Source organism: Lissotriton vulgaris, chromosome 8, assembly GCF_964263255.1.
Source record: "Lissotriton vulgaris chromosome 8, aLisVul1.2, whole genome shotgun sequence".
In the NCBI taxonomy this organism is placed as follows: Eukaryota; Metazoa; Chordata; class Amphibia; order Caudata; family Salamandridae; genus Lissotriton; species Lissotriton vulgaris.
The window spans coordinates 228,818,316-228,890,404 of record NC_141696.1 but is presented as its reverse complement, the minus strand read 5'-3'; positions in this window follow the sequence as shown (position 1 = coordinate 228,890,404).

Below are 72,089 nucleotides of genomic sequence, written 5' to 3'. Positions count from 1 at the left end.
AGGCTGGCCCAGATTTGAAATTGAAGAATACAAATGCATTCCCTATTCAAGTCATATCAGTAGTCATAACTTTAGGCCAGATCCTTTTGTGGAACTCTTCGCATCCTAGATTTCCACCTACCATTTTCTTGAATTTATCTAAAATGTATTTTCAGTTTACTGATGTGCTCCTATTCCTCTATGCTTTGTACTGCAGATTGTCATTTCCTAATTTTTCTTGTTTGTCCATTTTGTTTCACATGGAAAAACATGTTTCCATGGTGTGAAAATCCTTTCTCAGGACTCCACTAAAACATGGGGATATCTGTCGTTTGTGTGTACATTTACTCCAGCATGTGTCTGCCACTAAATTTGAAAGCAAAGTTGGCTGACAAAGGCATCTAGGGTAGTTAAGCAGGACATCAAGTACATACACATAGCTGCAAACTGACTTAGAATATTAGAGACCTCACTCTGGAAATCAATATAGAACACTCCTGAGGCAGAAAGCCGGGAGCGAGAATCCTTTGCACGCTGCTTATGTTTTAAAAATTATTTGTTACTGTGTTACGAATTCATAAAGATAAAATTGGAACAACACAAGAACTTGAGGCCCAGTGGATCATCATTGCCAGTTCTCAAGTGGCTGGAAAGGATATGAGCCTGAAGACCAGTCCTGGTTTGTATAGGGATGTTCAGGCACTGAAATTAGTTAATGATTATTACAGCTTTCAGCCAGATGTCCTCATATGCTTTAGGAGACTTGGGAGCATTAGTGGCAGGAAACAAGTATTGGGACAAAGCACCATCAATCTAGTCCTCTCACTATTTTCCACTGCCACTTCACTTCAGCACGTATATGCCCGCCCACACAGCCCGATCATGGGGTAACAAGTCGCACTGGGAGGCTACAGTGGCGGGGAAGAGATGAAGAGACTGTTGTCTTTGTGGAAGGTGGCAGTGCACTGCAAGGGGCTTCCCACATGAATCTGGTAGCTTTTGCCAAGCCAGGTCTGGTTTTTATACAGTAAATTAATAGAGTAGAAGAAGTTAACTTAAATAAATGCCATAATTTACACTACATATTAACATGAAAATGCTTAATAAAATGAAATGTAGGAAAATGTGCCTTTTCTTAAATTGAAAAATTAATGTGTAGCATGATGTTCGCAGTAAGCACTCATTTCTATTGTAATCACACTACTAGGCTAGACTAGGCCTCTTCCATTTTCCTTTCAGTTAATTTTCTTCTTTAATAAATAAATGCTTTTAGGAAATGCTGAACTATGCAATATTATTTGATTAATGATTTACTCTTGAATTCCCTTTTTTGGGCCGCAGCACAAGCCTCAATGCTAAGAGACATGTTTCCGACCATCTCCACGGCGGTCGGATCGTAATTTGCCTGGCGGGACCGCAGACTCCCAGTCGACTGGTTCCGTTCCCGACACATAGGCAGTCGGACGCTCATCCTACCGCCATCATAAACAGCCCCATAGTCTCAAGACACAGAGGCCATCTTGGACATTTGGGTATTACCCCACTTGTGGCCCCCAATGATTGCTAGGCAATCATAATAAAATGTTTCTGCAGCCAGGACCTTAATATCCAGATATATGGCTTCCATTGTTAAAGGTCAGTTTCTTCCTTGTATTGTCTCGATGGCAATTGGAAATACAAAGAAATAGTTCTGGAAGTCGTGCTCCTAATGGACAAGGGGCTTGCAACTATTTGAACATTAATATGGACTCTTATGAGATTTCTGTTTTTGAAAATGTTACTTTAACTTTTTCAGTGATGGAACAAGAAGGACTGTACGCCAGGACTATGTACTCATCTCACATATACGTATCAAAGGATAAGGTCTTCTAGTACGTTTACACAAATTGCTAGAAAAGGAATAGTAGAAATATTTAACATTTGTTAATTACCTACCCTGCAGTGCTACACAAGTCAAATTGAAAGTGTCACTCATCTTCAACAGAGAGTACACATTGTCAGTGCTTGTCGTAGTTAATTATTGTTATGCAACATAGATTTTAGGTAGTCAATATCTGAATGTTTGGTTTCAAGAATTGCTAATTTTACACCAAAGTACAGAAAATTCGTTAAAGGAAGACACTGCTAAGTAATATCCATTTACTCTATGAGTTAAGTGCAGAGCTTTCATTCCAAGTTACCAAATATATAGTCTGCAAACACCAGCAAGGTTGACGATTCAGACGGGTAGAGTCCAGTGTCTCTGTTTTCTCTCTTATCCCTTTCTCCTTTCCCAGTTTTTACAACTGCCCCTCATATTCCTGTGTATGCGGTCATTGGTCGAGGCAGTGAGAGACAGAAGAGGGGATACAGAACATAGAGCACAAGATTATTGTATCCTGACATTGGCTACTTCAGAGTATTTTGGTAGTGACTTTCCTGTGCTTTCACACCAAGACAAGCTACTTGAGAAGGAAAAACAAAAAACTGACTACCAACATAGACATACCCAGCGATGGACTGTGGGGTACTCATCAGAAAAATGGTAAATGCATTCCCTAAACCACTTACATTTGGTTGAGTCACCCCAACCAGTCTCATCATTCCATTCACCCAATTGGGATCTCACTCTATGTCATTGCATTACATATTCAAGCAACACAATCCACCTCCTTTGACATTAAGGGTTTGACCCTAAAATATGTCTCACAGTAGTGAGTCTCAAATGAGGGTGAAATCTTGTGTTTGTGGAGGGTAATCACTCTGAAGTCAATCAAGGTGAATATTAGAATATGCGATGTTACAACGCATGCCTTTACATCTCATGCCGTTGCAACGCCAACCTTTACATAGACTTTCAGTCGGGGAAGCACTGGAAGTTGGAATAGATATATTTTCTATTCCAACTCCAGTGTGTGCAACAGTAGGGAAGGTGTTGGAGTTAAATCCAACACCTTCTACCCACTGCTGCACACCTTGTTTGTTGCAACGCCATGCGATGTAATGGCATGCGTTGTAACGGTTGCTGTTGCTGTTTCCCGAATAATATTTAGATGGGTGAGAATGCTTTACATGCAGGTGATCCAACCAAAGTCCCTTGGAGCCATTTGGCTGGTTGGGGATAGTGATTTAATTCAACTCTGGTTATACACTCTGAATGACTGGCCACAAAACACCTACCTCGGTAGCATAATGCTCTGAGGAGTAAGCCATGCATGATGACATGCGCAGTTACGCAGCTGGCTCGGGTGCGAAACCCCAAGCTGTTATGGTTTGTACTTTCTAGTCCAGAATTTATTAATGGAGAGTTACAGATGCAAGTAGCAGGATGCAATGTATTAAACAGGACTTCATGAGCAACACAGGCCTGACATGGGTCAACGTCAGCACTCAGTCAAACCACATATGTGTCAACAAGAGTAGTTCTGCAATCAGTGTTATTGGTTTCTCTCTGTGAATTGCACAATTAGTTGTGCAGTCAGTGATATGCTGTGATTCATCACAACTTGCTAGAATGTCAACTGTGTGGTTGTATTTGTGTTTCCAAAGTGACAGGACACTTAGTGGCTATCGAAGGTGGGCTAATTCAGGCTCTTTACCTTGTTGTCAATCTTACCTCACACAAAGCCTGCCCCCTTTCCTATCTAGGCCCTGGCAAATGCATGCTACAAATACACTCCGTGTTCCACCCTCAGGTTCCTCCTGGTTCAATCGAAGTGAGTGGTCACCTTCAACGCGCAAATCTATAATTTAAAATAGCTGCCCCGTGACATCCATTGTGACCTCTCAGGGACCTTTTAGGCAAGGGTAATGCCTGTCATTCACATCTATGCCCAGCTTCTAAGCGAGTGCATGTGATCATGTATTGTCAAAGTGTGTTAGATGAGTATAGAAGCACTTTTGTGCAGAGCGGTGTCTCGGAAATGTAGGTCTGGGACCATTTATTCTCAATAATTTAGCACGTGCTCCTTCCTCGCACATCTGTACATTCATTGTGGAACATTTTCCCATGTCAGTGCCAGAGGCCTTGTCTTAGGGATGGCCCTCTTTCCTGCTATTGAAGTTTAGGACTGACAGCATTGAGCATCTTTGCCATGTTCATAGTCAGTCAGAGTATCCCACACCACAGTGCATGTGAGTCTGTAGCCCATGACACTGGGTTTCAGAAAGCAAATGTTCATATGTTCCAGATAGGCCTCATGATGCCAGTACACATGGTTGAAGTGTGTGTGTGTGTGGAGGGTGCGGGGGTGCAGGTAGCATTGAAAACATTGGCTATAAGCTGCATGTGCATGTGTGCATAATTTTTAATGAGATGCTATTTTCCTCTTTCTCCAGCAGGCTCCAATGGGACTCAAGAAGTGCCCCATCAATAACGATTTGGTAGAGACATAGGGGCAAATGCATCAAAGGAAATTGCATTTGCAAATGGTGCGAATCGCAAAATTCGTCCGTTTGCGAATGCAATTCCCATTTTTGGGATACATTAACATTTTTATAATTTTCGCAATTTAAGAAATTGCAACATTGCGATTTCTTAAATTGCGATTGCATTTAAGGAATCTCAAATTTAGATTCCTTAAATGCAATGCATCAAACTCTAAAAATTTGAGAATTCGCCAATAAGAGGAGCAAATTACCAGGAAGTTGACCTTCATGGTAATTTACAAAAACTTTGAAAAATGCACTAAAGTGCATTTTTCAAAGTTCCATTTTACACACACACATGCCCTTGGGGCATGTGAGTGTGCAAAATGTACTTCTAAGCAGATTTCAGGGGTGCAACAGGGTGTCCGTTGGACACCCCTGCACCCTTGAAATTGCATTCTTAATTTGCGAATTTCTAATGGTGAATTGCAAATTAAGAATGTCTTTCCATTCATTCCTATGGGCCTCTAGGCCCAGAGGAATGGATGGGAGGTATTCCTTAATTGCGATTCTCAATTAGAGAATCACAATTAAGGAATTTTAAGAAATTGCTATTTTTATAGCGATTTCTTGATGCATTGCAGTTTGTAATTCCTTAATTGCGATTCCTTTTTTTTCGCAATTAAGGAATCGCAAAATGCAATATTGATGCATGTGCCCCATAGACCTGGAGTCAGACAAAAACACTGGAGAAGAAGAAGGAAGAGGAGGATAGAGAACATCAAGCATGCCAACCAAGACGTCAGTGTGCCTAGTGGTTTCTTTGTGTTCTACCATGGTCTTAGGCACTGAAGAAAATATGTATTGTTTAGTTGATAAAAACATTTATAAAATAATAACACAGCAAAACTTTTTAAACAGCTAACTAAGCCGCCTTAAAACAAACCCATTTTTTCAACTAAGCGAATATCCAAAGGACGCTTTAGACAAAGAATAATTAATTCGATCCAGTTTCGATTGTCCTGTGGCATTTTTATACCCCAATAAACCAGGCCTCTCTCCTGCCAGCTCCAGTTGTGCCTCAACCCTGCCAGCTCCAGCTGTGCCTCATTCCTGTAAGCTCCAGCTGTGCCTCTGTCCTGCCAGCTCCAGCTGTGCCTCTGTCCTGCCAGCTCCCGCTGTGCCTCAATCCTACCAGTTCCAGCTGTGCCTCTGTCCTGCCAGCTCCAGCAGTGCTTCAGTGCTGCCAGCTCCAGCTGTGCCTCAATCCTGCCAGCTCCGGCTGTGCCTCAATCCTGCCAGCTCCGGCTGTGCTTCAGTCCTGTCAGCTCCAGCTGTGCCTCAATTCTGATAGCTCCAGCTGTGCCTCAGTGCTGCCAGCTCCAGCTTTGCCTCTGTCCTGCCAGCTCCAGCTGTGCCTCTGTCCTGCCAGCTCCAGCGGTGCCTCAATCAATCCTGCTAGCTCCAGCTGTGCCTCAGTGCTGCCAGCTCCAGCTGTGCCTCTGTCCTGCCAGCTCCAGCTGTGCCTCTGTCCTGCCAGCTCCAGCTGTGCCTCTGTCCTGCCAGCTCCAGCGGTGCCTCAATCAATCCTGCTAGCTCCAGCTGTGCCTCAGTGCTGCCAGCTCCAGCTGTGCCTCTGTCCTGCCAGCTCCGATGTGCCTCATTCCTGCCAGCTCTATCTGTGACTCAATCCTGCCAGCTCCAGCTGTGCCTCATTCCTGCCAGCTCTATCTGTGCCTCAGTCCTGCCTGCTCCAACTGTGCCTCAGTGCTACCAGCTCCAGCTGTGCCTCATTCCTGCCAGCTCCAGCTGTGCCTCTGTCCTGCCAGATCCAGCTGTGCCTCATTCCTGCCAGCTCTATCTGTGCCTCAATCCTGCCAGCTCCAGCTCTGCCTCATTCCGGCCAGCTCTATCTGTGACACAATCCTGCCAGCTCCGGCTGTGCCTCATTCCTGCCTGCTCCAACTGTGCCTCAGTCCTGCCTGCTCCAACTGTGCCTCAGTGCTACCAGCTCCAGCTGTGCCTCTGTCCTGCCAGCTCCAGCTGTGCCTCTGTCCTGCCAGATTCAGCTGTGCCTCATTCCTACCAGCTCTATCTGTGCCTCAATCCTGCCAGCTCCAGCTCTGCCTCATTCCTACCAGCTCTATCTGTGCCTCAATCCTGCCAGCTCCAGCTCTGCCTCATTCCTGCCAGCTCTATCTGTGCATCCTTCCTGCCAGCTCCGTCTGTGCCTCAGTCCTGCCTGCTCCAACTGTGCCTCAGTGCTACCAGCTCCAGCTGTGCCTCTGTCCTGCCAGCTCCAGCTGTGCCTCTGTCCTGCCAGATCCAGCTGTGCCTCTGTCCTGCCAGCTCCAGCTGTGCCTCATTCCTGCCAGCTCCGTCTGTGCCTCAGTCCTGCCTGCTCCAACTGTGCCTCAGGGCTACCAGCTCCAGCTGTGCCTCTGTCCTGCCAGCTCCGGCTGTGCCTCAATCCTGCCAGCAAAAACAACAAGTGATGGACTGAATGTGGATCAATGTCACACACTCCCCCAGTCAAAAGATCTGGGCCCAAATCCATCGTTTTTTTGCACTCCACACCACCCTGGGTTAGACAATGGCGATATGCAAATCAGCTCTGACCCTGTTGCCTCATGGGAACAGTCCAGTCCGAACTACAAAAGCCATGTCCTTCCCAGAACGGAATCAAGCATCCGAGGACCGGACCTGTTTCGAGGTAACACCTCTCATCAGCCCGGCTAGCTTGACTCCAAGTGGTGTGGAGTGCCTGGGACCCACGTCTGGGCATCCCCAGCGCACTTAGGGCTGATTTGCATATCGCCATTGTCTAACCCGGGGTGGTGTGGAGTGCAAAAAAACGATGGATTTGGGCCCAGATCTTTGGACTGGGTTGAGTGTGTGACATTGATCCACATTCGGTCCATCACCTGTTGTTTTTGCTTATTCCGCCCTAAGTGCGCTGGGGATGCCCAGACGTGGGTCCCAGGCACTCCACACCACTGGGTTGAGTGTGTGACATTGATCCACATTCGGTCCATCACCTGTTGTTTTTGCTCAATCCTGCCAGCGGCAGCTCCAGCTGTGCCTCAATTCTGCTAGCTGCAGCTGTGCCTCTGTCCTGCCAGCTCCAGCTGTGCCTCTGTCCTGCCAGATCCAGCTGTGCCTCAGTTCTGCCAGATCCAGCTGTGCCTCTGTCCTGCCAGCTCTATCTGTGCCTCAATCCTGCCAGCTCCAGCTGTGCCTCTGTCCTGCCAGCTCTATCTGTGCCTCAATCCTGCCAGCTCCAGCTGTGCCTCAGTTCTGTCAGCTCTAGCTGTGCCTCAATCCTGCCAGCTCTAGCTGTGCCTCAGTTCTGTCAGCTCTAGCTGTGCCTCAATCCTGTCAGCTCTAGCTGTGCCTCAGTTCTGTCAGCTCTAGCTGTGCCTCAATCCTGCCAGCTTTACTGCTACTGTTGGAGTTGTAGACAAACTGTTGGTCAGCGCGGTACTCAAACGCTCTAGCAATAAATGTTCACTAAATAAAGCGAACTTACTTTCCAGTGTGAATCTCATCTAATGAAATAACAACTGAAATGGGAATAACCGAGACTGTTTTAGTGGATTGGGGCAACATTTTCTAAGGGCATCTAACCCTGATTTAATTTAAAAAAAGCTTCAAATAGCCCCTAGCCTCTCCTGAGAGCATCCAAGGAAGTGAAGTGGTGAGGATGTGATTGTGAACTTAGTGTCAGAGAACTTCTTCAGTCCTCAGCACTTGAGGGTGGAGTATGTGCAGATGAGGACATAACTGGGTTTTGTATCTGGAACACTCCACCCAGGTATACAGGTTCATTTCACCCAACAACACAGTGTTAATCTAGGAAACCTTGACTAGTGCTGAACAATGAGAGCCGCGTTAGCAGCTGCAGAGCGCCCAGAGGGTGAATGAATGTTCAGACCTGCATGCTACTCACCAGCAAAATGTCATTGCACATCACTGATCTCTTCCCACGCTGACCCAGTTATCTCCTATCTACAAAACACAAACAGGACATTAAAATGATAATGGTTAGACTTACAATTGGACACCGAGAGCTTTCCTCAGTGCTCAAGCAAGGACTGTGGCAGGCTGGTATATTTTACATTTGAGGCAGGGTCTGTTTTTGTCCCAGCTGAATAATGAACTGTGTCTTGAGAAGTAGGTGGGCTGCTCTCAAGCCGGGAGAGGGGCGGTGAGTGAAGGGAGTGATTCACCCACCTGGGAATGGTTGCGTGGGCCGCCTCCCTCTGACTCACCTAGCGACTAGCTTGACATTCAGTGCAGAAGAAAGGTCATAAGCAGGGCAGACTGTGGAAAGAAGACAAAAGAAGAACATAAGATTCAAGTCAAGACTGCTGAGCTTATAGGAGAAACCTTCCAACTTACTTAGACAGGCCGAGCCCAGTATGTGACTTGACGGTGAGAACACAAGCCTGGGGTTGCGAGGCGGTAGATGTGTATTGACAAAGCTGAAGGCTTGATTTACAAATGTAACTTACACTTTTGAGTAATTTACACTTTTGAGTAAGTTTACTATTTTTGCTTAATCACAAAATCTGAATGTAAGTTCACAGGAGCCAATGTGGCCCATATGCTACTGCAGGAGTCCAGCGGGACTAAAAACACCAATTTGAAAAAAAGAAGAATATGGGATGGGGGTCCGTGAGCGTTTGGCCCCTCCTGAATCGAATGGACAGAATATAGACTACAAAAATATCGAATAGAATAGCATTAATATCGAATCCAAAATATAGAGTGGACAAAATATCGAATAGACAGGATATAGACAACAAAAATATAGAATGGACAGAATATAGACAACAAAAATATAGAATGGACAGAATATAGACAACAAAAATATCGAATTTGAGGAAAGTAAGTTAATATCAATGTTTTAAAGTGTTTTTATGTTACTATATGTGTGAAAAGTGTATATTTATTTTATCATTTATTTTAATTAATTAATTTTATGGTATTTATTTTTTGCATAATATAATTCTGTAGCGGATTGTGGGTTTATAGGGGAATAGGGTGGGAAGTAATTTAATTATAATTAATTAAATATGTTAATTTATTTATTGGTATTTATTTTCAAATAATTGTTCATTCATTATTAATTGGTAATTATTTAAAATATAATTGGTAATTAATTTTAATTAATTGAATAATTGTTAATTATATTAATGTATTTTCTGTAGCGGGTTGTGGGTTTATAGGGGAATAGGGTGGGAAGTAATTGAATTATAATGAATTAAATATGTTAATTAATGTATTGGTATTTATTTTGAATTAATTGTTAATTATTATTTGGTAATTATTTAACATATAATTGGTGATTAATTTTAATTAATTGATTAATTGATAAATATGTTAATTATATTCATGTATTTTATGTAGCGGGTTGTGAGTTTATAGGGGAATAGGGTGGGAAGTAATTTAATTATAATTAATTAAATATGTTAATTTATTTATTGGTATTTATTTTGAATTAATTGTTAATTAATTATTAATTGGTGAATAATTAAAATATAATTGGTGATTAATTTTAATTAATTGATTAAGTGATAGTTATGTTAATTTTATTAATTTATTTTCGGTTGTGGGTTTATAGGGGAATAGGCCAGGATGTAATTGAATTTTAAATAATTAAACTTTTAAATTAATTATTGGTTATTTTTGTTGTAATTTTTTATTATTTTTTAAATTGTTAATTAATTTATTGTTAATTAGTAAATAATTTGTATTAGTAGGTACATTTTTATAAAAAATAGTTTCCTTTGTATTTGTAATTGATTATTTGATATATTATATAAAATTGTTAATTATTTTAAATTATTTGTAATTGGTATTAATATTTAATTTATTTGTATTCATATATGAAGTATTTACTTTCCCTACTGTTGCACTCTCTGGAGTGGGAATAGTAATTTTTACCCCTACGCTATCCAATGTTTTCCCTACTGTTGCACTTATTGGAGTGGGAATAGTAATTTTTACCCCTACGCTATCCAGAGCTTTCCCTACTGTTGCACTCTCTGGAGTGGGAATAGTAATTTTAACCCCTACGCTATCCAACCCTTTCCCTACTGTTGTACTCACTGGAGTGGGAATAGTAATTTTTACCCCTACGCTATCCAACGCTTTCCCTACTGTTGCACTTACTGGAGTGGGAATAGTAATTTTTACCCCTACGCTATCCAATGCTTTCCCTACTGTTGCACTCTCTGGTGTGAGAATAGTAATTTTTACCCCTATGCTATCCAACGCTTTCCCTACTGCTGCACTCATTGGAGTGGGAATAGTAATTTTTACCCCTACGCTAGCCAATGCTTTCCCTACTGTTGCACTCTCTGGAGTGGGAATAGTAATTTTTACTCCTACGCTATCCAATGCTTTCCCTACTGTTGCACTCTCTGGAGTGGGAATAGTAATTTTACCTCTACGCTATCCAATGCTTTTCCTACTGTTGCACTCTCTGGAGTGGGAATAGTAATTTTACCTCTACGCTATCCAATGCTTTTCCTACTGTTGCACTCTCTGGAGATAGGGATTCGATATTTTTGTATTCTATATTTTTTACTCGATAGTTTTGTAGTTCTATATTTTTGACATCGATATTATGTCAGTGATCCGTTTGCCACCATAAGGAGTTGAGTATGTTAATACGGTCTTACTTTATATTACAAAAAAATTCAATTCACTGGAAAAAACAATGTTTACAATGATATTATAATTGATCAAACGTTACATTGAAACTTCCACAGAAATTCACTGAAAATAACTAAGTCTAGTGACATTATTGTTAGGTATGCAAATAATATCTAACTTTATGTTAAAAAAACCTAGAAATTCACTAAAGGTTCAAAGGTTAAAGAAACAATATAGTTAGTTGAAAATGTCAGTCAAGATGTCATGTTTGTAATACAAAAAAACACTGATATTCACCAGTTATATTTCACTCAACTAACTATAACTTGTGCATGCAACATGCCCTGCTTATGATCTCATATATCACATTTGCAGCATGTAAAGGCTTTGACAGTAAAAGAGTTTCAGAATTTTAAAGAATCAGACCTCCCTGGACATGCGGTGAGCCACTATCTTTAGTCGAGGCTGACTGATCCACTGCTCAGCCGGCCAAAGCATTGAAATACCCATGTATGGGCAGCAAAGCAGCTGCAACCCCCCCTGCATTGCTAACATCAGCTAAGCAAGAGAGAACAACACCGTTCGAGACTACCTCTCTCAACAGCAATGCCTCCAAAATCACTATGTTGCAGCTATTGCTGGGTTTTCACCCACTTTCTACAATTTTGGAGAAAAGAGCATGGAGTGCGATATCCATAGGGACAAAATCACCAACATGAAATGACCATTAAAGTTTAAGTGAGTGCACCACTTAGAATTGGGCTTCCATCAGAGGCACATACTTTGGAGGTAGAGCTTGGAGCCGACCCCCATGGCTGCTCTCTATTAGAGCTCTGGGTTGGTGACAGCTTGCCCTCTCGCCCCGCCATCTAAAGCACTCGCACCACTGATCAGACTGTGTGCTTAGCCCCTGCTGACACAAGGGACATGGCGATCTGCTTCTAGGGGACTGCACCCTGAAGACCCAAGCCCACGGCCTAAGGCTGGACTCGATGGCAGCTAGACTCCACACTGAAAGATGGCTACAGAGGAGACCTCCCACAGCGGGTCCAGGGCACTCCGACACCCCACGAATGTGCCCCTCCACCCACCAGAGCGAAAAAGCAACAACATTGGGGTTTTGACTCCTCCCTCCCTGGGTAATAAACTAGGCAGACTGGCTGTGATTGGAGTCTCAACAATCGCTCCTTCTCTCACAGCGACCCCCTACAGCAGTGGTAGTAGTGGTATCCCAATCTTCCGCTTTGGGATTACACAATAGGAGATCGGGTAAGCGGCCGTGAGCTGTGCAACAATACTGTGACCTGCCTGGAGATCCGGGTAAGCTGCATCTCTGAGTGGACTTGCCCAGTGCCACAAGTAACATTGCACCAATCCCCCTGCTGGGACACCATACTATGAATCTCCAAAGCCTGTGTCCTGAAGGCACCTCAGCTGGTCTCTCTGAGACATTCACCTGGTGAGTTGGGGGCCAGCCCTGATAGTGTTGCTTACTCTGGCCCTGGGCATATTTTATGCAGGACACAGTTTCCTTGAACTGCTCTATTGGAAATCCTCAGGACTGCCCGCAATGCATTGTTACACCACATGACCCTAGGAAGCCCGGATAGACTTCATGCGACTTCTGACCAACCAAAGCATACATAGAGGGCTGAGAGAGACTGGGGGATAAGCAAGCGCAGTGAAGACCACCTACCACACTCCTCTCTTCCATGTTATTGAAGCACCACCTGACTGTGTCCCCAGTCATTGCGAAAGTGCCTAGTGGACCTAATCCTAACTCCATTAAGACTGCATAGGGTATCAGGACTTCTCGAGTAAATACAGCTTGCTTCAACAGAATGCTACTCCCCTCACATAACCTGGTCCACGGTGCTGGAGATTGGCAAGTTCAAAAGCGCCTTTCTGTACAAATTGTACAGTTGTGGACGATCTTGGTGGCCCAGATCTTTCAACGGCTATTGATTACACCAAATTCGACAATATAGTATGCCTCAGTTCGACTGCACCATATGTCGCAGGGTAAGTCTGTGGGCTGGCAACTGCTGTTTTCCAAGGTGGTCACTCACTCCAATTCAACGGACAGGTTCCAAGAATCTGCCAGATCTTACTACGAAGATGCTTCTCAAGGAACTATCTGCCATCGGAGCCAACCTCACCAAAATGTATGTCAAAATGTTCAATTTCACATGCGAAGTGAAATCGATGTGACAGGAGGGTTCCAAATGTATACTTGCCATGATAAAGTGGACCTACAGACTTGATGCAGTGGAATCCTAAAACGGCCGCATGCCAGACGAGGGGAAAACATTGGGTTCCTTTTGCCATAAGGTCATTGGCTTTAAAGGGCCAACTTCCAAATTTATGCCATACCAGAGTGGGTGGAAAAGAAGGATATGCTCAGTTACCTCTCTGCGATGTTTCCAAAGATTAAAAACTTGCAGCTTCCAGAACCCCTGGAATTCCAGAAAGCCAACCAGGTTTGCTCACACAGAGCAAGCGCTCAACACACCCGACCGATCATCGCATGTTTGTTGTGCCATCAGCAGACATGATCCATACTTCATACAGCAAAATGGGTGGAGGGACCATTACTTATGGAAGATCATCTCATATCCCATTCAGCTGACCATTCTGCAGCGACAACCGTGCCTTTTGCTCTCATTTGAAACGTAGAGACCTCAAGTGTGGCCTTTTGGATCCTACATGCATGCTGGTGCTGGACGACAAGCCGAGCTTGTAAAGAGCAAAGGCCTTCTGGGTTTCTAACTATTATTTAAAATTTATTTTGGAGGTGCTAACAAAAGAAAAGCATGATCAACTCCTCCCGTGAGTAGATGGGGATGGTGGCCATTGAACAAGCTTATGGTTCCGCTAACACCAATCGTCCACAGGATGTTCAGGGAGGTCTACAAGGGCACTGCCAGCTTCTTGGTCTGAGGCTGAGGGGCATCAATATTGGATACCCGTAGAGCGGCCACGTGGCAAAACCCTCAAACATTTATTTCGCATGATCGTTTGGACTTACCTCAATCTTTTCACATTTTGGTTCAGTCGTCGTTGATACAGCAATGAAGTAATCATAGTTGTAAATAAAACCTTATTTTGAGCATCTAACTTGTGGTGTTAGTGCAAAATGTTCAACTTGTGCTGTCTTCAACTTGTTAGGACTGGGACAGGGAGGCCGGATGATGGGTAATGAATCAACTACTTATTGGTAATCCTCATTACCCAGAATCATAGACCTCCCTGTCCTAGTCCACTTTATTCGAGTGTTTTGCACCTCCTAGAGCTACTGGTATGCCTTGCTATATACAGGAGGTGTGAGGGGAAGTGAGTGGGCTCTCAAGGTCTACGTAGACTCAAACAGAGAGCAGACTGCGGTACTTTCTGCTTTCTTGTCTAAAGCTCTGTGTGGGATACAGTTCCTCCTCATCTTGTTAGGACAAGGATGGGGAGGACTATGATTTGGAGTAATGAAGATTACCAGTAAGTAACTGATTTATTCATGTCTGGATGGTTTTTGCGCCACCCCCACCAATGTCCTAGACTCCGCCTAGATGCTAACCTGTGTAATTTAACTCCATAGGGTCAAAATATGAACATCATAATACATTTGGGCTGTTTTATCTTCTACTAACTAAAGGAACAGAGGGGATCAACCACTGTTTCTCGTTTCTAATCAGCTTGTAATAGCCATTGACTATTAAATGTGCCTTGATGCCTTCGGGCTTAGTTGCGCATTATAAGATTACTTTCATTTCATTTCAAATGTGTCGTTTTTATTTATATCCACTAATTTCATGTGTGAGCACTGAGTCATTTCTCTTTGCACTTATGTAGCACTCTTACTGGCTACTAATACATACTTGTTGCAATACAAATATTTTTTTTGCAGTCGCAGATATATTTCGTTCTGTACGTTAAATATGTATTTTGTCGTTTTGTGCACCTGTACAGTTAAAATCAATGTATTTGTTTTGTGAGGTAAAATGTATTTGGCATTTATTTAAACCTTCAAAATGTTATTAATACTCAATTTAATACAAAGGAAGTCGCAATTGTTGGTGCTGGCCAGCGACATCACCTGACTTAAATGCTTTGATTGTATTTTTCATGCTGCTGATGTATATTTTGAGTTGTGTGTGCTTGACTTCGTAAAGCAGCTTTATTTAGGTATGTGTTAGAAAATCTCTGGAATACTGTGCACTACTCCTTTCACATGTACCCCAGCAAAAGTGTCACTAGTTAGCATTACCAAATACCATTACATGCACCAAGAGAAGGGAATAGTAAACACAGATCTTCATTTGAAAAGAATTGGCTCATCGAACGAAGTTGCCCGTTGTGAGTCAGTTTGCACCTTCACACACAGTATATGCTTCTGGTCTAATGTATAAATGCCTATGCTATGGTTTTTCTTCATCTGAACCTCCACCAAGGGTTTTTATGGCTGCCCTCAACCTTACTACCAGCACCAGTGAAAGGGGCCCCCAGAACCCTGAGCTCCCATGCTGTTCCACCTTTTGCGTAACTGATAGCAACCTCCCTGTACTGTTATGCTTAAAGTATATGCAATTGTTTTTTTTTATTACATTTCTTAATCGCAAGGATATTGCTGATAAGTAGATGTGCGGCATGTTTTCTTTTTTGCTTCTCTTTTTGTTTGTTGCATATGTTTGCAATAAGATTTTTTTAAAATAGCATTTGCACCAGCTTGCAAGATGTGTATCTATTGGCTTTGGCAATGTTTGTTTTATTTGATATTGTTGTAGAGCACTTACATTGCCACAAGGCCTTGTCCAGGTGCTTTGAGATAGGTGGTAGTTTTGTATCTAGGGCTACAGAAGAAGTGGGTGGTGTCTCATAATGCAACACTCACCCCCAGTCAACTGATCTAAGTTTAATCCATCATCGCTAACCGCCACCCCTGTTCATACATGGCCATATGCAAATCAGTCTGACCCTGTGCCTCATGGGAACAGTCCAGCCCGAACTGCCAAGCCATGTCTTCCCTGTACCGGAAACAAGCATCCTGGGACCTATTTCTGGCTAACCAGCCGTCATCAGCCAGGCTAGCTTGAATCCAGTGGCAAAGTGAGCAAGGGACCCACGTCTGGGCATACCTTGCCAACTTAGGGCTAACAATGTGAAACCAAAGGGGATGTTGGACGGAGTGTTGAAGATTGCAAACACTCACCCCCAGTCAACTGATTGGGTTTAATCCATCATCATTCTTTAGCTCACTCTGCCACCCCAGTTCAGACATGGCCACATGCAAATCAGTCTGACCCTGTGCCTCATGGGAACAGCCCAGCCCGAACTACTAAGCCATGTCTTCCCTGGACCGGAAACAAGCATCCTGGGACCGGTTCTGGCTAATCAGCCAGGTTAGCTTGATTCCAGTGGCAAAGTAAGCAAGGGACCCACGTATGGGCATACCCTGCCTACTTAGGGCGCACAAAGCAAAACCGAAGGGGATGATGGACCGAGTGTTGAACATTGCAATCACTCACCCCCAGTCATCTGATCTGGATTTAATCCATCGTCATTCTTTAGATCACTCCCCCATCCCAGTTCAGACATGGCCATATGCAAATCAGTCTGACCCTGTGCCTCATGGGAGCAGTCCAGCCCGAACTGCCAAGCTATGTCTTCCCTGGATCGGAAACAAGCATCCTGGGACCGGTTCCTGGCTAATCAGCCACCATCAGCCAGGCTAGATTGAATCCAGTGGCAAAGTGAACAAGGGACCCACATATGGGCATACGCTGCCTACTTAGGGCGAACAAAGCAAAACCAAAGGGGATGATGGACCGAGTGTTGAACATTGCAAGCACTCACCCCAGTCAACTGATCTGGATTTAATCCATCATCATTCTTTAAATCACTCCACCACCCCAGTTCAGACATGGCCATATGCAAATCAGTCTGATCCTGTGCCTCATGGGAGCAGTCCAGCCCGAACTGCCAAGCTATGTCTTCCCTGGATCGTAAACAAGCATCCTGGGACCGGTTTCTGGCTAATCAGCCATCATCAGCCAGGCTAGCTTGAATCCAGTGGCAAAGTGAACAAGGGACCCACATCTGGGCATACCCTGCCAAGGCGGTTCCTTCCCCAAAACGGTATCGGTCAGAGGCAACTCCGACAGACATCATATTTAGGCCCTTATTGTCTTGTCCAATACCTCACAGGACGCCTGAAATGTACGGGCTCCTTCTGTATTGGTTTGTTTTTCACTACGTTTGTAAAATAAATAAAACTATCTGAATAAAAAAATAAAAAATTATGCCCATCGCATGCACCTAACCCCGGCCAGGCTACACCGGGTATTTGTTACCACCCCCACAAATACCCTAGATGCGCCGAAGTCCAAACAGACTTCTTTGGCGTGGTGTGGCAGTGCACGCAGCTCCAGCCCTTCTGGAAATCAGTTTTTGAATTTGTTAGGCAAGTCACAGGCCGGCAATAAATTAACAGACCAGAAACACGCCTTTTTGGACTGATGCCCCGCCCCAACACAGACAAAACATGTAGCAGGTTCACTTGCTAGTCTTTTTTGTGCTTGCGAATGGCGCCATTGCAATGAGTTGGAAGTCTGCTTCTCCTCTGCTTGGGCAAAGTGAGATCCCCACCTCCTGGGGTGGCGTCAGCGGAGGGTGATGTGGTTAGACCAGATACATATGGTACAGAGCTGGGCGTCAACCGCTTTCACAAGCTGGGGTCCTATATTGCTGGTCAGGTCGGATTTATGGCCACCAGAGGTCACCGAATTGAGTTTTAACAGCACTTTGGCTCATTACATGCATCCCCCCGTCCCCTTGTAGTACAGCATGCCAACACCGCCCGGATGCCCTTGCCTTCCCTCCCCACAGATGCAGCAAGCGCATACCAACACATCAGTGAAGGGGGGCCCCTCACTCTTCAAAGCCCATCCCCCAAATTCACAATTTAAAATTCGAAATGTAAAACTCAAAGTTCATAACTCAAGTTTAAAATGTCACTACCAATTGTTGCCTGACTAACTTTAAATTTGTATTGTAAATGTTGTATTGCCACATACATCAGTTTTCGTGCATGAAGCGAAATATGGTATGAGGATACAGTATCCTGACATAAAGATTTATCTAAAATGTCAATATAGAGCTATTGCATAAAATCTACACTTACCTTGACATTTTTGTGACCACTGTTATTTTCATACTATAGCTGCAGGTGCATATTTCACCCATGATATTATGACTAGGGCTCCCAGTTTTCCGTTTTTTCTGATTTTTACAGAATACATTGTCTTTCCTGTCTGTATCTATTTGTAAAGGTGGAAAAATACAGAAAATGTGGCTTCTTTTAAATGACTCACCATACTGAGATTGATGACTTTCATGCTAAGAATGGGCGGAAAATCCGTTACGCTCGCGGATTTTGCGGATTTTCGGGAAATCCGCAATCCGCGAGATTTGCGAATTTCCCGCAAAATCCGCAAATCCGCGAGCAGCGGATTTTGCTCGCGCTGCTCGCACTGTTCGCGTGAGTTCGCGCCCCGCGAATAAGTGCAAAATTGCAGAAATACGATCTTAGCAAAACTGAAAGTAACTACTTACCAGGTTCAAAAGTTCAGGCACATCATTAGTAGCCATTTCCTGTAGTGCTTCCTGAGGGGCCCCTCCAGAGTTCAGTTGCCAGTTGAAACTATTATGTGACCCTGCTCTGAACCTCAGAATAGTTACACATATGCCACAAAGGTCCTGAATTACAGCTAAGGGAGACAAGCAGGAGCCAGGCTGGAAGTTAAAATCCATTAATCAGCCCCTAATTCATTATTGTCAGTTGGGGCAGGGCAGGTGTTGTAACTAATTTTGCAACAATGAAAGCACTTAGCAAGTGCAAAAGATCACTAATCAGGGCGCACTAAGGAAGCAGGTGCCAGCTAAAAAAATATTCTGTGACACATTAATCAGCCCCAAATTAATTCAGGTCACTTGAGGCAGGGAAGGTGTGCTTTGCTTTGCCGAAAATAATGTACACTGGACAACCAGAGGGTGTGGTGATGAAACAGAGGGTGGCATGGGTGGGCCAGAGGGTGGCATGAGTAGTCAGAGAGTGGCAGTGGTGACAGAGAGTGGCAGTGATGAAGAAGAGTGTCCCAAACAGGCTGGACACGTAGAAACAACAAGTTCGCAAAACTTGCGACCCGACAGGTAAGTTCGCAAATTGCGAAATTGTAAAAACCCTCGCGAACTGGCAGAAACACGGGCGAACACAAAAAAAAAAAAATCCGCAAATTCGCGGGAATTCGCGGATTTTGCGGATTGCGAATCCGCAAATCCGCAAAATTCGCGGATTGCCAATCCGCAAAATCCGCTCATGCTTATTTCATGCCAATATCTGTATATGTTGGCAGCATGGGAAGTTACACATGTCAATAAGATGTGCTTAAATCAATACATATCTGACCATGTATGTATGCTATTATACTCGGTTTTTTTTAGCCCAAGACCCGCCTCAGCGGGTCTTGGGCTCAAAAATTCCACGGACCTGATAATTCTCGCCTCGGTGCTTATTCCAATCATGGAGTCCCACTCTGCAACTCTGGGCAATAGCTTGCTTAATCTCCACAACGGCCCTCACAACGCTAAGGATGCCTGGCCTTCACCCTGGGGGTGCCCAGGAGTGGATGCCTCACAGGGAAAGCCAGGACGGGTTCCACAGCGGTATTCGTACAAGCGCCTTGAGACCCTTGCGGGTGAGTAGTGCGCTATACAAGTATCAATTTACATTTACATTTACATTACGTTAAGTAAATGCAGAAGAATACAAGTTACCATCTCATCTGTTCACTATACACAAAATATATAGGGATCAATACCATGGCCCAAAAAAAAAGTGGACGGGGAGCCCTAATTATGACATACCTCTGAATGTGAGAGGCCTCATGTTCACTTAAGGCTTCTGGCGCTGTGCACAAGGCTCTGTTGAGGTAAATTATACCATGAGCCGGGATGGCTTGACAGCAGAGAGCCGAAGCGTGGGCAGCTAATTATGTGGTTTCAAATGACCCTTTAATTAGTATAATAAAGACTCAACCACCTGCTGAAGGAGTATAAACAATGAATGCCGTATCCGTACAGTAAGCCTTAGAAGCAACAATGTACTTCCGGTGTCGAGGGAAAACACGCTGGAGGTTATCTGATACATGTTTTTAAATATCTACCAGTTACGACTGATAGAGCGGGATAGTGCTCTTTTATTTGTAGGGGTGCATCATAATCATGAGTAGTTCGCACCTGCATTTATTCTTTTGTCGTATTAACGTGGGACAGTAGAATGTGTAATATAATAATGTGAAAGGTGGTGTGCTAAGTATACTTTTCATGTAAACGTGAAGAAATTAATGTTGCAACATATATGTATTTAGTAGAAAACATTAACATGCTGAATTCATGTATGAGGCCCACAATTAGTCATGTATTTGATCTGTTCATGTAACGTGTTGATTTAGAAATGCATAGTAAAATGTTTATTTACATGTAGTTTCATAAGGCCTAAGGCCCACATGCATCAAGCATTTTTGGAGTCGCAAACGGTGCGATTCCTTAAAATCGGCCGTTTGCGATTCCAAAAATGCTTTTTGAGATGCATCAAGCAATTTTAGAAATCGCAACATTTTTGCGAGTTCTAAAATTGCGATTGCTTTTAAGAAATCGCAAATATGCGATTTCTTAAAAGCAATGCATGATTACTTTTTAAATTGCGAATTCGCAATTAGAGGGATAAATTTACCGAGTGGTTGAACCACTCGGTAAATTTGCAAAAAGTGTAAAAAACCGCAGAAAATGCATTTTTAAAACATTCATGTTACGGACACACATGTCCTTAGGACATGTGTGTGTGCAACATGATGCGAAAAATACATTTCAGGGGTGCATGGGGGGGTCCTTTGGGTCCTTTGGACCCCCCCTGCACCCATGAAATGCATTAACAAATTGCGATTTTCAAAGTGAAAATCGCAATTTGCTAATGCCTTCCCATTGCTTCCTATGGGCCTTTTGGCCCATAGGAACCAATGGGAATAGCGAATTCGCAAATTGTATTTCGGTAATTTATGCGATTCGGTAAAAATAGCGATTTTTACCGAATTGCATAAAAAATGAAAAAATAATCATGCATAGGCTTTTGCGATTTCTAAATTGCGAATCGCTATTTTTCGCAATTTAGAAATCGCAAAAGCCGATATTGATGCATGTGGGCCTAAGTGCCCTACTCTTATGTTGGCTGCTTTCTGTAGGCCTGAAATGTATTCTCCCAGGAAGCTCTCGTATTAGATTTAAAAGCTGAATTTCATGTGCATGTTGGATTTGTCTTTTCTCACGTTTCTGTTGCTGGTGGAGAAATTCATCTTTGTTAGTAACAATAACGCTTTCGTGTTAGGAGTTGGGCTCGGGAAGGAGCAGATACCTTTGTACAAGGACTGCTGATAATGTGAGACGGTGTTCTTTCTCATTGGAGAAGGCCTGGGAATCAAGGTCATCGAGCCAGGAGCTGAAAGTATCGAAACTAAATGGAAAACCATTTTTTGGAGGAACTGCAGTGTGAGCTTAAATGGTTGCACCAGTATATTAGTTCCTATGAGTGTTTAAATCGTAATGCTCCTCTTTTCGTAACCACACTGCTATAGAAGTCACACTACACAAGAAAAAAAATTCTCTTAGAATGAAGAAATAATGAAAAGGAGCATAGAATCAAATATAGTACCTTTATAGATTATACACAATATCAAATTCATGTGATTTGAAACAAAATTGAAGTGCGGGAGTCTTGAAATTTCACCGTCAGTCGGACAGTACTTTGGGCACGACTTCGTATGATACCGGCATGGATAGAAGGCAATAATCGTTAGAAAATCCAGGAGACATTGGTGCGATTGGAATATCGATGCATATTTATAAAGATCACTAAACTTGTTTGGTGATTTACATGAGCTGTCACCCAACTTGGATATAAATTATTAACAAGACATCACAAGATTCTTGGCTTTCAAGATTTCAAATTCGTAGATTGCTTTGCTGATCTTCGTGATCTGATTCACATCGCTGATGAAGTTCATCTATTGGACGAAACGCATTGGCTGGGCTTTATGCTTCTGATTGGAAATGAAAATAAAGATTATATGAAGAAAAGAAATTTCAAGACTCCCCGCACTTTAATTTTGTTTCAAATCGCATGAATTTGATATTGTTTATAATCTATAAATGTACTACATTTGATTATATGCTCCTTTTCATTATTTCTTTAAATGGAAAACTACCTATGAGGAGGCGCCCAGAAGATTAGGCGATCGGATGATGCCTAATGGGCGTGTTTTATGATTTGGTGTTTTGAATTAGGGACAGTGCCCTGGGGTTGCGTTAGGAGAAGAGAGGAGATCGATGGAGGGAGAAGAAGCATCTTAGAACGAGCTCTGTAGCATTAGGCTACTTGACCCATACAACGTGAGTGCACTTATTAGGAAGTCTTCACGCACTGACACCTTTTCCTAACTTTCCTGGGGAATGCTAAGTAGGAATGTCATGTTAGTAGTAGTGTAGGGACAAACAAATGCTTTACACTTACGAACCTTCAACGAAGTCTGATCTTGAAGTGGGGGCACTTATTGCCTGCGTCCTGGTATTGGAATTTATCATTCTTTTCATGATCCAGCGACTAAACCGTGCACGCAGATTTGGCTTTGTATTAGTTTCAATGTACTTTTACAACCACCTCCTCCTGAGGTGTCTGTATGTCCAATTATTTTTGGCTTTGTAATAAGTCCCCTAACCGAAAACTTAGAGTCTGTGATTCTTCGGAGTCATGAATTATCGGGTAATTGAATTGGTTTTGAAAAGTATTTCTCCCCTCTACACTTTTAAGCAGGCACCAACTGTCCATTGACCGAGGGTTCCAGAGTAAATTGGAAACAGGGAACCCGGCCCCATCACACAAGGTGTGTGTTGACCTTTGAAAGGCGCTGACTAATTTGCTGTGGTTTAGTTGTCATTAAGTTTGATCTATTTGTCTACCTGCTTTTATGCCAAAATCAAAATAAAGGTTTTATGAAAGGTAAAAAGTGTTTACATCTCTGTTACTACATTTATCAATTTATAATATTACTTATATCTGCAAAAAGCACTAAACAGGAATCAAGGCGCCCACTTGGGGACTCCCTTTCAGGTTCACTTAAGGCTTTTCCCTTATGAACTCTTGTCCTGTTTATGTATGTCAACAACCTGTCTTCTTATCAGGGTGTTTCCTAGTAGATCCTTTTCTGGTTTTTGGCACACGAAAAAGTGAGTCAGCAGGCTGCAGGCTTAATTCTACTGTCTAGAAAATATTCAGTTGGTTATGCCCTTTCTTTGAGATGTGTGTTCTCACAGTGGTTTGTATAAAAAGGGTTTTAAGAGCTGTTACCCTAGCTCCAACCCCAGTTCTGGGTGAAACAGCCTGTAGATCATTGGTTTCCAGACTGTTCAGTATCCTGACCCACTTTGTAGAACGATACACTTTCACGACCCACCTACCTTTAATGGACATGAGGAGGGGAATTTTTTAATGTAACTAAAGCATTGTGTGGTAGCCCCTTGTTATTTACAAAAAGCTAATTTTTCATTGAAATTGCCACTGACTTTGCACAGACATACACTTTCACTGATTAAACTATATTGCATAAAGCACTCAAATTATACTGTGTGGAAATGGGGTTTCGGTAAATATTTATAATTTGTGCATAACTAAACAAAGTGACTTTCTTTGTTTTAATCCTGTTAAAATCTGTTTACAGCACACTTCAAAATTAACAAAAAGACATATACTTAATTTTTGCTTTCCTAAATGCTGAATGTATACAGTTCGTGTACTGGTATTTGCAATGTATATGTTGCAATAAACGACATCCTAAGAATGTCACATAATTCACTTGAAAAACGAATTTCCCTTTGTCGTCAGAGAAAGAAAAGCAAACACCAATCAAAGGTTAAAAGAATAAGCCTGACATTTGACAAAAGACATAGCCTGACATTTGACCTCTGCCATTGAAGCACTGCAAATGTGACAAGATAAACACAGAATTTAAAGGCATCTTTATTTATTGCTTGAACTTTCCCGACCCCCAAAAATTCGTCTCACAAGCCACATTTTGAGAAACACTAATGTAATTGTCTTTTGTAAGATAGCCAATGCTCTCTCTTGGTAGAATAGTGGAGGCCATTCTCGAGTAAGCTGATGAGGCCTATAAGCCACCGAGCAAAAAAGACAATTATTGCCTGACCACAAGACCCAAGATGGCCACTGAGAGTTCTCCCACTCGAAGATTGTTAAGACTGCTCCGCCCTTTCAAATTCCACCTGCCATGTAAATGTAAATGTGTAAATGTGTTTCGATTTATATAGCGCACTTTAACCCAGGGGTCCCAAGGCGCTTGCTTAGGGAACCCGTCCTGGTATTCCCCTGTGAGATATCCCGGCCGGGTATCCACAAGGCGAAAGCCAGGCATCCCGCCGCGAGGGGCCGTAGTGGAGATTAAGCAAGCTATTGCCCAGAGTCGCAGAGTGTGACCCCGTGAGTCGAGTAGGCACCGGAGCGAGAATTGTCGACTCCATGGAATTTTTGAGCCCGAGACCTGCCGAGGCGGGGAATCGAACCCTGGTCCACGGCCGATCTCAGCTTCCGGGTCTGCCGCCTCTAACCACTGAGCCACGCTTCACGCCATGGCTCTCTCTCTCACAACAGATAAAAATTCTTGAACAACAGGTCGAATACACATGAGTGCACTGTGCAGTCAACCTAGAAGACGACTTTGTAATGTCTCAGAGCTAAAGTGGCCAAACTATCCAACCTCAATTTAAAGGATACTTTTCACGCACATGCCCCATATAAAAATTCTACTGCCCTCACAGTAAGATCCACTCGGTCACCCCTAAAAGAACCTCTTATAAGGAAGGCAAAATGAAAAAAGACAGCACATGCCCTCTCTGGTTATATATGACTGCTAAAGACATCTCTCTTTGATCAGAGGAGGTTAGCTGAACAGTAGAGTGAGATATAGTTGATTATGTTATCCACAGGATAAAGGCAGAGCCCGGGAAGCAGTGAGTCCCTTTGGCAGCTGGAACAGTGTGAGTGTTCTAAGGAACCCCACACTTGTGAATGGCACTTGAAGGATGATATCCAGAAACACATATGTCTAGAGATTGACGGCACTAACCTGCACCAACTTTGGGTGAATACTTCAGCAAAAACACAAGTAAGCATTTAAAATTAACTGCATTTACCATAATGCTAAGGCGTGAACTGTGCTGGGAGGTGAAGCAGTGTGCTCCCACCCCCTACATATAAAGAGTTTGTACTTTAAATTAGGAGTTCTTAGGAATGATGAAATGAACTAACGTTTGCACACAACCCAAACTGCATGTATAAGGACTAAAAAGATGCCATCCAAATCTACAGAGATATGCAGAAAAACATAACAGATTCCCCTCAACTATTTTGACAACGAAACCACTGGTTTGTATGAGAAAACAGACATGAGTGTCCCCAAAGTACATTGCCAATATGCAGGCGATGAGTTGCTCTACATTAGAGACCCAGTTCTAGCATTTCACATTTTACTGGAAGAGATAGACGATGTTGGCATGATTTCAGAACTTAGAATACATTGGGAGAAATAAGTATGCTATCCTTTGTCAGGCTGCCTAGAGGATCAACTCACCGCACTACCGATAAAAACCACTAATATGCTGTGTAGATACCCTGATTCATGGGTTGGGACGATACCAGCCCTCTGCAATAGAAATGTGGTATAAGCACAGAAACATATAATGAAATGGTTGACATGATGGGGTCGTTTTTGATGCCTCTGAAGGGTATACTGGTTTTGCCAAAAATATCCTACCAGCCCGACTTTTGTATATATTCCAAGTCATGCCTGTATATATCACACAAGGGGTATCTTGGGAAGTCAACAAGCTGATAGTTCCTGTTATAGGAATAATAGACAAGTTGGGATAGCCTTCCAGAAATTATGTCAGCCGCATGTGAAGATTGGGCTTGCGACCGCACATTTAGAGTCCTGTTACAGTGCGGCCAATTTTTAACACATGGCAGATTCAATAGGCGTTTTCTAACTAGATTTCGTGTCTGAGATAATTAAGCAAACTATGAGACAGCTTGAGGGCTCTAGAAACCAGTGCTGACACAAGGGATTATGACTCTATTCCAGATCCAGTCAGTGTATTGCAGAAAATGTGGCTGGATAAGGCTCTGTCCAAGAATGATAAGGTGATGTTCGTGGAAAGGTAATCACAACTTTGCCTTTATCTGAGTGGGCAGGTAGTTGTTCAAAAGATTATGTACTTGTGTTGGTATTGTCACAGTTTGTCAGCTGTACATTGTTGGGAGATTTATAACTTATGTTTCTGGGAACCAATATTGTTCTACCAGACTTGATTTTCTACAATTTCCCAGCTTGGCAGAAAATGACAGAAATAATTAGGCTCTGTTACTTAAAATCCCTGACACACATGCAGCAAATGAAACCCTTAGGGGGATATGTACAAGGAAGTGGCAGAGCGTGTCGTTAGCCTCCTTGGCTTAAGGACACATTTTACCACTTCTGAAATGCAAGGCTGCTCCATATTTTCAAGAATGTGGTGCAGCCTTGCGTTTCCCCCTGCGATGGTGCTAAGTTTTGCAACTTAGCGCCAACACAGGCACTCTTGCACTAGAGTGCAAGGGTGTCTGTGTGCAGGGAAGAATTGCTAATGTGATGACTGTATTCTTTTTTATCCTTATTATTTACTGTATTATTTTTTTACTGTGTAATTCTTAATTGTTCCGTTCCGTTTTTCATCTTTCTCCCCTTTGTGTTATGTGTTCTGTGCCCCGTGCCCTTTTGCTTTCTGTTCCCTCTCGCCACTCCTACTCCCATTTCTCCCCGCCGCAGCGTCCCCTGCGACCCCGCCCCCTGCTTGTATGGCATTTCCTCTGCCGCACTGTTTAATTGTTCGTTTTTATCCTCTTCCCCTCGTATTCTGTGCCCTGTGCCCCTTTTGCCTTCTGTTCCCTTGCCGTTCCTGCCCCCATTCTTCCCGCCACTGCGTCCCCTGCAGCCACGCCCCCACTTGCCCATTCACCAACTCCATCCTCCCAGCTGCTCCTCCCTCCCACCTCCCCTTCTTAAGGCGGCCGCTATGCGGCGCGCCAAAGGCGCACCTAAGGCAAGCCCGTCCGTGCCCTTCTACACCTGCACTATGCCCAGCGGCAGAACCCCTGCCCCCGCGAACCCCACGGCACCCGACACCACTACGATGCAGGCACCCTCCACGCACTCAACACCAGGCGATCAAATACCTGCTTCCTCGCCGCCCAAAGCGCAGCCAAGCACCTTCTCCTGCCGGAACTGCGCAACCACCTCAGATGCATACTCCTGAACACCTGCTCCGCATGCAAACACGCCGTCGAACTCTGTGACCTGCTCAGCACGTCCTCCCCGGACGACACCTTCCTGACAGAGACCTGGATGAATGACTCTTCGGCACCCGACATTGCCATAGCCATCCCTGATGGCTAAAAGATCACCTGCAGAGACCACACCAACGGAGTAGGAGGCGGAATCGCCATCATCCACAAATCCACCATCAAAGTCTCGACCAACTCCGACGACACCCTCAACACTGCCGAACATCCACACTGATCCCAACACCTCCCTCAGAGGAACTCTGATCTACAGACCGCCTGGACCCTGGCCACAGTTAGGTGACTCCATTGCCGGCTCCGTCAGTGAGCACGCCCTCGCCTCCACGGACTATATCCTCCTCGGAGACCTAAACTTCTACCTCGAGAACAACAACAACACCAACTCCCCCATCCTGATTGACAACCTCGCCAACCTAGGACTAAGACAGCTCGGGACAACGCCCACTAACTCCGCCAGCCACACACTTGATCTCATCTTTTCTGCAAGCTCCCACGTCTCCTTCAGCCACACCTCCAAACTCCACTGGACCGACCATCGCTGCATCCACTTTACCTTCCGGAAACCCACCACATACCACCGCACCCAACATATCCCTCGCAACATCTGGAGCAAAATCACGGAAGACCAGCTATAAACACCACCCTCACCCGAAGTCTACCCACAGACCGCACCAACCCCGATGCCGCCACCAGCATCCTCAGAAGCTGGATCGACGACTGCACCAACACCCTCGCCCCAATCAAAAATCCCTCCAACAGATGCACCAACAAGAATGCCAGCTGGTTCACCACGGACCTCCGTACCTCGAGACCTCCAAACAGAACTGCAGAAAACTGGAGAAGAAATGGCACCACGAACAGACACTGGAGAGCAAAACAGCCCACAAAAACGCCATGCGCCAATACCATCACCTCATCAGATCCGCCCAAAAGACCTCCTTCAAGGACTGATAGAGCGCGCAGGTCACCCAGCTAGGAAATTTTTACTAATACTCATCTGGGCCCATTAATTCCATACACCTTAACATCAATTAGGTAACTCACGCTCTACTATCAGCATAACTTGAGATTTCTATACTTCTGATTCCTATGTGTATAACCTAGCAATGTAGATACTAGGAACCTAAACACCTAGGGTCAGGGAGTTGAGTTTTAAATTAGGTACTCAAGCACATTTATAACATTTGTAAAATAACCACAGACTCTGGGTAGGTTCAAAGTTTTATCTAATCATCTTCATCATCATATGTCATGAGCTTCCAGTTGAAGCAAATTAAACCATCTATAATCAAAATCACCAGCAACGTATAACTATGCAAGAGAAAGAGTATGCTAAGCATTTAAGAACTTAAACTGAAATGGAAGGTAAGAGCAAGGAACATGCTATTTTAGATATTCAATTCAGATCAATACTATAGGGTAGGTAGGATTTGGAACATACTATTAAATTCAGCTTATCTCCTAAAGCGAGGGTGAAAAAAGGAACATATACTAAAATAGAAACGATTTAGCATTCACTAAAGGTAGGTTGAAAAAAATGGAACATGCTAAGGTCAGTAATACATGAATATCTCTTTTACAAAGGGACAGGGGAGAAAAGGAACATATGCAACTAAGCTTTGCAATATTCGAGAATTTTGGAATGCAAATATAGGAAAGGAAATCACCCACACAGACTTTATATTTACCTAGGATAGAATGAGGACCAACCCTGGCCACGGGTCCGTTGGATAAGACGGGAAGAAACCCCAAGGACTTAGGTGCCAGTAGGCGAGGAGGTGCAGGTCATGGACAGTCAGGACAGGATAACCCCAAAATTTGGATCAGGACCGGGTTTACCAAAGGGTACAACCAACACCCGCAGCTTCGGTTGCAACGCCTGCACTACTCCCTCTCTGCAAGGAATCTGCTAAAACCCCGATTGGGTTCTCAAACCTCCCAGAAAAGTGCTTCGCAGCACTTTCACTTCTCAAAATCCCGATTGGGTTTTCTCGAACCTCCCAGCAAAGTGCTTTGCAGCTCTCTGCTTTCAGTCACCTATTGAGTGCGTTGGGTCAGTGACAGGTCAGCTATTCGGACAAGTCAGACAATTTCTCTAGCTAAACCTACGCTAGTTATACTGTTTTTCGGGTCAGTGTACCACCCCCCAATGTTGCAAGTGTAAGGATCCCCAATTTTGATTGGACAAAGGAGGAGGTTAGGTCATCACACCACCTAAATTTTAGACTTTCTCAGGCTTAATATTCAATTTCTGTACCCGCCCCTTAAATTCCAGGTTCTCATGACATATGCTTTTCAGTTAACATTGGTGAATACAATATTCGTATACATTTGTTACAACTGTAGTACAGTTCAGCTTCTTCTAGCTGGGTTGAAGTTCAGGTTCCCAGGAGCATCTTCTCAGTCAATCAGCTCCTTGGCGGTGATTTAAAGGTCATCTGCTCTGGAGACTCGCAGATCTCACCCAGACGCAGTTTCATTCAAATGGAGCACAGCGTTACAAAAATGGCCAAGTTTTCGAAGTGTACATAAAATGGAAAAGAAACAGTTTTAAAACATAGAAAAAATTATTTCACTGTATACCATGAATTTCTATACTACTCCCATTACTTTATAATAAACTATAGCATTAGGATTATGCAGAACGGACAGCTTAGCGAAAGCAGCAATGCAAGCTTTAAGCATGTGAGAAAATAGAGCAGCCATCTTAGCTTCATTGCGCATGTTCAATTAATTTCCCACAAAGACATTGAATACGTCACGTCACATGGGTATGACCGACGCATGCGCAGTCTAAATTCCCGCGTAGCAGCGGCCATTTTAGGTTGCAAGCATATTAAGGTTAATAAACACATAAGCAAGCTTCACTCGGTCGCCCGTATAATGGAAAATGTGCAAAATTAGTAAAACGAACATGTTGGTTATTTTATTAACATTATTTGAGGTTCATGAGTTCAAACAAGGCGCTTTACGTGCGAATCCTTGCTCCATCAATCCCCTCTTTGATTATATTTACTATCATCACTATTAATGAAACCAGATGCCAACTTTTCACATTTCACCCATTTCAATCTCTTTAAACTTTCTATTTAGCTTTCTTTCTTTTAGGATGAGAATTTTTCACTCTTTTATAAATTTGATTATTCATTTCTTCTAGTTTGAGTTCTTCAACATTTCTTTTTATTCCTCTCCTATTGATAGTATATTTCTTTTTGTGCTTTCGACATTTCCAGCAAATTATTATAATGAACACTAATAAACCTATTCCCGCTATTGGCATCAGTATTTTACTCACAAGACTTTTACCTAGATTAGAAAACCAACTACCTACAGAGGAGAAACCATCAGTTAGTCTTTTCCAGGCACTATCAACCTCCAGTGGTTTGAGCTCTCTTTCCAAATTAGTTACGTTTTTCACGTACTTCTTGATTCCAACACTTTTGTCTGGAATATATACATGCAACAATGTTGCGCTTTCAACATTCTACAGACAACGCCCTCTTTCGCCAATAGGGTGTCAAGAGCAAATCGATTTTATAAAACCATAGATCTGACCACAACCAATTCAGTATTGACCACCAGGAAACCTCCAGCAGTGTCAATTGATAACCGATCTACTACTGTTGACAATTTGCAGATTCTGTGTGTATTCAGAGCCACTCCCACTGTAGGTATCAATGCACTAAATATATCACCTATTATTTCTCCAACACTTTCTCTTTTACTATGTATTAATCCATGAGTGTTTTCATTGCTTCCAGTGACTTCATTTACATGGTATATTTTTGGAAAGACAATACGAAAATAACAGCTTCCATACCAATGATCTGGCAATTTGAAATAAGCCTTGTTCCCACATATATAATAGATTCCAGGAAACACAGGTTCTGACCCATTTTTTTAACCCCAACCTCCAATTACCTTGTAATTGTGTTCGCATTCACTGGAACCAATGAATATGTTATTATAGTAACTAGTCTTTTCTCTGTGAAGACAAAGTTTCCCCTTCTTTTCGAAATCCAGCAACATATATGCACTTAGACCCAAAAACCTTGAGGAAGCACCGGGGTTTATTTATTAATTTACAATCACTGAAACGAAAGGAAACTACGAAGCGGCGCGCCTGACCCTAAGATGGCGGCCGCAGCAGACATTTAACATAAGTGCATAACGATAGTGCTGATCGAATAAGAGTAAAATTAACCCAAAATGGCGGAATTAACCCCAGAGATAGCGAAAGCGGATTTACACATAGAGAAAGCCAGTCCATGACAGAAGTGAGAAAAAGAGGTCTTCCAAACAGCTGACAAGGAGAGAGGAGCTATCCCATGGACCTAATCTGGGAAAGTGAAAAAGGACAAAAAAGCTAGAAAGTCAGCTACAACAGGTGAAAGAAAAAAAGGACTTCTAACATTGACAAGGAGAAAGAAGCTATTTTGGGTTGAATTCATGGAAAGTAAAAGAAGACTAAAACATCAGAAATAGAAAAAGGCATCAGTACAGAAGCTATAACAATCACGTCGGACATCTTGAAAAGCCCTCTAAATTAATTATAAAACGCAATATATAGAAATCACGTCGGTCCTTTGAAAAGTCAGCAATTAAACTAAATTATATATGAAGATGTATATCCCTGGAAAAGATAGTAATATAGATCTATATATATATAGATAATATAGATCACAGGCGAGAGAGATCTTCATTCACCCAGGTATTTCTATAATTATAATCTTGCTTTAATCTATGAGAAAACTCTTACCTACTAGATAAGGGAAACGTATTTTAGAACTCACTACATATCACAGAAATGGAGGAAAACTACCTGGAACAGACAAGTGGAAACACCTACATCATAAAATACCCAACCCATCTTTCCCAAAATGCAGCCAAAAAATGTAAGCATAACATTATGAGAAAAAACCCTGACACACTGATCTCTGACATTTCCGTGTGTATGGCTAAAGGAGTCATCACGAAAGATAGGATATTCTTCACCAGAAGAAAGGCGAAATGGCGCAATGCCCTTACAACGTTACTCCATATAAAATCTACTACTAACATCTCTCATGGTGCAAAATATATGACCAGAGCATCACCCAACCTGAGAGCCGACCTCTGCATTACTATCCTCAAGAATGGGATAGTGTTGATCCAAGCCTCTAACAACAACTTGGAAGAGTTTGACAACTCTTTCTCATCACTAAAAAGAAACGTAGAGTCCACGAAGCCACTAATACACATGAGAAACATAGAAGACAACCCGGACACTCCCAACAACACCAGTAGAGTAGACACTACAACATATGTACGCCAGAAACCAGATCAATCACTGCAATTAAGAGTCACCAGACCATTACACTCTCAGAACCTGTCAGAAGATAATTTAATCTCATCCGACAATATCTCCACAATTCAAAACTCCACCAGTAATCAACGGAGAATGGAACAAGTTAGCACCCCACCCAGAACCCTCCAGGAACAGGCTTCTCAAACAGGAGTCTCATGCGGAACAGTAAGTACGTTGGCAAGGAATGAAGCTGAGAAAACACGGAACACATATAACATCAACAACAACACAGGATCACCAAGCCTAGACAGAACTTCCATCCCAGCAATCTCTTCCGACGATAGCTCCACTATTAGAAATTCCACCAGTAACCGACGGAAATCTGATCTAATTAGTACTACTTCCAGAGACCTCCAGGAACAGGTTACTCAAACAGGAACATCTTGCGGAACGGAAAGTAAGCTGACAAGGAATGAAATCGAGAGAACACGAAACACATATAACATCAACAACAACGCTGGATCACCAAGCTTAGACCAATCGCCCATCCCAGCAAAAATAGCCCGAGGAGAAAACCAACCTAAGGAAAGAATTAAGAAAATAACAAGACTTGGACCAGTACGGAAATTCAGGGACGGTAAACGTGAAGAGCGAAACTTACGGACTAAGAATCACATCAGGTCACCTAAGATCATGAGAAAAATTCACGAGATCCAAACACAAATCAGTATCTCTTCACTGGATCTATTAAACGCCTTGAAAGGGATAGAAAAACTACGTGATATCACAGAAAACACTCACACGGAAATAGAACACATCAAACAGCTATTAAACACATCCGAAATCAAAAGCATGAAGAGAGCGATGCCACTGTCAACCAGACAAAACAGACCAGAAAGGAATCAAAACTCTCTATCGGAAACAGAAATACATGCACTACTCAGGGAGTATGAACAGACGGACCCCACTAGGGGGCAGGCAATTAAAAGAGTACCGATTGACGCAAATAGAACATCCACGAGATATGGAAGGAAACCCAATCTCAACAACCTACAACAAATCCAACTAACCACCGATACGTCTAATAGGATCACAGATGATACAGAAAAATCTTTAAAATGCCTATTGCTCAACTGCCGATCGGCAATAAAACATGCGTCTGACATTGCTGATATCATTATCAACCAGGGAATAGACGTTACTATCCTTACCGAAACTTGGCTGTCTGAATGCTTGCCCCCAGTCTTAGACCTGCTGGTGCCCCCGCACTATAACATATTGAGACTTGACAGACAAAAAAAGTCAGGAGGTGGTATTGGCTGTATCTACAGATCAAATTTAGAAATTGGCCAATTTCAATCAGACCCGCTCGAATCATGTGAATACCTTGGGCTCCATTTAAGAGCGGCTAACAAACAGATCTGCAACCTACATGCAATATATCACCCACCGGGAAACAATATGAACTTCATAGACCAACTAATGGAGATCATCACTACCAACTCTAGCAAAGACATCAATAACATAATTCTAGGTGATTTCAATCTACACTGGAACGACAACAACGACAAACAGCTCAACGCCTTTAGAGATTTTCTAACAGAGCTAAAATTATCACAAGCCTGTCTGGAACCTACACACGAAAAAGGAACAACACTAGACTGGATTATTTCAAAGAATAATGACATATCTATCCTCTCAATAGTTCCATGCGACTGGTCAGATCACCACGCCATAACATTCTTAATTCCATCAAGGGAGAAGATAAAAGCCACTCATCCTAGCAAAATTAAAAGATGGATACGTGAAACCAGAGATTCAAACATGGATATGCTAAGGGAAAGTTGCAAAAAAGACCTCACCCTTCCTGACAACATACAGAATCTAACGAACCACTACACGACCACAATATCGCAAATAGTCAACTCCACCTTACCACTCAAATTGAAAAGAGTCTCGGAGAAGACTAAAAACCCTTGGTTCGACGGAATACTGAACGAAGGTAGGCGAAAACTGAGACGTGCAGAAAGAAAATGGAGACAATATCCGTCCTCCCCGGAGCTGAAATCCCTCAGAAAGATCTGAAAGGAATACAATAAAAAGATCATCAATTCAAAAAAGGAATTTATCTGATCGGAACTGGATAACGCCAAAAACAGACCACGGAAACTGTTTGAGATTATAAAGCTACAATCTAATAAACTGGAAAAATCTGCCCAAGAAATCACTAAAACAAAACTAAGCTGCAAGGAATTCTCAACCTTTTTCAACAACAAAGCCAATGAACTGGAAAAAGAACTCAGGATCGCCGCAGATAACCCCAACCACAATACAACATCATCACAACCTGCACAGCACGCTGCGAACAATGAGACAAAAAACAAGGCATACTTGGACATGTTCACATTACTAGACCAGAATGAGGTTACCAAAACGCTCGCTGCCACAAAACGAAACAATCACTTCAACGACCCGCTACCATCAAAATGCTTGAAAGAAATCAGCCATATAATGATTCCTATCTGGACTGAAATTATTAACGCCTCACTTTCCCAAGGGGTCCTCCCAGATTGTCTCAAAACAGGACAAGTAGTCCCGATCATCAAAAAACCCACAGCAGACCCGGCTGATCCAAATAACTATCGCCCAGTGACCAACATCCCTCTTCTTGCCAAATTAATAGAGAGATGTGTACAAAATCAGTTAAGCAGACATATAGACAACTTCTCTCTATTGGATGACTGCCAATCGGGATTCAGAACTGGCCACAGCACGGAAACAGCAATCCTTCACATAATCGATGATGCACTTCAAGCACTAGATCGCAACCAATCTTGTCTACTCATCCTCCTGGACTTGTCATCGGCGTTTGACACAGCTAACCACGAAAAACTTCTAATCAGACTTCACAACAGGATGGGAATTTCAGGCACTGTATTGGAATGGTACAAATCCTTCTTACAGAAGAGATCTCAGAGATTCCTAGTAAACAAATCTCTTTCCCCTTCTTGCCCAAATACAATTGGAGTACCCCAAGGATCAACTCTATCTCCTTCACTGTTTAACTTATACATTGAACCACTTACAGAAATCCTACGAAATTCTAATATATCTTACCATATGTACGTGGACGACACGCAACTTTACATCAAGATCGCGTCGCTGGAAGACACTACCATCATGAATGAGGCACTCAAAATGTCGCTAAATTGGCAAGCCTGCAATCACCTCAAGCTAAACGCTAATAAAAATGAATTCTTACTCATCGCACCTCAAAAGAATCAAGCAGAAGTGAAAGGATGGTCCAAAATGATCACAGCGTTGAACTGCACCTCAACGCTAGTTGAATCAGCCAAGTCTCTCGGAATCACTCTGGATGAACACCTTCATATGAAAACCCACATCAAAGGAATGGCAAAAAACGCATGCTTTCATCTGAACTATTTAAGAAAAATGAAGCCATTTCTATCAGAGAACGACCTAAAACTAGCAGTGCAATCTCTGGTGATCTCAAGAATTGAATATGGATGCACAACACTTGCAGGCCTTCCAAAAATCTCCACAGCTCTTTTAAAAGCATGCCTCAATGCTGCGGCTAGACTTATCACAGGATCGAGAAAATTTGACCACATCTCCTCTCACCTGAAAGCCCTAAACTGGCTACCATACGAAGCCAGAATACAACTAAAAATGGCATGTATCGCCCATAAAGCAATTCAGCACAACACACCCAGATATCTTGCCCAGAAAATAAAAATTGCAGGAGGAAACAGACCTGTCCGGAGTGCCAATATGCTGATGCTGAGACCACCTATCTTCAGGAAGAAAAAAACTTATGAGAGATTATTCTCTGGTGCAACCCCGAGAATATGGAACTCCTTTCCTGCGATCATCAGAAAGATCTCGAACGCTGCAACATTCAAGAAGGAAGCTAGGACGTTTCTCATGAACAAATTCCTCCAGTATGTAGGCATTTTGCCATCGGCGACTCAACAGTGAGGGTCATTGGGATAACATTCTGGGAATCATATAGATAATGACCCATAGCAAGAAGACACTGACGGCAGTCTTACATCTGCCCTTTATATGTTTGTTCCGATATATACTATATTGTTACCGGTTACCTTTATGTGTGTTATTCACAATGCTGTTATTATATAGACCATGTGATGGTAAGCGCTCTGATACCCAAGGGTCTAGTTCGCGCTATAGAAAACTGTTATAAATAAATAAATAAATAAATAAATAAATAAATAAATAAAATAGCGGCATTAGCTCCACCATTTGAGGTGCTCCCTATATTTTCAGCTCATTTAGGAGTTTTCTGCCTTTTGTCATTTGCTTTTCTTTGGAAACTTTCTCTTCTTTTCTCTGCCATATTTAGAAACATTTGCTCTTGTTCGTGTAATGAACATGTTAAGTTATCTCCATGTGCTTCACCTAAATCTATTGTACCTTTAGTTAGAAAGTATTTACCCATATAACGTGTTACATCACTCTTAGTATGTACAGGATTTAGATTTCCACGCATAGGAAGTTCAGAAAATATCACATCTGAATTAGAGTAATAATACTGTAAAGGTCCTCTCTTATAGAATAAACTAGCTAGAATACTACAGGAAATTCCAAATGTTAGTGGCAAGTGATGGTATGTCACACCCTCAGCTACTGAAGTAGGTAGCTTCATACAGACGTTCTATCTCCATTGCTTCTAGGTAATGTACTAAAAGGTTTGCAAATACTTTTAAATGAGTTCTATTCTTGATTCTACTATAAAGCAGTCCTTCCTCATCTGGTGCATCTAAGTCCATTTTAGTTTGTCTAAGGCTAAGTGCTTTTTCCTGTGTATCTACTCTTTGTGGTGTATTTTTAGTTTGCAGCTCTTCTGTGTCCTTTGTCACTGATTTAGTAGGGTACAAATTAGTATCTCTGCTCATCATGTAAGGAATAGTTATTGTTAGTCCTATCCATAGTATAAGTACTAATGCTACACTACATAAACATACTTTGCAGCATGTTTTACAACAATTTCGTCTCGGTCTTCCATTCACAGAGGAATCAGACATTTTGACTCAAAAGAAGCTTCAACACCTCTTTGTAACTTTGCATAGGTTACTTACTCAGGGCAACATTCAGGTTGGTTTCACTTCTTTGTCAGTCTGGTCAGTAATCAATTCCTTATCACTTTCGTCACTTATTTCAAGATTTTCGAAGTCTTCCAACACCAGATAAGTCCATTCAGGACTCTGATACTAGTTATTCAGTCTCTTTATTCAGGCACTTCTTCTCGTAGGTTTTATCACAGATGGTTCAGTTTTACTGGGGTCTTGATTTTCTTGCTCAAGTTCTTCGTCAATAGTCTTTAGTCTTAGTCTCAGTCTTTTGACAAATCTAGGTACTTTATCTCCTTTTCTGAATCTTTTAACTGGCACTGTGCTTTGGCCTTCTTCAAGTATTCTTGTATTCTCGTTCAGTTGTGGCACATCTATTTCATTGTCTTCTTTTTCCCTTCCTGTCTGACTAGTTCCAGGTCTTATTTCAGCTTCTTCTGCCTGGTTGCTAAACTGGCCTTGTTCAGGTGTATGCTGGATTTGGCTTTGTTTTGTTTCAATTTATTCTCCCTGAACACATTTGTCTAGTTCTATCTGATCCTTTTCAAGCACTTCGAACTTTTGATTTTCTTCCGCTTGAACTTCTGCTCTGATTTCTATCTGTCCCTTTTCAGGCACTGGAGTTCCTGGAGGAGTTTCAATAATCTGTTCTTTCCCTATCTGGTCTTCCTCATCATCAGATTTGATTTGGATTTCGATGATCTGATTTTCTCCTTCTATTCCTGTCTCGTCCTCTCTATCCCACTCTCTATCTAAGTAGGTTTGGCTTCTTGTTCTTATTGGATCTAGAGTCAGGTCGATTATTGGGACCCATTCATCTTGACTGGAGCTCGGTTGTTCTTCTTCAGCTACTTCAGGACCAATTTCTTGAGACCCCTCAGCTGCACAACCTTCAGCCTCAGTTTCTTCAGGTTCTGTCACTTTCTTCGTATGGCTGGCATGGATCCACCGTGGCACACCTGCACATTTCACAGCTGTTGTGGTAACCAGGATTACTTGTCTTGGTTTTCCCCACTTCGGTGCAAGGCAACTCTTCCGAGTATTTTTCTTTATTACGACCCAATCACCTGGGTTCAAGTCATGTGCTGGAGTTGTTGATCTGGCGACGGCGTCTTCCCCAATCTGGTGAGAGACAGAAAGCACTTGGTCACCCAGTTACTTGCAGTATTCTAGTACCAAATCATCAGATATGCATATCAGTTTGTATCCTGGCACCCATGCTTGCAGCATTGCTCTTCCCATCAGTATCTCATGGGGACTCAAGCCTGTGTTCCTGTCCGGAATACTTCTGGGTCCCATCAAAACAAATGGCAAAGCATCTGGCCATTCCATTTGAGTAGATTCACACATTTTTCCCAATCTTGATTTGATAGTGCCATTCAGTTGTTCTACCACTCCAGAAGCCACTAAAAGGCAGTGCTTAATTTGTAAAATATTAGGTGCAGGTGCTAAACATTTTGTAGAAGGCCACACCCACCTCCCCAACTCCACCCACTTCTTACACTGGCTCCACCCACTTAATATATTGGCTCCACCTCCATCCTCAACTGGCACTCCTGAAGACTTGTGAGCCAGACAGGCATGCATCCGAACAGGAGGCGGTGGAAGGGACAGGTAGGTATATTTCTTGGCCATTCACAAGGGATATAAATTCAATAGCCCTGGCCCTGTCAGGTAAGTGCCAATGCTTAGTACTGGAAACCACCTGCATAAATTAAGCACTGTTCAAAAATTCTGAAAGGACTGAAGTCTTTCTTTTTGTTCTCTAAGTATACAGCTTGCACTCTCCATAAAGCACTGACCTGTGATCTCTTAATTCATAATGCAGTGATGTTATTCACACCCTCCCCTTTCCCTGCTAGGAACTCTGGAGCAGGTGCAAGTCAGTGCAAGCGCTATATAAAAATACCCAAAGGCAATTAAATTAATAATATTTTCCGCTAGCAGGTCCTGCAACCTCCTTTACCCAGTAAAGCAATGGCTGCCTGGTGTTTATCGTCGTTGGTGTTGCTCTGTCATTGTTATCGTGATTATTTGGGACCGTTGAGCAACGAGAGAAAGCATTTTTCTTTCACGTCTGGTTGACTTGATGCTTATAGTAGACATTTGTAACATAAAAAACTGTCCTGTGTCCTTGCACGGGTCCTGCAAGGCAGGCACTGTTGAAACCAGTGGTCTGGCGTTCTCCTGAACCATGTTCACGATTTTCTTGAAAAGGGTTTCACTATGTACTTGGACTTGGAATTGTAAACACACATGTTTAAACTCCAGCTAAAAACTGCATGGAAAAATTAGTGTTAAAACACCTAAGAACCATTCATTCACATTTTCCCCTCAACTCTCTGTCCACAACTCTTTTCTGAACTCTCTCATCCCTCCACCGGTCCTCACCATTTCCATACCCCTCCTCGCTGCCAGCCCTCATCTCCTTCCTCTATGAGCCTCCTTTCCCTCCGTTGCTCCCCTTTCCCTCCAGTGACAACTCCCGGTTCTGTACCTGATGCCCCATGTGCCCTAAAGGGACCCGGAGCCCTGTTTGCTCAGACTTGCTCAGCAGCACGCGCACACATCGCACCCTGGCCCTTGTGCCCAGCCTTGCCTCGATGCCGCGAGCCGAGGCCAGCGGAGAGCACTGTGCACCGACCCCCACGTCTGGCCGCCCTTGATTACCTGTTGAGATGGCCCCTTTATTAGGTTTCGCTGGGGGGCGGAGCCGTCAGGCTCCTCCTCCAGCGAAATCTGTAGTTTCTAGTATGGGTGACTTTACCCCGCCTCTCTGCTTCATTGGCTAGCTCCATAAATGGAGGCTAGCCATTGGAACAGAGAGGCGTCCCTCAATGCTGGACCAGACACGGGGGCGTTCCCGAGATTCTTTGGCTTTTGCCGACGTCACGCGACGCCGGGAACGCCCCCGTGTCTGGTCCGGCCGGGCCGTGTTTGCTGCTGTCCTGCCTTGTGTCCCTCCTCCCGCCGTCCCCACGTTTCCCTCCTCCCTCCCGACGTCCGTGTCCTTTCCCGCCCCCCTCGTCCTCTCCCGCCCCCTCGCCCTCTCCCGCCCGCCCCCCTCGTCCTCTCCCGCCCCCCCCTGTCCTCACAAACAAATATTGGTATCCCGTCCCGCCCGGGGGTTTCTTCAGCCGGCCGGCCAATCCCAGCGCGGCCGGCCGGAAGTGCCCGCCCCCCCCCCCCCCGCCGCCCAGCGCGAGAAGAGGAGCCACGGCGAGCGCTGGAAGTCTGCGCTGCGCATGGAAAACAAGCTTCCCCACTCGGGTAACTGCTGGAAGTGAAGGTAGGCACATCGGGCATGAGTGTGTGTGGGGCTTCAGAATTGGCACTTTCCCCTGTATGACGAGCACTGCTAAAAACACCAGCATACGGACCTGGAACCCTTGGAAAGCTGCAGTTTCTAATAGAAAGCACAAGCCCGAGTCTAGGAACTCCCGCCCGCCCCCCTCGTCCTCTCCCGCCCCCCCCTGTCCTCACAAACATATATTGGTATCCCGTCCCGCCCGGGGGTTTCTTCAGCCGGCCGGCCAATCCCAGCGCGGCCGGCCGGAAGTGCCCGCCCCCCCCCCGCCGCCCAGCGCGAGAAGAGGAGCCACGGCGAGCGCTGGAAGTCTGCGCTGCGCATGGAAAACAAGCTTCCCCACTCGGGTAACTGCTGGAAGTGAAGGTAGGCACATCGGGCATGAGTGTGTGTGGGGCTTCAGAATTGGCACTTTCCCCTGTATGACGAGCACTGCTAAAAACACCAGCATACGGACCTGGAACCCTTGGAAAGCTGCAGTTTCTAATAGAAAGCACAAGCCCGAGTCTAGGAACTCGGCAGCACCCTCCCCCGAACCACAATCTGCCCCCCTCCACAACTATGTAACACCCGAGATGTCACAACACAGCTCAATAAATCCCACTGCACGTATATTCCGTGGCCGCGTGGACAATGCCACCTTTTCATACCCACATCTGCACATATCCCATTCCCCCAGCAGAGCCAGCGAGGGAACCAAGCCACCTGGGGCTGCGTCCGTGCACTCCCTGCTCCTCCCAGAGCACCTTTCCCTCTAGAACTATGAAACATCAGAAAGGGTTTCTGGCCACCCCAGGCCTGGCGTGTCTTACCCTTTCTGCCGAAAGCAAAAATCTCTACGGTGAACCCCGATTTTCTGGAACCATATACCACGGCCTCAAGTGACAAGCTCTGCCATGCGCCCTTTCCTCTACCCTCCCAACTCTTACAGTTTTTCTCCTCCACAGGCTGAGATTTCTTTTAAGTATTATTCCCCTCACCCATGGCCCAGGTCTTACCCCCCAGTCATGTCGCATCTCGATTCGAGGCTCTATCTCACGCCCCTTCCCGGTGCTAGAAACCCTTCTAAAGGATGCCCCCATCCGAAGCTCTATTTATCCACTGCCCCCAGAGAGATCCCAACTTTGTAACATAGCGCTTTGTTTCTTATTTGGCTAGACTGTGTAACATAGCGCTTTGTTTTCTATTTAATTAGATTGTGTAACATAGCGCTTACTTTTGTATTTAGTTAGACCATGTAACATAGCGCTTTGTTTTGTATTTAGTTGGACTTTGTAACATAGCGCTTTGTTTTGTAGTTAGTTAGACTGTGTAACATAGCGCTTGCAAGGCTGTGCCTCTCACGCTGACCCGTGTGAGTACCTACCGACCCAGGGGGGAGCGTCAGCTCTGCTGTTGGTGACGTCTACTTGCCCCTCTCTCTCACAAGGTACACAGTCTACTCCCCTCTCTCTGCGTCTCTTCTCTCCCTCTCTAGCTCTTCATCTCTCTTATTCTGCCTGTTTCCTGCTCGCTCGCTCTCGTGCTCCCTCTCTTTCGGTCTCTCTTTCACATTGTATCGCTCCTGCTCTAGATGTGTGTCTCTCTCTTACTCTCACCCCTTTCCATTCTGCTTTTTCTCCTTTCTCTTTAGCTCTTCTTTTTTTCGTTCTCACTTTATCTCCCCTCTCACTTCATTGCTATTTCTCCTTCTTTCTTTTTCTTACTCTCTCTCCATCCCTTCCTCTCCCTCCCTAACTCTTTTCTTCCCTCCCTTCGTCTCCCCCTCTCTCTCCCTCCCTCCTTCCTCTCTCCCTCCCAGCCTCCCTCCCTGCCTCTCTTTGTCCCTCCTACTCATCATCCCTCCCTCCTTTCCTCTCTCGCTCCCTTTCTTACAGTCAGTGCTATTGTGAAATGTCAGTGCTTCGTGGGGGGTCTAGCTTAAACTACATTTCTGGTCGGACCCTTTCTTAGCATTCCTTTCTCTTTTTCACGGGTGATTTTAATGTCAGATTCGTTTTCCTTAAACAATTTGTTTTGACTTTGGCTAGAGTGTGTAACATAGCGCTTTGTTGTGTATGTAGTTGAACTTTGTAACATAGCGCTTTGTTTCTTATTTGGCTAGACTGTGTAACATAACGCTTTGTTTTCTATTTAATTAGATTGTGTAACATAGCGCTTACTTTTGTATTTAGTTAGACCATGTAACATAGCGCTTTGTTTTGTATTTAGTTGGACTTTGTAACATAGCGCTTTGTTTTGTAGTTAGTTAGACTGTAACATAGCGCTTGCAAGGCTGTGCCTCTCACGCTGACCCGTGTGAGTACCTACCGACCCAGGGGGGAGCGTCAGCTCTGCTGTTGGTGACGTCTACTTGCCCCTCTCTCTCACAAGGTACACAGAGTCTACTCCCCTCTCTCTGCGTCTCTTCTCTCCCTCTCTAGCTCTTCATCTCTCTTATTTTGCCTGTTTCCTGCTCGCTCGCTCTCGTGCTCCCTCTCTTTCGGTCTCTCACATTGTCTCGCTCCTGCTCTACATGTGTGTCTCTCTCTCTCTTACTCTCACCCCTTTCCATTCTGCTTTTTCTCCTTTCTCTTTAGCTCTTGTTCTTTTTTTCGTTCTCACTTTATCTCCCCTCTCACTTCATTGCTATTTCTCCTTCTTTCTTTTTCTTACTCTCTCTCCATCCCTTCCTCTCCCTCCCTAACTCTTTTCTTCCCTCCCTTCGTCTCCCCCTCTCTCCCTCCCTCCTTCCTCTCTCCCTCCCTGCCTCTCTTTGTCCCTCCTACTCATCATCCCTCCCTCCTTTCCTCTCTCGCTCCCTTTCTTCCTCCCTCCCTCTCCCTCCCCTCCCTCCCTCCTTTCCTCCCTCCGTCCCTCTTTTCTTCCATTCCTCTCTCCAGTCCCCCTCTCTCAACACCTCCCTCCCTCTCCACCTCCCACCCCACCTCACTCCCTCACTACCTCTCTCCATCCCTCCCTCTCTCCGTCCGTCCCTCTCTCTACCACCCTTCGTCTCTCTACCTTCCTCCGTCCATCCCTCTCTCCCTCCCTGCCTTCCTCTCTCCCTCCCTCTCTGTCCCGCCCCCTCCCTCTCTGTCCCTCCCTCTCTCTCCCTCGCTGCCTCCCTCTCTCCCCCTCGCTGCCTTCCTCTCTCCCCCGTCCCTCTCTCTCTCCCTCCCTCGTCTCTCTCTCCCTCCCTCCCTCTCTCCATCTCTCCCTCTACCTCCCCCCTTCCCTCTCTCCCTGCCTCTCTCCCTGCCTCTCTCCCCCCTGCCTCTCTCCCTGCCTCTCTCCCCCCTGCCTCCCTTCCTCTCTTCCTCCCTCACACTCTCCGCACCCCCCTCTCTGTACCCCCTCTCTCCCTCTCGCTCTCCCTCTCTCCCTCCCTCTCTCCCTCCCTCTCTCTCCCCCTCTCTCCATCTCTCCCTCTCTCCCTCCGCCCCTCCCTCTCTCCCCTGCCCCCCTCCCTTCCTCTCTTCTTCCCTCACACTCTCCGTACCCCCTCTCTCCCTACCTCTCTTCCTCACTCTTTTGCTCTCATTCGCTTTCACCCTCTGTGTCTCGGAGACTCCCTCATGCTATCGGTCCATAAGCCTGAAGACTACTTAAGGAAGCCTGGGACCCACAATTCCCTGGAGCTCGAGGGGGATCAGTACCACTGAACCCCCTGAGATGTGAAACCGAACCCACTGCACCCTCTTATGTGTGAGCTGCTGCTATGTTACGATATTCTAAATACACCTCACTGTCTCCGAATATTACATATAAACACACATTTTGAATTTGGACGAGTGCCCCTGTGCACTGTCAGTGATCTGGCCAAAGAGGGCACGAACTACCTGAAACTGGATCATAAATCCAAGATGTTCCAAACAGGGTCCCCAAAAATACGTTTGGCCCAGAGCCCCCAAAATCCTTAAAATGTCCCTGATGACAGCGCTGTAGTGATGGACTTCCATTCCTGGAACGTGCCAAACCTGGACCATAGGGCATCCCGACTGACCATACATCCTCCTCCCGGTGACGGGATCAAGTTCCTTCATAGCTCATCCTGCAAAGTGGTTCACTTCAAGGCGTTCAGGTGCGTTCATTGTGTCTGGTGGTTTTGAAAAGCGCCAGATTAGGAATATTGGGGTTTTAAGCGTTGTACAATACAGCGCCCCTACATTCAAATCACACAAGGTCAGGTAGGTGAAAGGAGAGATGAGACTTCATGCCCATTCAATCCACAGGGTTTATTCTAATACTGGCAGCGGGAGGAGCTTGTGTACCAATTACATAGATGCCGCCAAAAGGGAACAAGCATTTACAATGCAATGGTCTCGGCATTCTTAAAGTTAGAGCTATTGGCATTGCTCATGACATTATTTTTATTTATGCTTTTGTTTTTAAAACATAAATAAATGGCATTGTCATTTACAATGCCTATAGCAGGTCATAAGCCTCCTTTTGTTGGAGTCTCCTGGCTGTCAGCAGTCAGGAGCCTCACACCTGATGCAAATGGAGCGGAGGGCTCTGTGCGTGTGTTTGGGGAGCTCTTTGCGTGTGTGTGGGGGGCTCTTGTGTGTGGGGGGCTCTTGTGTGTGTGGGGGGCTCTTGTGTGTGTGGGGGGCTCTTGTGTGTGTGGGGGGCTCTTGTGTGTGTGGGGGGCTCTTGTGTGTGTGGGGGGCTCTTGTGTGTGTGGGGGGCTCTTGTGTGTGTGGGGGGCTCTTGCGTGTGTGTGGGGGGCTCTTGCGTGTGTGTGGGGGGCTCTTGCGTGTGGGGGAATCTTGCGTGTGCGTGGGGGGCTCTTGTGTCTGTGGGGGGCTCTTGCGTGTGTGGGGGCTTTTGCGTGTGTGGGGGTCTATTGCATGTGTGGGGGGCTCTTGCGTGTGTGTGGGGGGCTCTTGCGTGTGTGTGTGTGTGGGGGGGGCTCTTGCGTGTGTGTGGGGGGGGCTCTTGCGTGGTGTGTGGGGGGGCTCTTGTGTGGTGTGTGTGTGGGCCTCGTGTGTGTGTGGGGGGCTCTTGTGTGTGTGTGGGGCTCTTGTGTGGGTGTGTGTGTGTGCAAATGCAATACGTCTCGCATTTGCGACAGAGTAAGCTATTGGCATTGTAAATGACAATGCCATATATTTATCTGTTTTCAAAACCAACACATAAATAAAAAGTTTGTCATTTACAATGCCAATAGCTCTAACTTTTCCGAAGGCGAAACCGTTGCATTGTAAATGCTTGTTACCTTTACCAGCAGTATTTATGAATCCATGAGACGCATGGGGGGTGGAGGCGCTAACCTGGAACCCATCACAATCCCCTGCCTTCTGTAAATACCGAATCCACCAACTGAACTGACCCTGATGGACTCTTGGAACTTGAAGGAAGAGAGACCAGAGCCAGTAGGGAATGTTTAGGCAAGGCAGCCAAGGTTATTACGTGGCATCAGAGCATGCCAGGCGCCGGCCCGGTACCCAGCCATTTGTTGAGTGACTGAGACCAGACCACCACGCAGAAACGAAACCAAAAGCAACCCACACTAGCAGCACTCTCCACACAGCACAGTGCAGCCCAGTTCCCACACTTTGCTGCAAAACCTGTCATGCATCACCGGCTAGAACACCCTCCACAAACCAGGCTGCAGCACCCACCACAGACCAGGCTGCAGCACCCTCCACACACCAGTCTACAACAAAAAACACACACCGGGCTGCACTGCAGCTCCCTGTCCTCCACACACCATGATGAAGCAAAATCCACACAAATGGGGCTGCCTGTAGTCCAAACTGCGTTTCCTCGTGGGTAACGGCCCGAGAAGTGAAGAGTCAAGTCAAGTGAAGTAATTTGTGTGCAGCCGCACGCCATTTTGGACAACAAGTACAACACTGGCTGCTCTGCGGACACGCCGGGCAGGGCCCGCCCCGCCCATGGCTTTACACTACTCCGGCAGGCCCTATCGAAAAATCACTTTGGTTAGGACTAGGGGGACGGTTAAACAAAAGTGTGTGTATAACTGTAGTAATAATCATATCCAGTTAATCAATCTTATGTGAGGCCAACGGACGGAGGCTAGCTGCCCCGCCGGGCCTCCAGTACCTGCCTCAACACCCCTACCACCACGGTAATCAGGTGAGCCGAGTCGGCTCGGGGTGTCACGGCAGTCACGTCACCACCACACACTCCAAAATTAAAACGTGCATATATACATTAATCTGACTCATAAGGAAAGGCGCAGCCATGACACGGTCCTAGAGACAGGCTAGCCTTTTCTAACTGTTTCTCGGTGTTCATTGGATCTCTGTCCCACAGTAAGCAGCACTGTCTTAACCTAACTCAGTGGGTGTAGTGGACTTAACTTCTGCCGAGGGTCACACCTAGAGCTGCGCACACTCTGCAGGATGCACATCGAATGATGCATACATTGGGTCTTGTGGCTTAGTGGACTTATGCGCCCATTGTACAGGGCCCGTGTTCGACCTCGTGGTCACACATTCAAATCCTGGCGGATCCACTCAGCCTTTCATCCTTCTTATGTCGATAAAATGAGACCATTGATTTGAGTAACAATAAACATCTGTTATTCTGCGCTATACACGTTATGTCATACTTCAGGGACCTGGCTGTGCAAAACTTTCACGTGGCGGGGATCTCCAGATCAGGGATAAATGTATTTATATCCAGACTTTGTGTTGGTCGGACTTTACATAAAAAACACAACCATCTTCCAAATGTGTGTCCCTGAATTATCATAGAAACTGCAAATAGATAGGCAGCAAGGGAAATGCCTGAGCCAACATTTGTAACCTGTAGGAGCGTCTCTGCTCAGCATTCAATTCCATTATTTTAGCTCTTCTGTCCCATTACTGAAAGCAGATGACCCGATGCTAGGCAGCCTCGGCCCTGCCTCCAAGAAGCAGTTCATCTTGACTTGTTGGCACATTAACTTGGCATAGAAAGGCAAGTGACCCCAGATGTCATGCCTTGTGCCCCTAGATACAGTGAGCTCGGGCACCTTTCACCGAGGGAGACCCCGAGACATCTAATGAGTGACTAACTGAACTGCTGCAGCCGGCGCTTCCAAGCACTCGGGGCAGATTTACAAGTCCATTGACGCCACTTTTGTGTCACTTTTCCTCATGTAAAAAGTGACACAAAAGTGGTGCAAGGGGCTTGTAAATCTGCCTCTCGAACTCTCCATTAGTGTCATTCCATGCCGTTGTTTTTGAGCTCGGTTGTGCTGCTGCACACCAGTCTTGACCCAACCCCTAAACATCATTCACCCTAACCTTCAGGGGCAGAGGATATCTACATTAAAATGTACATTTTCATAAACGGCAGTCGGGCCGCAGTAGTCATAGTAGGACGTGGGGAAGGAAAGCCGGATCTTCTGTCCTTGAAGGCCCGAGCACCTCTGAATTTCCAAGAGCCGTGACCACTAGGACATGACAAAGTTACGAAAATGGACTTAACTAATAAAGGGAGTAACTTTCAAACTCCACCTTGCTTGTCAATGTCACACATTTGGGAAAGTTTGATTTCAAAATCACTGCGCAGACAAGTATTACACAAAGCTGTTGTTGCTGGACATATTTCCCATAAAAATTGATTAGTAGGAAAACTCACCCACAACAAAGTAACAATGTATAGTTTGTTCCCCTCACGCCAGTACAGTCACCACTACACACCACTACACCCTTCTAGGCACAGGCACTTAAAAGCAGCGCTGGTTTTTATGGCAACTAGGCAATGATGGTATATTGGCATCGCTAGTAGCAGCTACTAGTACAGTAAAGTACCACTACTAAAGTAAGTTAGTACGTTACCTGTGGTGGGCGGGCCGGTCGGCCGGCCATCAGGGACTCACTCGGGACAGCGGGAGGCGAGGGGCACACTCACACTGGCTGCACGTACACACACAGCCTTTTCTTTTCAACTGAAATGGGCACCCCCCCTACCCCGGTTACTCATGCTCGCAACCTGGGCGTCATTATTGACGACTCACTCAGTTTACATCAGCAAGCGGTAAAGACTTCAGCCACCTGCTTTGCCATATTAAAATGGCTAAAAAAGATCTGTTGGATGCTGCCTGAAAACACCAAGAAAACAGTTGTCAATGCCCTAATAACATCTAGGCTAGATTATGGCAACGTTTTGTACCTGGGGGCGAACAAAGCCACTGTCCGCAGGTTGCAATCAGTGCAAAATGCAGCAGCCAGACTACTCTGTAAAATTCCCATCTCTACTCCAACCACTAAATACATCAGGAAGTTACACTGGCTAAAAATTGAAAACCGAGTTAAATTCAAATCTCTATGTTTTATGCACAGGATTTCCACCAACACCGCTCCTAAATATCTGCAAAACCTGGTGCGCCCCTACCGTCCTTCCAGATCTCTTCGGTCTTCCACTGCAAATAATTTTGAAATTCCAAGGACCAGGCTGTCACGCATGGGTGGCAAGTCCTTCTCATTTCTAGGACCTTCTCTCTGGAATTCAATGCCACATACATTGCGGTCTGAGTCGAATTACATCAAATTCAGAAAAGCCTTAAAAACATGGCTCTTTAACATCTAGTTTTCTGTAACCGCATTGCTATTGGGATCTACCGCGCCGGGAAACCCTTTGTTGGGTAGCTGTGCGCATTACAAATGTAAACAAATAATAAATAAAATTTCTTTACTGATTTTAGGCCTGCCTGGTGCTTAATATGAATTACTACCAGTCAGACACTGGTCCTGCACAGAACTCTAGTCTAGTAGACCGATGTTGCTGATCGATGTCCGCCTCAACACCACACTGGGTCGTAGTCAGGTCGGGTAGGCATGCCGACTTGAGGCGATGTTACTCTCGTGGTGTGCTGACTGCTGCGCGCTGCGGCGGTTATGCTGGGGCGTGGCAGCAGTGAGAGAAAAAATCTGCGCAGGTCGTTGAACAGCCCACCACTAACTACCAAAATCGAGACCAAACCAGTGTCCTCCGGCCTGGGCCCTCCAGCCACAGGCAAGTGGCTAAGGCTGCCGTGAGCGCAGTGCGGTGCCGCCATCAACAGTTCCATGATTAATGATGATCATGTGACTCTTCTCCTCAATCTGGGGGCGGGGCTCAGGGCAGGTTTAGTGTCCGACACAGCAGCACTGTTAACCGCCGGCGCCAGCTGACTCACTCTGGACTAGAGATGTAATGTGAAACACACGATGCGGCTGCACGATCCTCGAGGAGTTAAATAGTAGTGGAGCTAGTAAGTGTACAGTACATTAAATTGAAAAATGTGACATGCACAGTGTGCCTCAAGTCAGACTGTAGACCTGGCCCTGTCAAGTAAGTGCCGGTGCTAAGCACCGGAAAGCACCGGCACAAATTAAGCCCTGCTAAAAGGTCGTCTATATATTGCACCAGGACTGATTCTCCAGGCAATACTAAGGATTCAAGGCATTTTTTCAAAATCTGATTTAAAATTGAAGGACTCTCTGTGTACCCCTGAGGAACACAATTTCAGACGTAAACATGACTGTCGAATTCAAATGAGAAAAGAAATTTGCTGTCTGGATGCAATGGAATTGAAAAGAATGCATGGCATAAATCAATGACAGTAAACCATCCAGCATTCCATGGTATTTGGTACAAGATCACTGCAGGGTTTGGCACAATAGGACAGCAAAAAACAACAATTTTATTAACCTTGCGCAGGTCCTGTACTACCCTGTACTTACCACTTGGTTTCTTTATTCCGATTATGGGCGAATTACAAGGACTGCTCAACACCTCTTGTATGATATCAACTTCCAATAACCTTTGTACTTCAATCACTACCCCTGCTTTTACATCTGCACTCATTTTATACTGTCGAGTATTCGGGTAAACTGCATCTTCTTTTATGGTTATTTTAATTGGGTCAACATTTGCCATTAATCCTACATCTTTTCCAGGGTGTACAGACAAAATATCGACTCCAAAATATCGACTGGACATAATATCGAGTTTTAAATATAGACTGGACAAAATATCGACTGGACATAATATCGACTACAAAAATATCGTTTTTCAGGTAAGTGAAGTAATATCGACTGTATAAAATATAGATAGCAAAAATATCGAATTTTTTAATAATATATAATATTTTATAGTGTATTTTTATGTAATAATATGTGTGAATAGTGTGTATTAATGTTATAAAATATTTTATTACATTAATTTTGTTTTTATAATAATTGCGTAATGTAATTCTGTAGCGGGTTGTGGGTTTATAGGGGAATAGGGTGGGAAGTAATTTAATAATAATTAAATAATTAATATATGTTTGTTAATATTTTTAATTAATAATTAATTGATAATTAATTAATATTAATTAGTTAATTAATTAATATAATTTTGAACATATTTTGTATTAGTAATTAATTGTTAATTAATTATTTGCAATTAGTTAATTACATTAATTAGAGTAAATTTTTAATATATTTAATTTTGTGTTATTTTTAAGTAATTAATTTGGAAAAAATAATATTAATTATTAAAATAATTACAGCTAATGTTCTAATATATTTACTTTATTGTTATTGTTAATTAATAATTAATTGGTAATTAAATAATATTGATACATTTTGGGTAAAGGAGCATTTTTAGGGTTCAGGGTCAGTTTTCAGTTTTAGGGTAAAGGGGTATTTTTGGGGTTCAGGGTCAGTTTTCAGTTTTAGGGTAAAGGGGTATTTTTGGGGTTCAGGGTCAGTTTTCAGTTTTTGGGTAAAGGGGCATTTTTAGGGTTCAGGGTCAGTTTTCAGTTCATGGGTAAAGGGGTATTTTTAGGGTTCAGGGTCAGTTTTCAGTTCATGGGTAAAGGGGTATTTTTAGGGTTCAGGGTCAGTTTTCAATTCATGGGTAAAGGGGTATTTTTAGGGTTCAGGGTCAGTTTTCAGTTCATGGGTAAAGGGGTATTTTTAGGGTTCAGGGTCAGTTTTCAGTTCTTGGGTAAAGGGGTATTTTTAGGGTTCAGGGTCAGTTTTCAGTTTTTGGGTAAAGGGGCATTTTTAGGGTTCAGGGTCAGTTTTGGGTTTTTGGGTAAAGGGGTATTTTTAGGGTTCAGGGTCAGTTTGGGGTTTTTGGGTAAAGGGGTATTTTTAGGGTTCAGGGTCAACTAATAAGATTGTAAAAAATTATTTTTATTATTTTAATTTATTATTTAATTATTATAATTAAATTTAAGTAGTTTTAAGTATATTTTAGTAATTTAAATTTAATATTAATTTAATTTAACACTGTTTTTAATAAAGTCGATATTTTTTACATCTATATTATTGTTAACGATATTTTGTACTCGATATTTTTATACTTACCTGTTTGTAGATACAAACTCGATATTTTGACTGTCGATATTTTGTCCACGATATTCTGGCAAGTCGATATTGTGTCCGTCGATATTATTTCAGTGATCCCTTTTCCAGTAAAATCCCATACCTCTGGTTTCACTGTCTGTTGGAGCTCTTCTGGAAAGTCTTGTATTGTCAATCTTTTAATTTCTGAGTCGGGTCTTATCAGAATTCATTTATATATTCCATCTTCATCTGGGGTCTGAATTTTGACACCATTTGGAGTGCTAAAGATGGTACAGTTCATTTTGCACAGCAAATCTCGTCCTAGTAAGTTCACGGGACTTGAATCAAAGACAACGAATCTATGCATCTCTTTTAAATTCCCTATTGTAATTTCCATAGGTTCTGTAACTGGGGTACTAATTAATTTATAAGAAAAACCCACTACTTGGATCGCTTCTCCCGAGAGGGGTAGGTTTGGAACGTCTGCTGTTCTCACAGTAGAACGGGTAGCACCAGTGTTCAACAGAAAGGTGACGTCATTTCCTTCAACCTTTCCTTCAATGTATGGCCCTGACTGGTCCACCGGCAAGGAGGCGCCAAGCACGCACTCCTTGTCCTCCCCCCTCAGGCACCGTCAGTATGGTTCATCACAGAGGAATGTATCATTTAACAGAAATTGCGAAGTTGCTGCATTTCTATCCTCCCTTCCTTCCCAAACTTCAGTGTCTTCACCCTGTTGTGCTTTGCTCCTATAATTTGGCCTAGGTGCACGAGGCAACTGATTCTGTTTTACCTGTTGCTGTGTCTTCCGTGGCACCTTATTCTGTGCCTGTGGATTTAAATCAATAATTTGTACATTATCATTCTCCACAGCCTTACACTCGTCCCTCCAGTGCCCCATCTTTCTGCACCCATGGCAGGGGAATTTCTTTTTGGCCTCTTCTCTGCTCATTTTTATCCTCTGTTTTACCCCACTCCCAGAGCTCTGATTCTGAGTATTTGTCATTTTGCTTAACTGCTGTTCTTGGTGCTCTGCTAATTTTACTTGTGCCCACACGACTCTTTCTTTTAATTCCTTTTTAGGTTTCGCCTGGCGTCCACTGCGCAGCAGTGTTCACGTAGGCGAAATATTGTGTCAGACAGTACGGGGCTTTGTCCCGCCTCTCTCTTCCATTGGCTAGCTCCATAAATGGAGGCTAGCCATTGGAAGAGATGGTTGTCAATCACTCTTTCCCCCGTCACGACGCGATTTGTGGGTGTTTCTGGGTCTCTTTTAAAAATCCCACCCCTTTTCTCATCATGGCATTCTGTGGGCAGGGCAGGCCCTGCACGGCCAACCCCCACTCGCCTCCCGATTGGTTTCGTAATGGCATTCTACAGATGCACTGTGCCCCTTGGTTCAGCCCCCACTCCCCAGGGGGAGGGGGACAGTGGCTGGGCCGGGGGTCTCAGTGGTGCAATGCAAGTAAATGTTAAGAGCGGGCGGGGGGGCAGGCCTGGACTATTCTGGGGGTTGGTTTCTGGGTGGGCAAATGCAAGGCTCTTTGCGGCTGGAATGGGGTGCTGTCCGAGGGGCTCGTGCCACGCGCAGGCAAGGACATCGCAGAGTTTCCAAGTAATGGTGACAAAGGCATCACCCACAGAGATGGTCGAATCGGCGTCTTGTGGGACAGTAGCGTGCGTCGGAATGGGGCAGGGTTGCCATGGTGCTCAGGCAACAATAATAACAGCAGAGGGGGTGAGGCCGAGCGCAGTAGAGTAGGTGTGAAGTCTGGGAGAGGCGGGCCTCGGGACTTGTGCGCAGGGAGTGGCACTCGGGAAAGGGTGACTGCTTGTAAAGTGTTGGGGGCGCAGGGGAGGTTCGTGGATGGGTGGTTGGGGTCGGGAGCACAAGGGTGGCTTGGCAGGACAGTGGGGAGGGGTGTTCAGTGGAGGGGCGGGTGAGGGCTTGTGGGCAGAACTGCCGACACGGGGTGATGGCGCAGGGTGCCGCGCAGACAGTGGCCCTCAACAATAAGGGGAAGAAAATAAATGACGGCACGGAGGGCTCGATGTCAGGGGGACCAAGAGTAAAGGTGTGCTCTGCCACAGGGCGGGTGGATACGGTTGGGTTGCGCCCGGGGCGGAGACTCAAGGACAAGAAGGGGGTAGATGGGGATGCAGGCCAGGTGGGGGAAAGGTAAATGCCGGTTGGGCATGCGAATCACAGAGGGTGTCAGGTTTGCTGGAGGTGAGTTGGGAAGTACTCATTCGTAGGCGGGGGGCAGCTTCGAATCAGTGGGGGCTCTGTTTTGGAAGGGAGGGCTCGGGAGGTGACAAGAGGTAAATGGGTGCAGGGCGGGCGGCGGTCGGGTCCCGGACTGCGGCGGTCAAGGGAAGGAATGCTGGGGAGCGGGTTGGAAAGACGGATCGGTGGACGAAAGTCGGGGGGAGGGTCTACGTCTAGACGTTAAGTGCAGTTTCAAGGGATCGGGATGGGTATGCAAGAGCTGCCGGCAGAGGTCTTGGTTGCGGTTACACGGAGAGGTAACGTCATTCGAGTAAGAGGGCGATGTCAACTCTTAAATATAATAACCGTAAGGTAGATAAGGAAGGTGCGGAGTGACTATGGGATGCGCAAGAACGTACATGCAAGGATAGCGAAAAAGGGCGCCAAGCAGGTAGCAATGGAGGAGGCATAATGGGCGTCGGATTGCAGGGTAAAGGAGGGATGAATCGGGTTGGGGGGAGGGGGCCGTCCAGGAGAAAGAATGTAGGGAGATAGGGTTATGGGCGCAGGCGAGAGACGTACAATTAGGTGCCATTCGGAGAATAGGCCTCCGATGCAAAGGGAGCATAAGTAAGAAGAGCTATACATGTGTAGCATCAGCATATCGTTTGATTGGCACTCGTGGCGAATAGGCACTAAAGGTATACTGCAGGAATTAGGCATAGATTGTGTAACAAGGAACTTGGTGGCCTTTGGGGGGTCCTAGCAGAGTGAACGAGAAAAAGTTTAACTTTGCCATGAAGGGATAACAATAAGTTGAACTATGGATGCTTAGAATGTCAGGCGCGGTCCCGGTGAAATTCGTGTGGGTTTGGGCTGGGAGGGTTGGGGGAGGAGGGGCAGGGTGCAAAAGGAACAGGGTGCCACAAGGTAGGGGGCGGGATGGGGCACCAACACAGGCAGCCAGGGAAGACACAGCGTAGGAGGTTATTGACAGGAGGGAGGGAATCAGCAAAGGAAAGGAATTTGTAAGATGAGGAGAGCAGGGAGGGCCGCCGATGGTAAGGGCTGGCGAATTGGTGGGGGGGGCGGAGCCTGCTCCACCAGGCGCGGCAGATATGGGGCGTGGGGGAGGAGAGGGGTTAATGGTGCAGGGAGCTTGGAGAATTGCCGGCAAGGAGTTGGGGACCCTCCTCCCCCGTGGTAGTCAAATAAGGAGGCAAGGGTCAGCACAACAGGGATACGTATGGCTACAGAACAAGTCGAGAGAGTGAAGGTCCCAGTCCTGGCATCGGCGGGGAAGAGCGTGATAAGCGAAAGTTAAACTCCGAAGCATTGTTTCCAGTAAGCGTGTGTGGGGGCATTTAGGACAATGGCATGAGCAATGTGCCCGCGGGGGGGGGACACAGATCGGCAGTTAAAGTGAGCACAATAGTGGATAGAGAGGGGAGGGAAGCATGGCACACCCCTGGCGGCCTCAACGCTTCATTGCTCTACTAGGGTCTCGTTCCGCACACAAGCGAGGACTGGGGCCCAGACTGTGTAATGTCAAAAGGATCACTTCAAAGTTAGCAGTATAGGAAAGGTAGGTACGGAGGGCGTGTGCACCCTATGTGTAACGTGGATGTGCTGGTGAAATACAACGCGACTTGGTGCAAATTGAACGAAACTTATTCCGAATTAATAAACTACCCAAAACCGTTCACTCTATACCCTTCACATGTCGGATGGTGTTCAACGCGTGCTGCTGGACACACCTGATACGCTGGCTGTCGTTAGTAACTGACTTTATTTACTACGTGATTGCAAGAGGAAAGTCGGCGCTTTACGAAACTGAGGGCATTTCTTCCTTAGTTCCTTTAGATTTCAAGGAAAGCGTACCTTGAGTTGGCTACTCGCTACACTTGTTTTTTGACGAAACTACAGAATAGTGCATTTCGGTTAGCACGCCTTGTTATGTTTTCTTTATTATTTGATTTTCACTAGCATGCCACACATTCTCAGTTCGGCCAGTTTGTAGCATCCACTTCTAATTTAGACTGCAGTGCAATTTACAGGTTTTCTATTGCCCGATGCAGTGAATGCGTTGGGGGAGGGGCAGGACAACAGGAAGAGGGTGCGGCTGGGACGAGAGCATGGTGGGTCGCCACCAGGGAGCTGCCCCCCCCCCCTCCTGTGCTTGCGAAGGTTAATGAACGAGACAACAGACAGAACTGCCTGGCCATAATTTACTTATTTGATGCGATTTTCTATAGCGCGAACTTTACCAGGTCAACAATTGGAGCTGGGATGGGGGTTGGAAATTTGGGTCGGGCCAGTACTGTTTAGCGGCCGGGGCAGACGTCAAGGGGAGATGCGGGGGTGGTGGGGGGAGGGGCGGCGCCGTGGAGTGCCCACTCGGTTTTTGTGTGCCTTTACGGTGGTCTGCTCAGTTCCGGCAGTACTTGCGCCCTGTTAGTACTAGCTGCAAGATTATCTAGTGGTCCCTCCCTAGCAGCATTAGATAGCCCAGACTTTACCCGAAGGTGCCAGGGCGCGGTACAATGGGAACAGGAGGATACAGGGGAGAAAATTACAAGTGAATGAATTACAAAAGAAATGTTAGGTTACAGGAGGCCATTGTTTAGTTAAAATAAAAGAAGGTTTTCATAGGAACAGGATGGTTTGGTTTTACAGAGGAGGGCGAATTGGTGAACTCAGAGAACTCGGGCCTCTTAGACGGGGGGGGGGACAACAAAGTCTCATTAACTCGCAGATGGTCTTTAAGGACCTGTGAAGTACTTGGGGGCAAAAAAAAAAACAGGGGGCGGGGATCAGGCTGAGCAGAGCCCAACACAATCTAAGGACTATAGGCATGAAGGGGAGGGGGTGCAGGTTGCCCCCCCCTTCTGGCCTTGGTGGCAGCTACAAGACTACAGGAGCACAGCGTTCAAAGAAGGGGAGGGGGGTCCAGTCTGTTCCCCCCCTCCTCTGGCCTTGGGGGGAGTGTGCAAGGCCTAGGCCAGGGGTTTGGGGTGGGGGGGTTGGGGCCACTACTCTCTACTACACACTCTACTACTCACTTACTACTCTCTACTCACTCTCTACTACTCACTCTCTACTACTCACTCTCTACTCACTCACTACTACTCACTCTACTGCCCTCTCTACTACTCTCTCTACTACTCTCTCTACTACTCACTCTCTACTACTCACTCTCTACTACTCATGACAATGCCATTTATTTATCTGTTTTCAAAACCAACACATAAATAAAACATCTGTCATTTACAATGCCAAAAGCACTAACTTTTGCGAAGGCGAGACCGTTGCATTGTAAATGCTTGTTCTTATTTTCTAGCTCATCTTCACAGTATTTAGCATATTTAAGGACTTCATCAATTGGTTTAGCATGCCAACAGATTTTATTATCTTTGATCCACTGAGAGATTTCTGGCCTTAACCCTAACACAAATCGATAAATAAAGTGGGTCATGTCTTTCATTTCAATATTATCCAGGCCACTATACGTTTTGAACACTTTTAACAGACGCTCATAATATGAATGTACAGTTTCATCTCGATTCTGAGTAGTTCTATCTATTTGGGTCCAATCTGTTTCCTTTGCAGGCACCTTTCCTTTTAGGTACAACATCAACTGATTGTACTTTCTCATGACATCTTCGGAAGGAGCCCCTGTCTTTGGGTCTCCAGGTTATTCCTCATTTGGCCAATCAACAGCAATTTTACATTCTGTCCACAGATCAACAGGAACTACAATGTCAAAGAAACCATCTAGATCTTTCAGGAGGCATTTTGAAACTTTCACAAATCTCTCGACCTGTCTGTACCACTCTACAGGTTTTTCTCGCAATTTTGGGAAGTCATTTGTAAATGATACAATATCTTGTCTGGACCATGGCACATGTACATATCCTCCACCAGGTACTTCTCGCATAGGACATAATTTTTCTACCTTGTCTGTCTCTTTTAAAACATATTCTGAAGCCAATTGTCTTGAACGCACTTCCTCCTTTTTCTTTGCCCATCTTGCTTTCCATTTCTCTAGTTCACCCCATTTCTGCATTACATTCATCAGTTCTCTGATCTGGACCTTTTTTCCTGACACATTCATGTTTTCTAAATCTTTGTCAGAAAATTCTACTCGTTAAGGTTTCTGCAACACTTTAGATTTGCCAATGTCAATACCCATGCTAGCTGCCATATCCATTAATTTTTCGTGAAACACTTTTGTATTTCTAGTGATGCTTTTGCAGACGAACATCAATTTGTCTTCACTAAAGGTATTTAATCTTTCCAGTCCCACATTTCCTGACATTAATTCTTCTATTTCAATTCCTAATTTATATATGTCTAAAGGCTTGGGCTGCATTTTTGGTCTCTCTATTTCTCGGGTCCATCTTTCTATTTCTTCATGAGTCACTACAGTGGCACTTCTCGTTCCTGATGAAGTCTCTATCTGTACATCCCTTGCGGGTGCAGGTGTGGTTTTTCTCATGGAACCACTTTCAGGCTCTCGTATTGGTAAATCCATTAAGGAAGTTACTGATTCACATTTACTTGCCTGATCATCTACTATCAGTTTATTTTCTTGACTGTACTGCTGATGTCGTTATAACTGGAGCCTTTGGACTAGCTTGTTTATCTCCGTACAATGGAACAACTGGGCCAATGGTTACTGGAATTTTCAAAGCCTCAGGACTTGTATTTAACTGGGATATCTTTTGAATTCATTCACTTCTCTGTTTATTTAAAGCTTCCTTCTCTCTTTCTTGTAGTACCCTCTCGATGGAGGTCTCATGAATCACTTGCAGAATTAAAGGTGGCTTAAAAAACGGAGCAGTCGGATTTGATGTGCTTGACCCCTCATTATAGGGAGGCCTAAAGAATGGGTTATTTGGGTTTACTATTCTCGTTTCTTCACTATACGGTGGTGGATTTTTCATTAATAAATCCTCCAGGTAATCATCATCGGAATCATCATTAGTCATTAAATGTCTAGTTTCCTCAGTTGTTTTACCTCCCAAAGGCTCCCCTACCGTTAGTTCTGGGTAAAGTCCTTCCACTAGCATATTCTGTCTCCATTCTTTCATTCTTTTTTCTTTGGTATCTCTTTTAACCTTCGGGTAAAACTTACTTAACCCTTTGTCAATTCTTGGTCTGTCCTGCTCAAAAGCTTCTATTTCCCTTTCCTCTAAGGCCTCATATTGTGTCAATCTAGGTCTGGGATGTAAATCATTCATTCGGGTTCTCAAGTTGAACAACATTCTTTCATTAAATGTACCTTCTAAAGGGAATGCTAAAATTCCATAATCTTTGGTATATTCCACCCAATTCTCTAACCATACACAAGAATGGTAACCTCTGTCAAACATCATGAAAGATGCTGGAGTGTTTGGTGGTGGAATAATAACTCCTTCTCTAGTTTTAATCGGCTTGTCTTCCTTGAAATAATTTTTAACTTTGTCTAAGAAAGTCATTTTTCTCTTGCTTCCGTACATTTTGCGAGGTCTACCTCATATCGCCTGTTCTCTTGCAAACCCCTGGTATGTGGGATCAGGTCTAATCTCTGGGAAAGTTGGATACCACATATACTTTCTACAAGTTTTCTTTGTTTACAAAATCACTTCCAATTCTAGCGCGTCTTATTTTTCTCGACAACTAATCAACACTGTGGTTGCAAGTAATTTCCAACCAATAGATTCACGGCTTTTCCGCGTGAGTCACGTTTCTCACGCTCCTGCGCTCACCCCTCCTTTACAATACTATCTCAGCTACACGCCCGCTGTTTCGACCAATACCAGCGCTGCACAGAGTGACGTCAGCGCAGCTCCGCAACTGATTCCCTCCTTCACAAGGTAACTGAAATTCAATTTCTTTCTTTAAAGTGCAAGTGCTTTATTTAATTTAAGACGTAAAACATTTGCCACTGTACTCGAGTGTCTAGAAAGGAAAGATTTATTTCACTGCAAGTAAACCTCTTCTGCCTACTTTTCATATACTGCGGATAGATCCCTTGTGCCTATCCTTCACACAAGCATTAGAGAACCTGCTACTCCCTCGACTCATCCACTCAGAGATATATACTAAGTCGAAAGTTTCACCAGCGAACCCTTTTGCTATCAATCAAGCTCCGACGAACCTGCTACTCCTTCCGTGTGACCCTTACTAGGTTATATCACAATAGAAGTTTTGCTAGCGAACTCATTGTTATCACTTATTCAATTATTCATGCAGAAAACCCTAATTAGTGCTTCCAGTTCTGCCTAACCATGCACTAATTTTCCTCGAGCCACTGACCTCACTGCGATGTGGCTTCTATTTATCACCCGCTATTCTGCCCCCCGGGATTCCAGACAAAACATATAACAGGTACGCACAATTTTAGTTAGTACATAAACTTCAATATAGCAGCATCAAATAAACATTTCAATAATAGCACATTTGATCGATCAATAAAATATGAATTTTAACCTACTAACTAACTAACTAACTTTAACTAATCCCTAATCATCCTCTGCTACCAGAAAGGTATACTGATAGAGGGCACATGACACCCAGCCAGGAAATTTTGACTAATACTCACCTGGGCCCATAATTTTCATACACCTTAACAGCAATTAGGTAACTCATGCTCTACTATCAGTATAACTTGAGATTTCTATACTTCTGATTCCTATATCTATAACCTAGCAATGTAGATACTAGGAACCTAAACACCTAGGATCAGGGAGTTGAGTTATAAATTAGGTACTCAAGCACATTTATAACATTTGTAAAATAACCACAGACTCTGGGTAGATTCAAAGTTTTATCTAATCATCTTCATCATCATATGTAATGAGCATCCAGTTGAAGCAAATTAAACTATCTATAATCAAAATCATAAGCAACGTATAACTTTGCAAGAGATAGAGTATGCTAAGCATTTAAGAACTTAAACTGAAAAAGAAGGTAAGAACAAGGAACATGCTATTTTAGATATTCAATTTAGATCACTACTATAGGGTAGGTAAGATTTGGAACATACTATTAAATTCAGCTTATCTCCTAAAGGGAGGGTGAAAAAAAGAACATATACTAAAATAGAAACAATTAAGCATTTACTAAAGGTAGGTTGAAAAAAATGGAACATGCTAAGGTCAGTAATACATGAATATCTCTTTTACAAAGGGACAGGGGAGAAAAGGAGCATATGCAACTAAGCTTTGCAATATTCGCGAATTTTGGAATGCAAATATAGGAAAGCAAATCACCCACACAGACTTTATATTTACCTAGGATAGAATAAAGACCAACTCTGCCCACGGGTCAGTTGGATAAGACGGGAAGAAACCCCAAGGACTTAGGTGCCAGTAGGCGAGCAGGTACAGCTCATGGACAGTCAGGACAGGATAACCCCAGAATTTTGGATCAGGACCGCGTTCACCAAAGGGTACGACCAACACCCGCAGCTTCGGTTGCAACGCTCGAACCTCCCAGCAAAGTGCTTCGCAGCACTATCACTTCCCAAAACCCCGATTGGGTTTTCTCGAACCTCCCATCAAAGTGCTTTGCAGCTTTCAGTCACCTATAAAGTGCGTTGGGTCAGTGACAGGTCAGCTATTCGGACAAGTCGGACAATTTCTCTAGCTAAACCTATGCTAGTTATACTGTTTTTTGGGTCAGTGTACAACCCCCCAATGTTGCAAGTGTAAGGATCCCCAATTTTGATTGGACAAAGAGGTTAGGTCATCACACCACCTAAATTTTAGACTTTCTCAGGCTTAATATTCAATTTCTGTACCCGCCCCTTAAATTCCAGGTTCTCATGACATATGCTTTTCAGTTAACAATGGTGAACACAATATTCGTATACATTTGTTACAGCTGAAATATGGGTTGAAGTTCAGGTTCCCAGGAGCATCTTCTCAGTCAATCAGCTCCTTGGCGATGATTCAAAGATCATCTGCTCTGGAGACTCGCAGATCACGCGCAGACGCAGTTTAATTCAAAATGGAGCACAGCGTTACAAAAAAGGCCAAGTTTTCAAAGTGTACATGAAATGAAAAAAACATTTTTAAAACATAGAAAAAATGAATACACTGTATACCATGAATTTCTATACTACTCCCATTACTTTATAATAAACTATAGCATTAGGATTATGCAGAACGGACAGCTTAGCGAAAGCAGCAATGCAAGCTTTAAGCATGTGAGAACACAGAGCAGCCATCTTAGCTTCATTGCGCATGTGCAATTAATTTCCCACCAAGACATTGAATACGTCATGTCACATGGGTATGAACGACGCATGCGCAGTCTAAATTCCCGCATAGCAGCGGCCATTTTAGTTGGCAAGCGTATTAAGGTTAATAAACACATAAGCAAGCTTCACTCGGTCGCCCCGTATAATGAAAAATGTGCAAAATTAGTAAAACAAACATGTTGGTTATTTTATTAACATTATTTGAGGTTCATGAGTTCAAGCAAGGCACTTTATGTGCGAATCCTTGCTCCATCAGGACCACCGTGACAACAATGCACACAACAGCAAAGAGCTCTTCAACATTGTGAAGGAACTCTCCAACCCCAGCGCCAATACCAACGACATCCCACCATTGCAAGACCTGTACAACTCTCTTGCCTCCTTCTTCCACCGCAAGATCGCAGTCATCCATGACAGCTTCGACAACCAGACCATCACGGCAGCCAACAACACCTCAGACCCTACGGCCACCACCCACAGTGACCCCTGCTCACCTGGACTAACCTCAACGACGACAATACCATCAAAATCATGAGTACCATCCACTCCGGCTCCCCGTCAGACCCGTGCCCTCACCACATCTTCAACAAAGCCAGCGCCACCATCGCACCCCACCTCCGCTAGGCCATCAACATCTCCCTCGAGACCACGACCTTCCCGGAGAGCTGAAAGCATGCCGAGATCAACGCCTTGCTCAAGAAACCCAAGGCAGGCCAGAGGGACCTCATGAACTTCCAGCCCATCTCCCTGCTCCTGTTCCGGCAAAGGTCATCGAGAAAACCGCCAACAAACAGCTGACCTGCTACCTCTAGGAGAAAAACATCCTGGACCTGTCCCAGTCCGGGTTCCACAGCAACTACAGCACCGAAACGGCCCTCATCGCCGCCATCGTTGACATCAGGGCCCTGCTGGACAACGGCGAGACCGCGGCCCTCATCCTCCTGGACCTCTCAGACGCTTTTGACATGGTCTACCACCGCACCCTACGCACTTGCCTCCACAACACAGGAGTCCGAGGCAAAACACTGGACTGGACCACCTCCTTCCTCTCCGACAGAACACAGAGCGTCCTCCTCCCCCCTTCCGATCCGAAGCCTCCAAGATCATCTGCGGAGTTCCCCAAAGATCATCCCTCAGCCCGATATTGTTCAACATCTACATGCCCCCGCTCGCCCACGTCTCCAGACTACACAACCTCAACATCATCTCCTACACCGATGACACACAGCTGATCCTCTACCTCACCAAAGACCCTTGCACCACCAAAAACAAACTCCACGAAGGAATGAAAGCCATCGCCAAAGCTAAACTCAAACAACACGTGGGTCCTCATTCTCGGCCTACCCCCTCAGCCTGGGACGACTCCTGGTGCCCGACTGCCCTGGGAGCAGCACTGACACCCACCGACCACGCAGGCAACCTGGGATTCATCCTCGACTCAACACTCTCCATGACCAAGCGAGTCAACGCCATCACATCCTCCTTTTTCCACACCCTCCGCATGCTCAGAAAGATCTACAGGTGGATACCCACCGACACAAGAAGAACAGTCACCCAGGCCCTCGCCAGCAGCAGGCTGGACTACGGAAATGCCCTCTACGCGGGAGCCCCGACCAAACTGCTGAAACGACTGCAACGCATACAGAACGCCTCCGCACGCCTTATCATCGACATCCCTCGCCACAGCCACATCACACCCCACCTGAGAGACCTGCACTGGCTTCCCGTCAACAAGAGGGTCACCTTCAAGCTCCTCACCCACGCACACAAAGCACTCCACAACATCGGACCAACATACCTCAACAGACGACTCACCTTCTACACCCTGAACCGCCAGCTCCGCTCCGCGACCTCGCTCTCGCCACCGTCCCCCGCTTCCAAAGAGCGACCGCCGGTGGCAGTTCCTTCTCCTACCTTGCCGCCAAGTCCTGGAACACCCTCCCCACCCTCCTACGGCAGACCGAAAATGTACTAACCTTCAGGAGGCTATTTAAGACCTGGCTATTCGAGCAGTAGCAGCTCCGTCCCCCCCCCAGCTCCTTGAAACCCTCACGGGGATGGCTTGATTGATTGATTGACATGAAAGTGACAAAATGGCACTTTTCAGAAAGGTTTGTTTATGTACAGGAACGGACTCCTTCCTGTGCATAAACAAATCACAGCATTTTGCTTTTTTCATGTGTGCTGCACAGGAAAGCACACGTGGAAAAAGCAAAAACGAGGAGGAATAATGCATTTCTCCTCATTTCACCAACTTAAGAACAGGGTTTTCCTGGTCTTAATTTTAGCGCTGCCTCATGTACGCCACCCTTGTACATAGAGGGCAGTGACAAATAAAATGGGTGTTGCGGTGGAACGCCCACCACAACACCCACTGCACTCCCCTTTCACGCTAGCCACTGCATTTAAGGGGGCCTTATGTACAAGGCAGTGTTAAGCCATGTTAAGTGATTTAACGCTGCCTTGTACATAAGGCGCAGCACCTATCGCCACCACAACATCACTATAGGAGATGTGGTGGTGATAGGGGCTTGTACATATGCCCCTTAATTCATTGATTTTACTGTTAGGAAACTTTCTACCCTCCATATCTTGATATGACACACTTCAAACAGGTCCATAAATAAGGTGCAGCAGAAATGGGAAAATTACTTAGGTGTATAATTATTGGACGCAGAATGATGGAGCAATTTTCACCACACACACACTACTATTGACTCCTGGGAACCTACAAAGCTGCTGTCAGGAATATAGCTGTTTACATCACATGCATTTAAAGCGCATGAGATTACAATGCGGTTGTTACAACGACCGCGTTGTTACAACGCAGTACCATTACAACAGAAGTCGTTACAACAACTTGCTCTAGGGCGCGAGCTGGACTTATTCCAACTCCAGTCTGTGCAACAGTAGCGAAGATTTTGGAATAGTAAATTATACTATTCCTTAGTTTAGAGTACACCCTAGAGCAAGTTGTTGGAACGGCTTGCATTGTAATCGTACTGCAATGTAACAACGCAGTGATGTGATGGCTGTTTCCTACTGTAAGTCCTTTGACATGCTACTTGCATCAATAGTTCCTCACCAAAGTGCTTTTGCATTTAATTGTCTCACACGTGGTAGACTTTCCATGCCTCTTTTGGTACATGTTGTTCTTGTAGCCCCTTTGGCAAACTAGACTACATCCTCTTTACAAGGTACCTGAAGCCTGGTCATCCGGACGCCTACACTATGGAGGTGAGTTGAGGCGACTCAAAGCTCTTCTGCAGCCCTGGTGAGTTGTTCGCATTCTCGGTTCCTATTTACTATTGGTTTGTGCCCACTTGAAGCAGATACACGACTCATTTTATAATTATATGATAATTTCTGTCCATTTATTATTTCATTTACTGAGCAACAAAATGAAATATAATTAATTTTCCTCCCCTTTTCCCAGCAGGGGTAGGCTGATTGAATTCAATGTTGTTGCTGAAAGTCCTATAACTTTGAGTTTGTCCAGTTGTGTGACGTGTGTGTGTCTATTTGAAGGGAAGAAACATGTTAGTCACTTATACTCTAGATGCTCCCAGAAAATTGAAATTGATCAGTTCCTGAAATATTGTTGATAAACATGTAATAGTCATAAGCTTTGATGTTTATTAACAATAGCATGATGTATGGTTCTATTCATTCCCATCATAATGCAATTCTAACATAAAGTCCATTATTTTGTTTACTTTTGCATGTGTTCTTTGCTCTTTTGACTAGGCATTTGCGAAGGATAATTGTGTATTACATCTTTCCTATTACAGGAATTTACCCTTCCAGTATGTTTCCTCAATGTATTCCTGTAACCTGATTCAGAGCAAAATAACAATGTTAGTTGATTTTTTAGGTTGAGCATTCAAGACCTCTTGTGAATGTGAATGTACTTTGTGGGCTCTGGAGAACAGCCCTAGGACTCACGGGGAAACAAAAATTCACATTGGAAAAACACAGCTTTGATTTCTTTGAAGATGTCGACTTAAGTGCTTCTTGTTTATGCTTGTGCTTGCTTTTAACAATCAATACTGATTCCTTGTGTGCTGTTTCTGCTTCCATGTCAGCAGCTTGTCGATCTGCTCATTCTTCTGCTCTTGCAGCCATCAGCATTTTCTCTAGATTGTATGTTTACCTCAATGTGTGCCTTTTAAAAGCATCTGAAAGTCAGCCACAGATGACTCTGAAGCACATGGCTTCTTTGTCTGTGTAGTCACAGAACTTGCAATGATTAATGAGTGCATCAAATCTTTCAACAAACTCATCTATTGTTTCACCAACCTGTTGTCATGCTTGGTTGAAGAGTTATCCTTTATAATCAACAAGTGGCTCTATATATACTGGACCAAAATAAGGTACAGTGTGTATAGAGTCCACCAACCCCAGAGGTATAACAGAGGTTAAAGCCAGGTGTGACTTTACTCTCTAAAGTGGTACCTTGGTCGAGCAGTAAGGCAGTACCAAAGGACAGAGTAAAGCATTTGTTGTACACACTCAGTCAGCAAAGGGGTTCACACACTCAAAGACTGTACTCCAGGCCAATTATTTTTATATGAAAGATATAGTTATTTTATTTCTAGAACCAACAGGCATCAAGTTATACTGTTCTAAATATGAGAGGTCTCAGTACTTTGCAGAAAGGCAATAAACTTGGTAAACACAATAGGTACAAGGGTTGCAGTAAGCAACACAATTCTACACACAATTTAGCATTGAGCACAATGGATTTTCTTGAATAAACACAGTTGATTACATTGTGGATTACTTTGGTAACTCCAGGACTGGCTGCTAGATTCAGTCCTGGGGTGTAAGCTGGAAACAGTTTAGCAAAAACGTTTTAGGTATTGCAGTGACTTTTCAGGAATAAAAAGCTACTTTAAAAGTTCACACTTAAAAACTTTTCAACAGAAATCTGGCAAGGTTATCCAATGGGAGAAAATTCAGTTTGCAGGTAAAGTACGATCTTGTCACTTTAATAATCCAGTACTGGGCTCCTGGGGCCAGCACTGGGGTCTCAGCTCAAAACAGGTAAGTAATTACATTTCAGTATTTCGTATGATTTTTAAAGAATATATCTAGTTTTCAAAAGTAGACAGAAGAAATTTCATAGAAAAGCAGACAATGGATTCCTATGGAGAAAATACAAGTTACTAGTAAACCCGCTAGGGATTACTTTTGTGGTTCAGTTCTGGGCTATAAGGTACAGGACTGGCTCCTCTCCTGATCAGAAAATTGGTGTGGGAGCATACTGCTTCACCTCCCAGCAGGGTCGCCCCTAAGCATCATGGTAGATGCAGTCCGACAAGCGAGTGCACTTGCAAAGTCTTCAGAGTGTTTCACCAGGTGGGTGCAGATTAGTGCTGGCCATCTCTGGATGCGTGTTTCTAGATTATTATCGGTCATCAGCAGAGATTAGGCATTATTTGGGGTTACTGAGCATGCTGCCGTATCCTTGGAACGTAGTATCACTCCAGGCGCGCAGGTGCCTCTCCACGACCTCGTCAGCCCACAGCGGCTCGAGGGAGCCTTCAAGTAGAAAATTGGTGTGGGAGCACACTGCTTTACCTCCCAGCAGGGTCGCCTCTAAGCATCATGGTAGATGCAGTCCGACAAGCGAGTGCACTTGCAAAGTCTTCAGAGTGTTTCACCAGGTGGGTGCAGATTAGTGCTGGCCATCTCTGGATGCGTGTTTCTAGATTATTATCGGTCATCAGCAGAGATTAGGCATTATTTGGGGTTACTGAGCATGCTGCTGTATCCTTGGACCGTAGTATCTCTCCAGGCGCGCAGGTGCCTCTCCACGAGCTCGTCAGCCCACAGCAGCTCGAGGGAGCCTTCAAGTAGAAAATTGGTGTGGGAGAACACTGCTTCACCTCCCAGCAGGGTCGCCTCTAAGCATCATGGTAGATGCAGTCCGACAAGCGAGTGCACTTGCAAAGTCTTCAGAGTGTTTCACCAAGTGGGTGCAGATTGGTGCTGGCCATCTCTGGTCACGTGTTTCTAGATTATTATCTGTCATCAGCAGAGATTAGGCATTATTTGGGGTTGCTGAGCAGGCTGCCGTATCCTTGGAACGTAGTATCTCTTCAGGCACGCAGGTGCCTCTCCACGAGCTCGTCAGCCCACAGCGGCTCGAGGGAGCCTTCAAGTAGAAAATTGGTGGGAGGTGAAGCAGTGTGCTCCCACATCAGTTTTTTTTTCTCTCCTGATCACATGTGCGTATTTCAGAATTCGGAATTCGGATGATTTTATATGAATATTTTAAGTTTTCAAAAGTAGACACAGAAGATTTTCTGAGTCAAAACCAGTCAATGTTATTCAATGGCAGGTAAGTGAGTTAACGGTTTCCTGGTGAGTACTCGACTGGTGAAGTTGTGGTTCTGGACATAGACTCAGGGGTCCCCCAGGGTCAGGTAAGTACAGTTGGTCCACCCTCAGCGGCGCAGGGGCGGCCGGGTGCAAAGGTAGTTAGGCCCAATGTTATCCGTTGGGGGTCAGGGGGCCTCGGTTGGTGGCTGCTGGTTAGCAGGCCACAAGACTTTGGGAGGTGAGCTCCTAGTCACTTGCTCAGGGCAAAGTGGAAACAGGATAGGACAAAGGTGGCACAGCCAGCGGTACTCGGGCGGCTGGGTGCAGGGTGCTTTTGAGCCGTCGGGCACTCAATGTTATCCAATGGAAAAGGTCGAAAGGGAGCAAAGGCTGCAGGCCCAGGGGCGGAGATTCTCCAGGGGTGACCAGCACGTCGAGAGGTAAGTTGGGATCTTGGAGCACCAAAGGGATGCACAGGGGGCTGTAGGGCACCGGGTGCAGGGTTGTCTTTGGCTGTCAGAAAAGGGTACGCTCAGCTGGTCGCGGTTGGGAGGGCCCCTGGTTCTGAGTCTGCAGGCATCGTCTGGTTCAACGAGGAGGGTCTTTGGGCACTGGACTTCAGGTCCAAGTCACCGGGGGGACGTCCTCGTGTCTTGGATCACTTGGGCATGGGCCGGGCTTGGAGGGTGCAGAGTGGGCTGGTCCGGAGCTTTCTGGCTGGCACCTATGGGGGTTGTTGTAGCAGAGCCTCTACTGATGGGAGTCCCAGTTTTTAAGAAGGTCAAGGCAGGCAGGTCCTCTGTGTGTCCCAAGGTTGCTGTCCGCAGGAGTCGCCAGGATTTAGGCAGGAGAAGGTTCCAGGATCGACAGGCTGATAGGGCTGGGGCCAAGTCTGTTGTTGTTGTCCTGTTGTTAGCAGCTGCGCGGCGGGTCTTCTTCTTCTTGATCTTCTTTCTTCTTTTGGTGTCAGGATCTGAGGAAGGTAGGTTCAGGGAGCCCCTAAATACTGAATTTAGGGGCGTTACAGGTAGGGCAAGGGCAGGGACCAATAGGTCCCTGTCCTGGGGTGGGTACACCCCCTAGCCTGCTCCTCTCCTGTGGAAGGGGGGCAGGGATTGGGTAGGGCTCCCCATCTTCAAGATGGCCGGAGACCGGGGTCGTGCTTCACCTCGTCTCCCCCACCTGAGGGGTGGGGTTGGCACAGGCTGGCACACCCCCTTCCTGATGTAGTTTTTCCCGCCAGAGTGGGGGTCAGATCTGGTGGGGGCCAGTTGCTGGGTACAGCAAATGGTCTGGAGAAGCTCACAAAGGCTGCATGCCTTTGAAGCTTCCCCCTGCCCATCCTGGGGGAGGAGACCTAGCACCTCGCCCAGGATGTGCATTGTTGCAGGCCCAGGAGAGCGGGGGCACTCCGCCCAGGGGTCCATCAACATGTCTGCTGTGTAGCAGCCTCTGAAGCCACTCATCCCAGACGTGGATTGTAGGTTAGGTTCTCAGGGGGCATCTCTAAGCTGCCCTCTGGTGCATTTTACATTAAATCCCACACTGGCATCAGTGCGGATTTAATGTGCTGAGAAGTTTGGTACCAAACTTGTCAGTCTTCAGTGTAGCCATTATGGTGCTGTGAAGTTCGTAATGACAATCTCCCAGCACCATATACTCTTAATGGCATCACTGCACTTACAGTGCCCAGGATTGGCCCTTGGAACTGTAGGGGCACAGGGCTCATGCACCTGTGCCCACACCTCTGGCATAGGGCACCCAGCTAGAGGGGTGACTGAAGGATGCCAGGGCAGTGGGTTTTGTGGGCATGGCACACAGGGATGTGTGCCATCTCGACTCTGTGTTTAGGTCTGTACTTAGACACTCACCCTGCAAAGACAGTGTGTGGGTGTCAGTGCACAGGTACCCCTGAGGGTGGCACAATCAGTGCTGCAGTCCTCAGGGGTCTTCTCTGGTCACCATGCCCTGGGTACCTAAGGTACCATTTACTAGGGGCTGACAGGTGGCCAGAGATGCCAATTGAGTTTTAGTTTCAACACAGCTTTTAGGGAAGGAACACAGGCCCTGGGTACCTGGTTGGCAGGAACCCAGGCCACACTCAGTCAAAGTACATCAGCAGTTCAGAAAAAAGTGGGGGCATACCAGTGCAAGAAAGATGGCACTTTCTCACAGCATTGGATTGAACTTGCCTTTGAGCGCTGCTTTTACTTTTCAGTACGACGTTACATCAGTCTGTGAAACTTTCTTTAGCACATCTTTCACTCCATCACCTGCAAAGAGTTTCAAATATTTGATGATCTTCTTGTGATCTTCTTCCTCTAGCGCATCTATGAAGTCATCAAATGTTTTGAACCATGCAGCCCACCTGGCACCAATGTTCTGCTTTTTAGAAGTGTCGAAAGGAGGTGGTGGCTTCAGGAACACAGCTGCATTGTATTTTGCGCTCCCTTCTGCCACCATTGTGTTGACATGTGCCGTCCAGGTGATCGCAGTGCAGGCTGGATTCAACAACTTCTGCAAGCACCAGCCTTGTGCCTCAGTATGGGTCAAAGTATGCTTTAAACACCCAGGTGAGTAAGTTCTCTGTTTCTTGTACCTTGTTGACATTATCGTTATTTCTTCCTTCGTCTGACTAATTGCCCTGTATTCAGGGCATGGCACAACACAGTGTCTCTGTCGACCACCTAACCGGTGATTTTGACGGGCATTTGAAAATGCTCCAGTTCAGGGCCTTCGATTTCTTCTGCGGCCGTGTATGGGCTGGTCCAGGGCAAAGACTCCACATGTGCCGGTCTCAAACTTTGTTACGTTGATTCTGGGCACACGTGGCACACACAGGC